Genomic DNA, 72089 nt, shown 5'->3' with positions numbered 1-72089 from the left:
TTCGAGTCATATGGTTGATTTCTTGGAGTGGTTTGAAGAAACTTGAGGTCAACTTTTTTTTTTTTCAAGGGGGGAGAATGATGCAAGGTTGAACCATCTTAAATTGGTTTCTTAGAAATGTTGCATAGTTTTACTTTACTCTTAAATTAGAGGTTTTATACGTTACTAAAAATATGTCTTTTATTATGTTTGTTAGTTAAATTAGTTATTGTCGTTTAGTCATTTTTATTTTATTTTGGTTGTAATAAGAGCCAAAAAAATATGTGTTTTAATAGCTTACGCTTAGGCTTGTGGTTTAGAGTATTTAGGAAAAGTGTTGCACCTCTTTCCTTGAAGCTATTGTTTCTTTAAGTTCTAGCTTGATTCTAGGCTTAAGTTTAGGGAAAACATTCCTTATTTTCTTAGGATTGGTCGTGTGATGTAATAGCTTGGAGGGCAAGGTCTTCTTGCTTCTTCTTCTATAAATATAGGTGCCTAACCAACTGAGAAGGTTAGAGTTGATTTGATAATTGTGAGTATCTTTCTTCATCGGAGTATCTTTTTTCATCGGAAAATTAATGAGTTCTACTACTTTAGTCATAAATTTTTCATATGTGCCAATTTATCACTTATTAGCATTAAATGTTAATCAACTTTTGATTTTCTACTAGTTCTTTATGAAATCAAAACAAGACTATTAGAGTGGTGAAAGTTATGTATAGGCAAATATATAAAAAGTAATTTTTTTGTTAAATTATTTATCATAAGAGATAATTAATAATAATTATTTTTCAAAGGACAAATTTTAATAATTATTACTTCATAATAAATTTTGAGGGGTAGTATTTACGCTAGGGGTAATATTTATGTTATTACTCGTCAATTTATTTTGTCTAATAAGGTCAAATAAGTTTCAATCAGGTCCAACAAAGTTATGTGTGATGTAATAGCTTGGAGGGCAAGGTCTTCTTGCATCTTCTTCTATAAATATAGGCGCCTAACCAGCTCAGCAGGTTAGAGTTGATTTGATAATTTGTGAGCGTTGCTTTTTTCGGTTGGTTAACCATAATACTACTTGTTACGACTTGTATTCATCTTCTAATAACGATTAGGAAGAGACTCTATAATTCTTGAGAGAATCAAGAGTACTATCCTTATTTTTACTTCTTATTTTCCGCATTCCTTCACAAAAACGACATAAAACGTCACTTAGTTTCTAGGGAAATCGTGTGAGTTTTCAGATTTAAAATTCATATTAGTTGGTATCAGGGCAGTGTGGTTGTGGAGGCGCGTGAGGGAATATGAAATCTTGGATTGAGCTGCCATTTTGTGTGGTGACAACAAACTTCTTGAAGTTTGTTGTTTAGAAATTTCGTAGCAATCCAATCATTAAAGAAGTCACATCGATCGTATCATTCAGAGTTAATTTTCTGGCGGCTTCGAGTAGTTTTCAGGTAACTTTGGGGAATTAGCTCTCCTAGCATATAACTAATTTTTGAGAGTTTCTTGGCTTTAAATTGGACTACTTTAAGACCGAAAAGTTTCATAATTTTTCAAGAACTTTTGCTACTTGGTCGAATACGTTTAACATAATTAATCAAAATCGAATTATTCTAGACCAGTTTTGTAAGAACTGAACTACAAACAATCGAATTTATATTTATGTATGAAATTTTGGTCGAGTTTTCCAAATATATAAGGATACGTGTTGATATATTTATAAGATTTTGAGTTGTTTTCAATGAATTTCAAGCCTGAACGTTCGATAATATATGTGGGCACTTTTATGTCAATTTGAGAACTATTCTTGTGTATGAACGAATTGTTGCTTATATGATGGATTTTGATGTGCAATGATGTATCAACTTCTTTTCAAGAGGCTTATCAAAGATTTGAAAGGGCTAAACAAGCACTACAAGATAATAGATATCCACCAACACTTGAAGAAAGATTCGCAAGACTTCAAAAGGATAAAGAGGAGATTGAGATGTTGATTCAACAACGAAAAAAGAAATAACATGAGGAAAAATCAAGAGATCTAACTCTTGTTGATGAAGAAACCACAGAAGAGGTTCCTGAATTTATTCTTGATGTTAAAGAAGAAAAGACTCAATCTTTTTAACATTTGGACAATAAAGATTTGATCTTGGAGGTTCCATTCATAAAAGAAAGATTACCTATCTATTGTTTTTCATCGGATTTGTTCAAGAAACATAAATTATTGCATGAACTAGTTAAAATATATGTTCATAGTAATTCAAGTTCTCGAAACATGGGGTTGTTTCTTCAAGTTCGCTTAAATCTTCACATGATCTATGATTTATTACAGTTGGTGATCTTGTTGGTTCATTTGATTCATATGGTTGATTTCATGGAGTGGTTTGAAGAAACTTGAGGTCAAGCTTTTTTTTCCAAGAAGGGGAAAATGATGCAAGATTGAACCATCTTAAATTGATTTCTTAGAATTATTGCATGGTTTTACATTAGAGGTTTTACATGTATGTAAATTTTTTTATTCTATTATGTTTGTCAGTTAAATTAGTTATTGTCGTTTAGTCATTTTCATATTTTAGTTTGGTTGTAATATGAGCAAAAAACTGAGCTATAATAGCTTAGGCTTAGGCTTGTGGTTTAGAGTATTTAGGAAAAGTGTCGCACCTCTTTCCTTAAATCTATTGTTTCCTTGAGTTCTAGCTATATTCTAGGCTTAAGTTTTGGGGAAACATTTTTTATTTTCTTAGGATTGGCCATGTGATGTAATAGCATGGAGGGTAAGGTCTTCTTGCTTCTTCTTCTTTAAATATAGGCGCATGACCTGCTCAGAAGGTTAGAGTTGATTTGATAATTTGTGAGCGTTCCTTATTTCGATTTTTAACCAAAATACTACTTAGTGCGACTTATATTTATCTTCTGATTGCGATTAGAAAGAGACTCTCTAATTCTTGAGAGAATCAAGAGTACTATCCTTGTTTTTACTTCTTATATTCAGTTTTCCTTCATAAAAATAACACAGAAACGTCACTCAGTTTCTTGGGAAAATCGTGTGAGTTTTCGGATTTTAGATTCATATCAGTTAGTATCAGAGCAGTGTGGTTGTGGAGGCGCCTGAGGGAGCATGAAAGCTTAGATTAAGCTACCATTTTTTGGGGTGACAGTAAACTTCTTGAAGTTTGCTGTTTAAAATTTTGTAGCGATCCAATCTGTATAGATTCAAAGCAATCGTATCATTCAGAGCTAATTTTCTGGCAGATTCGAGCAGTTTCAGGTAAAATTTGGGCAATTGGTTCTCCTAGCATATAACGAACTTTTAAGAGTTTCTTGGCATAAAATTGGATGACTTTAAGACCGAAAAGTTTCTTAATTTTTAGAGAACTTTTTCTTTTTAGTCAAACACATTTAAGATGATTGATCAAAGTCGAACTATTCTGGACCAGCTCTATGAGAATTTAACCGCAAATAATTGGCTTTATATATTTGTATGTAATTTTGGTCGAGTGTTTTAAACACATTGGGGTACTTGCTGATACAATTTCATAATATTTTGAGTTATTTTGAATTAAGTTCGAAGCTTGAACGTTCGACAAAATATTTGGGCAGTTTTATGTCAATCTGAGAACTATTCTTATGTATGAATGAATTGTTGCTTATATGATGGATTCGATGTGCAATGATGTATCAAATTATTTTCAATAGGCTTATCAAATATTTGAAATGGCTAAATAAGCACTACAAGATAGTAGATATCCACCTACACTTGAAGAAGGATTGGCAAGACTTCAAAAGGATAATCATCTATGTTGTTGAAGGCGAAACGATGATTAAAACAATCATCATCAAACTCAGCTTTTGTGTTTGCATGTGCTTCGTTGTTCAGTTTGATTTTTTGAAATGAAAATGAGATGATAAATTGTTATGGCTAAGTACCTTTAAATAACCAGCCCATTTGCTTAATGGTTACTTTTATAATAAGTTCTAGGATCAGTGAGCAATTTTGACTTTGACCCTTTTCTCGAGAAGTTTGTATGCTTTTTAATTTATTTGAAGGGTATCAATTTGCTGATAAGTCTTAAAATTAATAAACCATATTTTAGGCATTTGGGCCTAAAATTGCTTCCTTAGATTTATTATCCATTTCATGACATATCAAACACGTAATTTTATACGATATGGAAGTAAGAAGGGACCACAAATGTATAATTATTTCATTAATTGAAATAATATTCTTTAATAATCAGTATCTTAAAACACATTTTATTAATTCAAGAAAACAAATAGCTTCCCAGGGAGACATAAACTACGTATTACAAAGATGATTACTAAAACATTTGCCCTTATTGCTTGATCTATCAAGTCCGGAGATGGGCAAAACTAATGATGATCATCACCTAAGTAATCCTCGTCTAAATGTATAGGGATACCTTTTTCTGCCACAATGTTCCTGCCATAAGAGGCATCTACATTTGTATATAAGGTTATGAAACTTGTATTTTCGTCCACTTGGACTATCCTATATTTCTAGTGAAAACACCCAAACTGCTTTCACAGATTAAGGATTTGTGATATTTTAAAGCGAGTTCAAGGGGAAAATACTGCCTTGAAATGTATTCTCCCCATGATTTGCAAATTGTAAGGAGTTTTGATATATCTCCTTTTCCCATTCGTGGCCAAAGGTTCAGCACCAGGAAGTCCACATCACTTACTACGATTGCAGCACTGGATCCTTATATATCCACGTCTCTTGGTTGGACCTTTAGGTCCCTTCCAAAGAGCTTGGTAATCTTGGATTGTTCATTTCTTCCTCATTGAATTGAAATGTCCACGTTAAATCTATGCCTCCAACATTCTCCAGGTAAGACTGATGGAGGGGCGATTTGCTGATTAGCCATCTTTTGAGAGTTTTACGGGGTTTTTTTGATTAGAAAACAAAGATTTTTAAGAATGAATAATTCCAAAGATAAAATAGTGTATTTATAGTACAACTATTTTAACCTTTATCCCTTTTTTAAGGGATAAATCAAACGTTAGTTATTAACCTTTTAGAAAACAATTGCACGTCTTTTTAATGACTCTAAGCTACCCCATGTTTCAGCCTTTAGTGGGTAAACCTGAGTAAATATGGGCTTTCCCACTAACTCTTTATATGTCATATCATTTCTTTGGAGTTACATTTAATGGCGTGTCCAAGTTGGACAGCCATCATTACTTTTAGAAGTAACTTGTTTCCACCTCTTTAATATTTATTAAGAGTTTTAACATCCCAAGAGACACTTTATAATTTTAACCATATAATGTGCATTATTTGATTTGACGGTTTATTTTTGAATGATCCATTAAATTGCATAATTTTGAGTTGACAAAAAATATAAATAATGCAAACATAAATTAGGAACAATTGTTTTTATAAAAAAAAATTCATTTCATTAACAAAAGAAAATTTACAACCTAGGGTTGAAATTTTTATATTATAACAAAAATTACAACCTATTTATAATCTTTAATTCTAAATCCTAGGCCTATTTTTAATCCCTAGGGGACCTTTGATTGTAGGCGTTTGAATCTTCCTCAGAATCGACGCCGTTTCCTCCTCCAACAGCGTCGTTAGAGTCGTTGCCAAGAAGATAGAAGCGGTATTCACGCTAAAGGCTTCCTCTGGGAAGTAGTCCTCTTGAATCCTCCTCCTTTGGGCAGGAGGTTCATCTTCATCCTCCTCGTCATCCTCATCATCATCTCCATCAGATTCGTCTGATGGTGGAGGAGTGTGTTCATCTATTTCTTCTTCCTCCTCTTCCTCTGCTTCTTCCTCAATCTCCTCTATTATTTCTGGAGGAGGGAGGAAAGGTTGATCAACCTCTTGTGGGTTGAGTTCAGAAGCCCCTGTAACACATGATTTAGCGAAAGATTGGGGTGCGTTCATTTGAAGACGAGTATTTTTCGAGAAGGTTTAGGGAGATGAGAGAGTTTGTTCTTGGGGTGTGTTTTCAGGAGATGAGTGATATGTTTAGATTATTACACTTACCCTTTTTTATAAGGGAATTCACTGTCTCTTGAAAAGTGGAAAGTCATGCTCCTTTGTGAATGGGCTTTTAGATAATGCACCCCTTGGGCTGGGGTTCCAAGTCACTACCCGTTAAAATGGGCTTCTTTGATATGATAACTTTGAGACCCTTATGTTTTAATTTGTTAAAACTTGATATTAACATGGGCCAATAAATGATGACCCAAATAAATGTACCACGCATTTTGCACGTATTTCATTATATTTTGGTCGTATTCTCCATTAATACTCTTTTCAAGGATTTTAGGAAAATTTAAAATCTTTCAGACTAATTTAATTCATATCTTTATGAACTCACAACCATTACCAAACTTCAATTCACCATGCCTAACGAAAGAACTCACTGTGAAAATAAAATTCGTGAGGCGCTTGCTAGAAAAATTAAAGCCATGCAATCTGAGGCAGCTCGTCATCTATGCAACACTATTAGAGTGAACATTAGAACTTATGAGTCTCAAGTGTTCTGGTATGTGAATAAGTGCACTGACCTTAATATGCCTTTAGAGGATAGAATTGCCGCCATTGGTGGCTTTCCTTTCAAGATGCAAAGCCCAGAGCGCCAAATCATCTTACAATAGTGCTATCCGTTCTTGGATCATATCATTTTAGAAGATAATAAACCCATGACGCGTCAATTTACGTCAAGGTCTACCACTACAAAAAAAAGCTCATATAGCAACGGATTTTTGGCGACGGATATATATCCGTTTCTAATTTAGAGACGGAATACTGATAATCCGTCTCTAAATTTATTTAGAGACGGATTTTAAAAATCCGTCTCTAATTTAGAGACGGATTTTTAAATCCGTCTCTAACTTTAGGGACGGATTTTAAATATCCGTCCCTAAATTAGAGACGGATTTTTAAAATCCGTCTCTAACTTAGAGACGGATTTCTAAAATCCGTCTCTAACTTAGAGACGGATTCTAAAAATCCGTCTCTAAATTTCATTATGAATATTTATTGCGCTTCTTTAATTTAGGGACGGATTTTTAAAATCCGTCCCTAAATTAGAGACGGATTTTAAAATCCGTCTCTAAATTAGAGACGGATTTCTAAAATCCGTCTCTAAATTTCATTATGAATATTTTATTGCGCTTCTTTAATTTAGGGACGGATTTTAAAAATCCGTCTCTAAATTAGAGACGGATTTTACAAATCCGTCTCTAAATTAGGACGGATTTTAAAACCGTCTCTAAATTTAGATATGATTATTTTATTGCACATCATTAATTTAGGGACGGATTTTGAAAATCCGTCTCTACATTAGGGACGGATTTAAAATCCGTCTCTAAATTAGGGACGGATTTTTGAATCCGTCTCTAAATTAGGGACGGATTTTGAATCCGTCTCTAAATTAGGGACGGATTGTTGAATCCGTCTCTAATATTTCTTCGACATATTACCAATATTGCGTAGAGAAGTATACAAGTTGTATTTGGTGTAGTTGGTTGGAGCTTCTTCTCGTTTCTTTGAGGTCACAAGTTCGATTCCTACGAACAGCGATTCTTGCGACTGTGCTTTCCCTTGTAGAGCTGAACCGGGTTTACTTAAGGGATATTCCAAAATATAATGAGATCAACTTGAACTAGGTGGAATTAGGTGATTAAATATAATCATGATAATATTAGGAACTATCGTGTTTTAATTTCGTTTATATATTTTTCATCTTTTCAGCGAATTTAGAGACGGATTTTGGAAATCCGTCTCTAAACTTAGAGACGGATTTTCAAAATCCGTCTCTAAACTTAGAGACGGATTTTCAAAATCCGTCTCTTAGATTAGAGACGGATTTCCAAAATCAGTCTCTAAGCTTAGAGACGGATTTCCAAAATCCGTCTCTAAGCTTAGAGACGGATTTCCAAAATCCGTCGCTAAACTTTAGAGACGGATTTCCAAAATCCGTCTCTAACTCGAATTAGCGACAAGGGTTTTAGAGAGGGACAATATCCGTCTCTAAATCCGTCTCTAAGCCCATATAGCGACGGATTTGACCTATTTAGGGACGGATTTTGTCCGTCTCTAAATGGACTTTTTTTTGTAGTGTACCCACCATATGCATTAGCCTTTATCCATCAAACCTTTCAAAGGTTGAATTTCAGGAGTGGATACAAGATCATGGTTTCTGCGCATGCAACCCTTCCATGACTAATGGTCTAAGAACAAGATACTTCCTTTCTTGAGACTGAGCCATGTTCATTGCCTTATTGGCTTGTTGGGACCCTGCCATCTAATGCTTCTTGTTGCGATGGGGACCAATGATTGTAACATTGGCTAATATTGCCTTTATTACTGGGACTTCTCCAACGGGTATATATGGGATTGAACTCTCCATCTTCCACCATGTCAAAGAGTATAACCAGTTGTATAGTTAGTATTTATCAACTTTTTGCCAAATTACTAGTACTTATGCTAGTGCTAACAAGTGTGGCTTTCAGTAATTTGTTAATTTCTTAAAGCCAAAGTACTTAGGTTCAGCACTAGCATAAAACCTAGTAATTTGTTAGCTATGCCTTATTTCTGAATTAGGTAATTTTCTTAGGTAAGATTGCAAATGTTAGCTATGCCTTATTTCTTACGCGTAATGATCTTTGTATTTCAAGTGGTCGTTTTAAAGAAGGCATAGCCCTTCGAAGTAAAACTCTCAGCCTTACCTTCATGTCTATCACTCCTTGGAGATGGATCACTAAAGTTGTTTGAGGCTTTCATCCATGGTGGGATCATGTATTCCTAGATGATTCAAAATGTTCTGATGCTTTGGCGAACTTTGAGAGTAAACGCTTCTTAGACTGTAAGTAATTTCTTTCCGTAGTTATTTTGTAACTTTCAGGAGTGAATATTACTAAATCTTCCTTATGCCTTTTGTTACTTTTAAACTAAAGCTGGCAGGAAGAAGTTATAAGTGCCTAATAGGATGAGAGTGGACTCTAGATATGGTAGGATATATTGTGCTATCGTGGACCAAAGACTTCCCCCTTACGTCTCTTCAGAGGATGAGGACGACGATGCCTATGATGAAGGGATTTCGTATGGGAATGTCTAGACTGCGGAGGACATTTAGACCATGGGACCAATGGAGCAAATGGACCCTTTTAAGAGGGCTGCAAGGAAAAGAGATTATAATTGTCTCTCTGCCTCCAAGGACACTCAACCTCAGGAGTTAATGGAGCAATATTAGCCTGTTCAGAAAGCTACCATAAAGAGAGATCACAGTTGCCTTTCTACTCCTAAATCCTTGAGACATTCCTATAGGAAACGGTCTAAGTTAGAAGCATCTTATGAGGTAGAATAATATGTGATCTCTTATGATGAGGTTGATGCTAAGACCATATCTCAAATATTTCCTAAAATCAAACTTTATGGAGTCACAGAGGTATAGATACCCTCTTTTACTCTCTTTTGTAAGAAGTTTCATTTTTTGGAATACTAACGTATTTTAATTCCAGGTCTTCTGGTTTGAAAGAGTCTAAGACCTCTAGTTATCCTTCTTCTGAGAAGTCATCACCTTTTAACTCTGCCAATCAACCTTCATTAGATGTTCCTAAAGTGGTTGACCTACGATTGAATTCAGAAGGTGGTACTACTGACGAACCCATCATCAATCATCCCACTTTCTTAACAAGCGATGCTGCCCCCAATTGGAGCCTGTGGCTGCCCCCAGTTGGAATAAACTGAGCATCTTAACGTGGAGCATGCTGATGAAGACTTCCTTGATCAATTTAACGAGGATCCCTTAGAGTCAACTCCCTTAGATGTTGAATTTCCAAGCTCTTCTGTTGCTCCAACAATTGTTATAGCAAGCCCTTCTATTGCTGTCGGTGAGATTCCAAAGGATGTTATTCCCTTATAGACTAGACCCTTATGGAGCAATACTGAGTTTTTTTTACTACCCCTGTGTTCAAAGGTTCATCATCAACTTCACAATCCTCTTCTGTGACTGGTTTGCCTTTCTTTCCTCGTGAATTCATTTTAGACTTCCTCTATATGAATCCATATCCTCATAAAACCATACTTCACTCTCTTGCTAACTTGGATTCTCTACTTTATGATGCAGAGGGAAGCACTCAAGAGCAAGTGTAATGAATGAGTCTGATGGAGGGAAAGAGGCTAATTCGCAAACATACATCATTGTAAGGAATCGACCTGAATCTGCTAGCACTCATGATTCCTCCAATGACGAGTCGTATGAGCATATAAAAGAAGTTATGATATCAAAACTTTGCTTGACCCTAACAGACAATCCTTATGATCAGACTTCTACACAGAAGCTCAAACAAATTTTCAAATTCCTGATTTCTCAAGGTTTTGAGTATTGGATACCTTACCTTGATTATGTTAAAGAAACCCTTCTTCTTTAGCAATGTAATGTTGAATCAAGAGTTCAATCTCTCAAATTCTCAGCTCAACAACTTCAGGAAGAGGAAGCTTATATTGAAACTCAAGCCAAGTCCTTCAAAAACATCAGTAAACAGATCCAAGATTCTTTGAGTTTTTTTTTATCAGAAGTTGAAGTCTCTTTCTGAGGAAAGGCAGTCTCTCCAGAATCGCTTGGCTGAGATCAATATGGAGGAGATCAATATTATTAATGAGAAGTCTTCACTTCAAAGATCCATTGATATTGAAAAGAAGAAGCTACACCAAGGAACCAAACTTGCCAATTTGAGGCAAGAGATGTTCAAAGACATAGCTGTACAACAAAGCTTGATCCTCCAAAACGAAAAACTCTGTAATGCTTGGTTAGATATCAAAAACCTTAATTTAACTGTTAGACAATGTTGGAATGTCTAAGATACAACATTTTTTTTAATGCTGTAATTTTAATAATCCCTAGCTATTTGAAACAATTCTGCATGTTTTTATTGAAACACAAGATCGTGTTGTTCCCATATAGATGGATGATATTTCTTTAGAAATTTTCCATTCAAGACTCTATCTTTTATGTTGCCATCTATATATTTAATAGGTCTGCATTTCTAGACATTTTCTTATGAATGATAAAGGGACCTTGCCACTTAGGTGACCATTTCCCTAACTGAGGATCTTTGTAAGCTGCTTCTGGCATAAATATTTTCCAAACCTTATCATTCTCCTGGAACTCTTTAGGCACTACTTTTTTGTTGTAGGCCCTAGCAACCTTTTTTATTGGATCCTCATTTTGGCTAAAGCTTCTTCCTTAGCTTCTAGAGCATCCATAATCTCAATATTAATTGCTTGTGAATAGTCATCTCCTGATAATCCGATTTGTTGGCCTACCCTAGATGACTTACGTTCACTTCAGCAGGGATTATTGCAGTGTATCCATAAACTAAGTTAAAAGGAGTAACTTCTATTGCTTCTGTTTTAGAGGTCATGTTGGCCCAAATGACATATAGCAACAGCTCATCCCATTTTCTTGGATTATTATCTATTAGCTTTGAGATTCCTTTTACTATGATCTTATTGGTAGCCTCGGATTTAACATTTTCTTGAGCATATAGTAAGGTGTTGAATGCAACTTAATTATCCCAATCTGATTAAGATAATCCAGTAGGTCAGTGTTCTTGAATAATGTGGCTTGATCAAAGGTTATTTAAGACCCTCGATGTCTTGGGGGACGATGGAAGAAGGAACATCATCAATAGCTTTGCCCATTAATGGATGGATTAAGGTAGAAAATGCTTCGAAAGCTCAAAGACAGAGAAAAGAAGAAAATAAGTTTTTAACTGCGAAGAAGAAGGTTCAAGAAGCGAGGAAGGAGTAGCGCTTTAATGTCAATTCAGAGCTTTAAGTACTCAAAGCTCAACGATATAAATCTCTAACAGATAAAAATTTAATAGGCCTAAAAATCTATCTTTTCTACCGCCTGTGTCAGATCAGGTAAAAATGACTTATCTTTTAAACAAGAAATATATATCTCCCTAAGGTGAAAATTTTATCTCGTAACTAAAGGATAAAATTTGCAGTCGTGGGAATTTTATCTTATTCTTTTCTTCTCACAGATTAATATTTTTTGCTAATGACTTTCTGAGTGTTTCTTGGTAACTTGCGATTTAACTAAGCTGCGCGCAGGTTGACATCACAAGTTAGGGGCAATTGTTATGTCCTAAATATTTGCCTAAGCTGGGTATTGCAAGTGAGGCCATTATTGCAGCTACCTGGAAGATAGCTAAGAGGAGCCAGATGGTGATCATGAATGCTCAAAGAAATCAAGCAAATAATTTAGTGAAGCACACAACTGTTAAAGAAGACAGAGTCAGAGAAACATTGATGTAACAAGCCAAGCCTATAAAATAGGACGGAGCCCATGATCGAGTAGAAGAAGGAACTACTCCCTTGATTCTAGGAGAACATGGCGAAAGAGAAGGAGTTAGTTCCCAACGGGCAAATCTAGCAACATTAAAGTAGAAATTCACTTGTATAAATATAGGGGAGAACATCTAAGAAAGACAAGTTCTCATTATTGGTATTCAGTATTATTCTTGCTCTCTTTAGCATTACAAAAATACTTAGACTAAGCTGTAACACCTTGAAATAGTGGATTGGTGGACTCATTGTCACCCGCGGTTTTTCACCCTTGTTCCTAGGGTTTTCCGCGTCACCATCTTTGGTGTTCTGTCTCTGTTGTTTTACCTTCTCGCAGTTAGTTGTTCTTCTTCTTAGTAGTTGTGCACCATCGTAGATGTAGATCCTCAGCTAAGTTTTGTCTGTGTAGAATTTGGCATAAACAGTGGTCCCACCATAGTGCTCGATTGGTGGGACTTTAACTTTACGCATGTGGGGAGTCCGCATGATGTTTTTGCTGAAAGGAGTGATGAAACCGAGGTTGCCCATTTGGGCCTCGGACTCGTGGCTGGGTTCAGAGCCGCTAGATGCCTGCTTCGTTTTCTCGGCAATCTCTTTTCTGCTGTCGAGATTCTCTCCGTTCCCGGTTAGAAATTGGGGGGGTCTCCCCTACTTTTGACTGTGCCTGTTTCTCGTTTAGGACTTCGCGGGTGTCAAGCCTACCATTTCTTAGGTAGCATTCATTGATCACGTGCCTCGCGTCCCCTTTACTGGGAGCAGCTCGAGCTGACCTTTGAGGAGCCTGTGGTGAGTTAGGGGGTCGAGGGTTATGATCCGCGGTGGTGGATCGGCCTGACCTGCTCGAGGTTGTCCCAAGACCAGTCGAGGGACACGGGGAATCGGCTACCTGTTCGAGGTGCCTTCTCCTCCTGCTTGGAAGTTCAATATTAAGGCCTTGAGGCTACGCTCGAGGTTGTCACTGAGGTGATCCGCTAACTGCTGGAGGTCCTACTCAGTGACCGGATCAGGGTTGTTTTGCTCATATCAAGGGGGTTCCATCTCATCGGGGTTCTCCACCGTCTCATCGGCCACTTCGAGGGATGGAGTCCTCGAGCGACGGAATGGGACTAGGGACCTTTATCGCCGCCAGTTTCTTCAAGTGATGGCCATGACTTTTAGTTCGATATCTCCATAGACGGCGCAAACCTATTTCGGGTAAAAACTTGTATTATTGGGGATGGATCGAGATTAGGGAATGTAATGGTGATCGGATACTCGAAGAGCGCCAAAGGACCTGCAAAAGCAAGAGTTAGACTACCCGGGGGGTGAATCCGGGATCGTCCCTCCGACGATCATGTCAGTTGATGTGTATTAATTGGAATGTGTGAAGTAGTTTTTCTAGAATTCATTACCTCAATAAATGGGGATCTGCTCCCTATTTATAGGCGTTGAAATGTGTGAAAATATCCCTGCCAGGCTGGCACAGGATCCGAAGTGGGTAGGACCCACTAAGGGATTGCCATGCTGGCGAAGGGCTTTGGAACATGTTGGGCCCACTAAGTGTTTAATGGCCCAAACACATCATAACTAAAAATCAACTGTTGTTTTGAACTTCTATAAACAATAATTACAAATCTAAATAAGTCTTGTCTTCATATTAAAGTTTAAGCTATTAGTTATAATTTAGCATCTTATAAAACCTGTTCAAATATTAAACTATTACATCTTTACTTTTTTAGGATATATTTTTTTGGTGGGAGAGTTTTGATGTGGTACTCTTGTTGTCGGAACAGCTGCTTTTTGGTGTCTCTTTGATCGTCTGACAAACACTGCAGAACAGGTTTGTTTGATCTCCTTGCTGTTTAGATTTTTTGGGTTGCTTTGGTTGTTGCTTCAAGTATATCCAAGTCAAATAATGGCATGTTTGCAACTGCTTGTTTGGTCGTTATTAGGAGCTTCACAATGTCATCAATATGTTGAAGAATTTCAGGGTTCTCTAACAGTTGAGTCATTGTGGGTGATTCATCTTGTAGAACATCTTCCTTTCTTTGCTTAAACTCCTACAACCTTCGTGTGTACATGTTATATCTAGGTCGAGTCCGAATTTCAGGCGAGCTTGATCAATAGGCTGCCAAAATTCCAAATAGCATCATTGTAATACAATTTTGATTCGCCAGTGCTAGGGGTTGAGAAGTGAGACCTAAAGCAAAGTACCTGCTTTTTTACTGTGCCCCAAATAAACTACCCACCAGTGTCCCGCCTTCCCCCGAATGATCGGTGCGGCGGTTAGGCATCCTTAGACGAAAGAGTGGTCTTTCAGGATTTCTAAGCGTAAGCGCTGAATAAGTGTTTTAGTCGTGAAGGCCGTAAATCGACGAACCTTCTCTCGAGCATTTTCAATCCTCGGTTCCCCTGAAGCTGGGTTTTCCACTCTTATAGCTGAGCCTAATTCTTAATACATTCAATTTAAGTGAAATTAGGCATGTGATATCAAATTAACCTAGTAGATTTATTATATACTTAGCCATATTATGACAATTGTGACCAACGTAATTAAGCTGGTAGACATACTTTGAACTTGGCTTTCTATAGTTTAGTTGTAATATAATAAACATGTGGTCACATGTTACAATTATAAATCACTAATATAAAATAGGAAAAATTATTCTAAATAAGCTAATATTTGCACGGTCTTTCCGAAATAAGTCAAACTTTTTTATTACATAAGTGATATATACAGCAAAAAAAAAAAAGCTAAATACAACATTTAAAATTATGCCTAACTTAATCATGGTTAATTTTCTTATTATAATTGGGCTTCAACCAGAAGTCACTTTAATAAATAATAATAACAACAGTTCGGTGAGTATTCAACTGTTTAAATTACAAATTTATTGTCATATATTATTCAAAGTAGTAGGTCATATTTTATATTTTCGGGTTGCGATTATATGTACTACAATGGGGTCATTTATCATTAATAACCCCATATAAAAGGGTCATTTGTCATAGTAACCCCCATATAAGGGGGTCATTTGTCATAGATGACCCCCCCCCAAAGCGGGGTCATTTGTCATAGATGACCCCCCTCCGAAGGGTAGGTTAGTTTTTTAATTTGTTTTGTTGTAGTTAGCCTTTTTTGCCGTATATAGCACACCCCTTTTATTATTGCTGAACTAGCCTTCACATGCACGCGACGCGTGCGTTAATTTCAAAATTTGTTATTCTATTAGATATTCCATTCGTACTTTATTTATAATTAAACTTAAATGTGAAAAATTCAACAGTTAGATGAATTTAGATATATTAATTTGCTAATGTAAAAAAAAATAAAAAGGTTGTGAGTGATTGTTAACATTAATTTTTTGTGAATGAATATTGAAAAGAAAGAACAAAAATAATGAATTGGTTTAACTGAATTAAAGAGTATCAAAGGTAGTGAATATGCAGACTTTTCATGTGCACGTTACGTATGTCATCTTTTTTTATAAGGTATAAATATTTTGTCCATTTAATTTTTGATTGAAGTATTTGATGCATATACCATTTTAAACCTGTTTTAAATGGCAAGTTGGAATGAGAATTTTTAAATGATTTGCTTTTGTAATTTTTTCCATTCCATTAATTAGATCATTAAGGGTATTTTAGTCACTTCAAAAGAGGACACCATACCTCCTCTCTTGGCTTATATAATAGAGATAAGTTGACCTTGTAGCATGTTTAACTTTCATTAGGCCTGTTCATAAAGTGATTTGTTGTAGTAGGTTGTAATAGGTAAATTAACCTATTGTAATACATGTGTTGTCTGTTAATTGGTTCTTTAAACATTTATTTTAAAAAAAACAAAAAAAAAAAACCGTATTCCTTCTATCCTCCTCATCTCCCTCTACAGTCTCCTTCTCTCTCCTCCACCAACCCAAGCCACCATCTCCCTCATTTTCTCTCCTCTACCCACTGATAAACACCATCACCGCTTCTCCTTCCTCACACCACGCACCACCTCTCATACTCTCTCTCCTCCCTCCTCCACTCATCTTTCTTTGTCCTCCCCTTTAGACCTCCAAACACCACCACAAACCTTTGATCCCCTGCTTCCAACACCACTTCACAAACCAAACTCCACTGCTCCCATGGCTGATCACTAAGTCGCCATCTCGGATGCCGAACAAACACCCAATAATTCTCACTCTTCCCTCCCTTCTCCATCATCACACCACGCACCACTTCGGGTTAGCTTTGTTTTTGGTGGGTGGGATGATTTCGGGTGGTAGTAAGGTTGTTTTGGGTAGGGTTAGGGTACGGTTTCGAGTGAGTTTGGTTGTAGTAAGGTGGTTTCGGGTGGGATTTGGTGGTTCCGTTGTTTAGGGTTGGGTTCGATGGATGGACAGGTTTTGAAGGGCTGGTTTCGGTGATGGTTGGGCGGTTTCAAGGCGTTGAGTGGTTGGGGTTGGTGTTCGTTGGTGGTGGTTTCGTGGCAGGGCTGGTCTTCGCAGGGCTGGAGAATCAAAATCGTGGAGGGGGGTATTCGCAGGGGTGGGGAGAGGGTGGGGAGGGGGGTGTTCGTTGGTGGTGGTTTCGTGGCAGGCCTGGTCTTCGCATGGGTGGAGAATCATAATCGTATGGGGGGGTATTTGCAGGGGTGGGTAAAGGGTGGGGAGGGGAGTGTTCGCAGGGATGGGGAATAAGAATCGGGGAGGGGGTTGTTTGCAGTGGTGGGGGAAGGGGGTGGGGAGGGGGATGTCAATGGGTCTGTTTCAGTTTTGGGTGAGTTAATGGGTTTTTTTAAAGTCAAACTTTTTTATTTACCAATTAATTCGATTACTGGTCATGTAGCCTAATTAAAGTTAATAGTACTACAAATTTGACTTGATTAGGAATAATCAAAAGTTTAACTTAAAAGGGCAAGATCACACAAAGGTTGGCTTATTTGAAACAATTTTTCTCATAAAATAAGAGTCAATACTTAAATCTTTTGCAGATTGTTCAATTTCTTCACTAATCATCGTGCCTTTGGAAACCTTGATTATTGATTATTATTACCCTCTTTACAGAATTTGTGATAACCATGCACCGTAATTCTATACTTTTCATCATGATGCATTGGAGGATCTGGATTTATGTTTTCATGCTCATTTTCATCCTCAATTTGGTACATGTTACGATTGACGCATATTGGGAACATCGAAGTATCCCACTCACCCATACCAAATCTATCTCCTTTGCTATTCTTTGTTGCGTTTTTTTCACCAAATACCCCCGACAAATCAACAAATTCACAATATACCCTCAATATTTCAACAATTCACCATATACCCCTAACTTTTCATTTTTGTGCACCATATACCCTTTTTTTAACGGACGTTAGGTTGTCGTTTGCTTTATTTACGATTTTGCCATCATTATTCACTAGCCCTAATTTAAACCCTATTCCCTAAAATTTAAACTTAACCCTAAAATTTAAACCCTAACCCACCCCCTCCCCTACACCAACCCCCCACCCCGCCCCCCCTCCCCCACCGCCACAGCACGCTCCCCCTCCCCTCTCCCTCCACCGCCTCTACCCATCCCCCCACTCCCTCCCCGTCAATTTCTCTCTCCCCTTCCCCGTCGATATAGCAGCAACACAGACCCCAACCCTTCCCTTCCCCTCCCCTCCACCGTCGCAGGCCTCGCATCCCCTCCCCAACTCCCTCACCGTCAATTTCCTTCTCCCCTTCCCCGTCAACACAACGGCACAACAGGAAGAGAGAGACACAGCCGCGGCAAAGAAGCGACACAGGAGAGAGAGTGAGAGTTTCTATGGAGGAGAAAGACACAACAATGCGAGGAAGTAAAGCTCCGGCGAGCTAAGCGCGGGAAAAATAATGAGTAACCGACGGGGAAGGGGAAATCAACGGGGAAGGGGGGGGGGAAATCGACGGGGAAGGGGAGAGGAAATCGACGGGAGGGAGTAACGGTTGGGGCGGTGGAGAGTAAAAAAAATAATGAGTAAAAAAAAGGGTATTTGGTGCACAAAAATGAAAAGTCGGGGGTATATGGTGAATTGTTGAAACATTGAGGGTATATTGTGAATTTCGCGATTTGTCGGGGGTATTTGGTGAAATAACCGTTCTTTGTTCAGACCTCTTCCAACACACGCTTACAAAATATTTTTTATGTCAAATGCTGGATTAGTAGAAGTGTTGTTGATGGTTGTAGTCCTTTCCAAAGTAAACGGTAGAAGTAAACAACATGTAGTATAATGATGCACCCACATACACTCTTTGATCCTTTTTTTTGTTACAGATTTGTTACATATTTGTCTAATATCTCCAATAAATATCCGCTCCAATTCATATTTTTAAATTGCAAGGGATCTAAAAGCACTTTTGTTAAATCCATGTCTATATTGTTGTGTGATGTAGGAGTGAGAAACGTCGAAAATGCATACATGGCATAATAGTTTTTGGAATCTACAATCTCTTTTGATGGTTTCAAAATCTCTTCAACCAGTTTGGATGCCTTTATTTTTGTGTTGCCTGTACATCCTAATTCTTCACGCCAATGATCTTGCGCCCAAGCATCTGGGTTGTCTCTTTTGTCAAGAGAGTTATGGACAAAAGGATCTCTTGCTTTTGGGAGTTGAAAGATGTAATGGACATCATCTTCACTTACATTGCATCCCTTACTCGCATCAACTGTAAACCAGTTGTTGTACCCATCGTACTGCTACACAAGCCAATCTACCATCCCTTAATATCATTTTGTAAGCAATCCTCCAAATCCCATAAATTCCACATCCACTATTTGTTTTGTAATCAAGAGTCCACTAGGAGAACAATATGTTGAAATCATAACTTGTTTAGCCCTATAAAAGAAATCAAAACAATAACATCACAATCAGAGTGATCCCCTGACAAATTAAATTGGTGTCTAATTAAGATTAAGTAGGTATTGAATGATCAATCTTGACACAAAATGACTTAATGTAATGATAACCCTATTTAGTCTTGATAATTTAAACATAAAAATTAATCATCTATCAAGAAAAATAAAATAACACATAAAAGAGGCTCAAATAATTAAAAAAGCAGTACAACATGAAATGTACAGGGGTTGAAAATCATTTATTGAGTTCACAAAGACTATAAGGTAGCTTGTACAATTTTTGCCACTCAATTTTTCTAAGAGGTTCAAGTTTTATTCATGTATCAACATCAAAAGGCATAGGGTCATATTCTTAAAAACATATATAATTGAAACATAAAGTTGAAAATTCTATAAGTATCGTACAAGTATGTATAATTCAGTAGCCATAAGTGGTGATTAATAGAATTAAACTAGTTACTAAATGACATAAAATGACCACTAATACTTTATTATAAAACAATAATTAAATACTATGCAAAAAAGAAGACAATATATTTAAACCTGGATTTACGCCTTTTTTTTTCTGGAGAACCATTTTGATCATTCTCCATCACATGTTGCTTCCCTCTTTTTCTTTCCTTTTGCATGAGGTGATTGAGCTGAATCTTTTGGATAAGTCTCTTTCTGAGTCTGTGGATGAGTTTGCCTTCCATTTGTTATTCTTTTTCCTTTACGTGATTGTGGTGAAATCTTTGGAGAAGTCTGTTTCTCAATCTTAGGAGGAGTTTGGTTTTTCCGTTTCATTCTTTTCCCTTGAGATGACTTCTTTGGAGAATGATTTTTTTCTTTCTCTAGAGGAGGTCGTTTCCGTTTTTCTCCTCCCTTTCCTTGAGGTGGTTGTGTTGAATTTTTTTCATCCTCTTTGTTTTCATCTGGCCCCTTGTTTGGCCCACCTTCAATTGTTTCTTCGTCAATTGTCGGCCAAATCCATAAAAAAGATATGCATGACCAGCCAGAATACGCCCAACCCTAGAATATGCTGGAGAAGAAAATCTATCATTTCTAGCATCAAGACAAACTCTTGAACTGTCGGGATCATTTGAAGAAGAAGATGAATTCATTTTATTGATTTTCTAAAGAAAAATAAAGAATAAAGAGAACAAAACAGAAAGAGGGGATACCTGACGAGCGACTCGAACGTTTGGTGGAGAAAATGAAAGCTGGACGAACTCACTCTCTCTAGAAAATCAGATTTGATGCAAAGTCTCTCTCTAAAAAAATTCTCTCAAGGTGTAAAATGATTTCAGAAAGGACAAAATGACATATTTATAAGGGATGAAAAAACCTCCTCAACCACTTAAAAGTGACCGGTAATTCCAAAACGATTAAAAATGACCGATAAAATCCAAAAAATGGCACGTCTTTGCCTCTTTTTGCAAATGAGGTAACTTCCTCGGGTAAAAGGACATTAACTATCTTAGGGGCAAATGGTAAAATTCTCTTGTAGGCGACTAATGTTATAGCTTAAACAATCAACGACTCTCCATGAGACACATGGATCCATCAAGAGCGTCCACGTGTCCCCTCAAATGAAATAAGAAAAGAAGCTTAAACTCTGAGTTTTACTGAGAAAGGAGTAAAAGCCCACCTTTTAGCCTGAAAGAATATTCAAGGCCCAAATCTCAAAAACCGACTACACATGGTTGGCTGATTTTTATCACCCAATCATTGTATGCCACGTGTCGAGGTCTGATTGTCTGACCAATCAGATTCCCCTATTTTGGGATGCCCCGCATTCAAGACCCCAACACTATAAATAGCTTTTTGAAATCATGAGAAATGTTACTTTTTAAACAGTATGCCCACACTCTATGAAAATACTCTTAGTTTCTCTCTCTATCTCTACTTTTCTTTTTCACTCCTGATACCTGACTTAAGCTTCAGAAGGAAAACCACCATCCAAACCTCCCGAGTTGGTCCCTTCTTTTGCAGGTTTTGGGAACGGAACTCAGGTTCGGGATATGAGATTCAGACATCAATGCACAAATCTCCATTGAAGAGCAATTTGAAAGATAGGAGTTTACTTGCCGATCAAGTAGCCCAAACAGAGGCCATTATAATAACATAGAATACAAGCACAACAATAAATGAGTAAAAGACATCAAATTTTATGATGCAGTCATCCGTGTTTTAGACCAGGTTCATTAAATGGGTTTTTGACATAGATTGATTTCATCTCTTGAACAAAAAAATAAGAGCTGGTGCAAGTGGTTTGTTTAACATCTGAATGTGGCTGCATACCCATCTTTCGACCGGTAACCCAGAAGCAAAAGCTCGGACAATTTCATATTCTTCCCTGAATAGAGGAGAAACAAGCAATTACATCATTTAGAAGAGAAGTGAGATTACATAATTTTTTACTGAAAACCACGCTGTTGAATAAAAAGGCAAGATGAACTTCAATAATCACAAGTGAATGTGAAACGGTGAAAAGCTAGCCTTTGATATTTTGGTAGCTTAGAAAACAGATGTGACACAAAAATGAATACAGTAGCTACAGACGTATTGTACTAACAACTAGCAAGTAAGCAAGCAGCGAAGCATGGAGCCTTAGGATACTTCATTTCTCCTCGACTCTCAAAGTACTTGCCAGATAAATGGCACTTCAACATGGACATGGACACTTGCAGTTCATCTTGAGTGAAGGGGTGCAGAAGTTCTATGACATAGCCAAGTCAAACATTAAGGTACTATCCTTCGTTATTTATTAGTTGCAACACTTTTAACTTCTGTATTTATATACTTCCTCCGTTTTTTTTTAGATGTTACACTTTCAAAAATTGTGGTTCCCTAGGCAAAAATTGGAGGAGTAATTAGGAGAGAATTAACATGGGGTTTAAGGAAAGGGAGGAGAGAGAAAAGAGGACCCCAACTAGGGTTCCCCACCACCACCCCAGCAGCCCAGAGAACTCCCACCACCACCCCACCACCCACCTGAAATTCGAACCACCCACCCAGCCACCCAAAACCCCACCCCACCCACCCGAAAACCCCACCTCACCCACCAAAAACCCACCCCACCCGCCGAAATCCCTACCCACCTCTTTGGTCGCTCGTTTTTTTTTGTTTTCGTCGCTCGTTTTTCTCGCTTTTTCAGTCGTTCTTCCATCGGAATTTTCTAGTTTTAGCCCTTTTCGTCGGCACCTTCGTCGTTCCCCTTCGTTTTCCCTCGAGTCTCGGCTCGTTTGGTCGTCGCTGCTCCCCCTAGTTTTCCGGTGGTCGTGTTTCGATCTGGGCGCTCTTCCCTTCAAGTTTCGTCCTGGCCGTGGTTTTGCGCGAATGAGTTACCTGGTTTTCGGTAGGTGGGGGTGGTGGGGAATAATTTCGTGGGTGGGGGTCTTGTTTTCAGGTGGGTGGGGTGGGGTTTTGGGTGGGTAGCGATTTCGTGTGGGTGGGTAGCGATTTCGGGTGGGTGGTGGAGTGGTGGTGGGAATTCGCCGGGCTTCTGTGGTGGTGGGTAAGGAGGCAGCGAGGTGGGGGGAAGGGATGGGGCAGCTGAGGTGGTGTGGGAGGGGTGGTGAAGAGAAGGGAGGGGGTTTAATTAATTTTGGATTAGTATATAATAAGGTTAAATTAAGTTAGTTTAATTTTGATTAATCCTTATAAGTAAGGGTAAGTGAATAATTTTACAGCATAAAACTTTCCGATTTAGGAAATAAAAAAAAGGTGTAACATCTATTTAGAAACATGCAATTTAAGGAAAGTATAACATCTAAAAAAAAACGGAGGAAGTACTAACTTTGACTAGAAAATTTTGACTAATATATAAAACAAATATTAGTATATAAGATGTTTTTGGACAAAAAGATACATTAGCATAGGCTGCATTCTTTAAAACTGAATACCGTTATTCCCATATCCAACTTAGGAGAACTTTTTTTATTGACACGCTAGGAGAGAACTTATTAAACCTTACTTGAACAACTCAGAATTTATTGTTTTGCCTTGTAGCTGTAGGCACTTGTTAGGTACTTGAATGAACCGAAACTTAATGGCCTTAACCTAAATTTATCTTCCCCAACACATTTTTTAAGGTGAAACGAACAAAACCTAAGATCTTTATCCTTGTTCTTGATGAGCCATTACGACCATAAAATTGGGTGACGGACTCAAAACTGTGTACAAACTTCTATCCGGTCCACATGTATTGAGTAAAATCATAGACAGAAGAGATTTAAGTCACTTCACTCTTACGCATATGCTCAACCATTCAAGAGATACTGTCAACCATCTACCTTTTCAAAATCAGTCAAAATGGGACCTCAAGCTTCTTACTATGTTGAATATTTCTGGAATTGATATGTTAAAATGAATTTAGTCACTTTATAAAGATGAACTAATCATTAGGTGGTAGTGGTAAGGAATAAAAAATGCTTGAAATGGAAGACAGGCAAACTTAACACCAACTCACCAAGTAAGGACAGATGACATCTAACAGAATTGACAGACCTTGCTCCAAATCATACACCTAAAGATTTCTATACAATGGTTAAGCCATATGGCAATGAAATCCTATCACAACACAGGTAAATTAGGGAGGGTTTGGGGGAAATGAATTAAATAAAAAAGGGTTTAAAAATTGTTTAATAGGTCATCAGGTAATTGGTAGTGCCATATATACAATGATGGTCACATAGAAAATATTTTGACTCTAAGTTGCCGTCAGCTTAGCAAAAGCCATCATCATCTGTCTGATACTGCCTCGAAAACTTTACAACTTAGACACATCATTCAAGCCTATCTCGACTCAGTAACTAAAAGAACAGGATGTGTTCTGCACCAAAAACAATGGTGATCCCATGCTTCATTCCTCGGTATAAATTATTGATAGCTAAACTTGACAGCATAACCTTGGACACATTGCTCGGACACCAAAATAATATAACTAACTAGCTGATTATAACTGACCTATTGGTTATTTAGATTCAAAGGTTGGGAGTTGATTAGAACTTTCCATGGGGAGCATTGGACTTGTGAACTAGAAAAAAGGTTCAGAAGCTGCATGTCCTAGAAGGAAGTCATAGTAATTCAATAGAAAATGTCGAACCGCCATGATTCGATCATTCCGTAACCCCATTTCTTTGTCATTTGCAACAAGAACACAGAGCCTTTACAATCAATGTTGTTAAGTTTAATAAATAAATAAAAAGAACAGGAGCATTACCTTCCACCAGGGTGGCCAACATAAGCAACAACACTGATTAATCCTCCAGGAAGTAACAAATCCTTTGCTGCCTCAAGTGCTAGCAGAGTTGAAGCTGAACTTGTGATTATTCTCTTGTCACCTCCTGGAAGGTAGCCCAAATTGAATGCAACCAGCCTAGAGTTTACAAGCCCAGATTCAATAGAAAGAAAAATATAGTTAGTCATTTGATTTGCGGTCTTACTCGGCTTTTGAAGATAAAACAAAGTGCAAAAATATTGGTATATAATCTGCCAGAACTAAGCTCCAACAATATGTCAGGTCATTTCTAACATGCACACACAATTACATAGAATCTGCAATTTTTTTTATCTCTTCTCCAAAGAAGAAAATGGATAGCATACTACTATGTGAAATTTGTCCAACAGTATTCACAAAATGAAACAGAGGCATGATATAGAAACACAGATAAGTGGATGTTGGTATGGACTGCTATCAATAGATAAAGCAGAAATTCTGACTCTCGCTAGACACAGTAGAAATATAGTAATTTCTGAACTAATGCAATACTCCTGAAATAATCCTTGTAGACTACCTGGCACACAATAGATGGAGATTCTACACAACCTAGTTGCTACATAGAAAGGGTTCACATGCTATGCTGTAAGCTTCAGTTGGAGGGAGCCAGTACCAGGAAGCAATAATTACGGGGAGAAGAGTCGGAAATCCCCCAACAGCAATCTCAATTAACTTGAGCTGTGAGAGCTATTACTGATTGTGAAAATTTGTTATATTATATAGTGATTTCAGCTGGTTGGGCTTGGAGTGAGATCTTATCATTTATGCTCTTACTTGTTTTGCTAGGGTCTCTTATTTACAGTTTGTGAGTATTTGTTTCTCCTTGAAACTAGTATTTACCCTCTTTTCTAGTTTGAATTACAACTTCGTATTTGGACCATTTGTTTTAGTAGGGGTGTCTCCCAGGTGACGATGTTTTCTCCCATCGTCCATTCTGTTTACCTTTCTCTTTATTTGTTTATTTTAGTCTTTTATTCATCTGCAATCCAAATTCATCAAAGCAGGTATATGCTTCACTGTTTGGTTGCAAGGTAACTTAGCAGGCAGAAAACAGGGATCTCTCTCCAACTAAATGTGCGTAGAGCACACCATACCAAACTTGACAGCCCAGCCAGGGAGAACAAACTTGAGAGTCCTTGCTTTAGCTGTTGTTCCCCCAGTGTGAAAGCAGTAGAATCATTTAGTGGGAAGAAGAAAAGACCATACAGGTAAACTATAGGGTCGCAAAAGTCATGTGCGCCGATTTAAAAAACAACTCCTTATGATTTCAAGACATTCTCAGAAACTCCATTCAATAATAGTTTTTGACTTTCAGAGCCTAATTTTCCATCAAGAGAAGTGTGAATCCACATGAATAGCCCTAGAGAGAGATTTGATATACAGAGCTTCCCAACTCGCTTCTCCTTTTCCCCAATCTTCATGGAATGGTTCAACCTCCAAAAACTCACATTCTGTATTGTCAAATATCAAATGTTTTGATGAACATAGGCACTAACACAAGCCCTCAAGGAGGCCTCTACTCCACCAATCAAATAACACATATAATAGTTTCCACTTTCCAGTCCTCATGGTCAGGTGGTCTTAAAGAATCTGAATACTTCCACAGGTACATTTGCCAATATGACATTTATGAATGCAGAAATGCAGCATTGCCTAAGAAACTTCAAAAGATCATATTGTAGCTACATTCTTTGTTAACTAAATTTTGACTAGCATTCCTTGACTGTTGGTTTCGAAACAATTAAACAATTGCTAATCTTAAGGAAAATTTCGCACGGGGCCTAACTTGCTTGGAGAGGGGGTATGATAATCAAATTGCTAATAAAAGACATAGCAAATCAACACAAATAACAAAAAATCAAAAATCACTAAAAATGAACACAACAGAACTTTTTACGTGCAAACCTCTAGATGGGGAGAAAACCATGGGGAAACCGGTTTTCCGCCAATCCTCTATAGTATCAATTTGTGGTACAAGTAACTGTTTTGGCTGGCAGAAAGAATGATTCTGACAGTCAATCTGTGGGTAATTGAGGGTTTTTTAGAGAGAGATGGCATATAAATAAGATGAAGGAAATATGATCGAAAGAGAGAGGTGTATCAATGATTTAGGGTTATGAGTGGGTGGGAGAGAGTTCATCTTTTTACAAGGCTTACAATAGGAGTGTTTATAGTAGAAAGAACGACGGTTTGAGCATATTCTGTCAACTTGCCTTAAGCTTGTTAGTTCCAACATTTCTGAGATTTTCGTTTATCTTCTCAACAACTTGCTAACCAATGTGCCAACCAACTGAATGGTTGTTTGCTTCCTTCTATCATTCCTCCATTCAAGGGATGATCTTTGACTCATCATTTCAAGGGATAATCTTTGACTCGTCATTTCAAGGGATGCTCTTTAACTTATTTGATTAATGTGCTGAAATTTAAATATGTTACTTTCAATGCTTGATGAATATCCACACGATATGTTGACCCATCCTCGATACGTCGGCCCTTTCCTTCATGCCATTTTGTCTGACTATTTTCATCCATCTGCGACGAAATGATGTGGAGTCTGTCAGTGATATTCTGCCAATAATATGTCGTTTCGTCTGTCAGCGGCAGATTGCTAATTAATCCATCAGAAGCTGGCGGAATGTTTTTCCCTTTGTAGATGAATCGATGATTACCATAAGTTCAGAAATTTCATGGCATAACAGTCATCACCTGAAGGTTGTTGCAGGTCTTCTCACATATTCACCTCCAAGGCCTTAGCAACAGCCAACAGCAATATATATGCTCAGCTTTGTTATTGCATAAGCACAAGGTTTGAGAAGTTTACATCATCAGGAAATTAAAAGACATTATAGGATCATGTGATGTACATAGGAACCTTAGCACTTAGTCCTCTATGTAGCTTTCCAAGAATTTTAGTTTCTTTATTTTGCTCCCCCTTCTTTTAAATTCTATTTTCTATTTTTTCGGTTATAAGGTATTTGCTCAAGCATAGCATTATTAGCATAGTTAAAAAGCATTGCCCCGAGTCAACATAACATATCTAATGTTCATCAGTGATTCACATCAGATCTGCAGCCAGAAGAAAGGATAGCTCAATTACAATGCATTGCTATTTGTTAGTTGACCTAATATACCTACGGTTAAATCACTGTATCAACAATAGAATGAACGTATTAAGGGGAAAAAAAAGGTCCAGCTCTTTCAATCCCAAAAAACTGTTCAAAGAGAAAACTTATATAACCGACTCACTTTGGCTCAAAGGTATATCAATCCGTAACAGATTCTGAAGAATACTAACACGAAGAGACTGTTTAGTTGGGCAAAGAACATTTCCAGGAGAAGTGGTTTTTCTATTTTCTTCTTTTGGTTTCTAAAGGGTATAAAACTGATTTTCCACATGGTGGAAAATATCTTTTTCAAGGCTGAAAGATATTTTCCTTACCAAAGAAAGGAATGCCACATTTTTCCTCCATATTCCTTACCTTCCTCAGTTCCTCTATTTTTCCCCATTCATTATCTCCCTTCCCTTTCATATTTCCTTTACTCCCTAACTTTCATGGAAGGAACCAAACAAAGAAACCTAATCTGCAACTCTGTTTTCCCCTTGAAAGTGTTTTTCCATGGAAGATGATTTTCCATTGAAACTATCTTTCGACCAACCAGGAAGCAAAATAGAAGGCAAATAGAAAAAAGAAGGAAATGGAGAGGGGAACTGGAAGCTCATCAACATGGGTAAGAGTTTATGAACGTAAGGAACTGTTCTTACATAGTTAAGGAATATAAATCTCATACAGATGCAGATGTTTTGTTGGAATGATATATCAACCAGTGCACTAGAAGATCATAAGCTCAAAATGATATATCTTAGTTTCGAGCAAAGTATCAAGCAGTAACAAAAAAGTCCACGCAACTATTTTAAATTTTTTATTGAAGCACATTGATCACATAGCTGAATGGTGACCTTTGTACAGATGAATATAGTTCAGTTTCCAATTTCTATGCTTAAAACTAACAAAGGAATCCCTGCGCCACCTGAGTCAACATAAATTCCCCAGGTGGAGCGAGGCACTATATATCTTCCAGAGTCTCATAAAGTTCTGCCTTGTTACTAATTGGCCAATTATCCTAGACAAAGAACGTGCTGACATCATTCCTTCCAGAAAGGAAGTAGCAAACTACCCATGATCTCTCATGCACTTACGAATTACATGCCTGAACCAAGACAATAATCTTATTACATAAAGACCTAGGCACTGAACATATCATGAAAGAGACAAGAAGCTGGACAACAAAATAAGAGAAGGCAACAAAATTGGATATGATTTACAAAATGATTTTAATTTGTAAAAACATATTTATAGAATACTGCCTAAATAACATAGTTGCAAGATAGAATTACCTCACAGATCTATTCTTAGGAAGCACTTCCTCCATTCTACTGTGACATATTTGAAAAATCTTGACAGACTTTCTCTGCATATAGGTTTGTGTCAATATAACAATGCATAACATCACTTCCCGCATAAATATAATAAACAAGACAAGTATCTGACATAAATAAAAAAACCGTCTTCCTCTTCAAAACCTCCCTCGACCTCCCCTCCCTCTCTCTATCTCTATTTTTATCCTGATAAGGGCTCTTAGCGTACATCTAATGTAGAAGCAAACATGAAAAGGGAGAAATAAATGTTAAATCTGTGATCCACTCACTCGGATAACACCAACACCCTATGAACTGTATATAACATATGAGAATTACTTGGCATGATTTGCATCACAGATTGTGTAAGATAGAATCTGGGGTCTAGAACTTTGTTGTGTAAGTTGGAAGAGAGTAGAAGTAGATTTCCTATCAGTCAAATAAAAGGAGAAAGAGAAAATTAAGATGATATGACAATGTCTTCTGATGCCAGCTTGCAAAACCAAAGATCAGAGCTTCTTTGATGGACAATCGCACAACTAAAGAAGAGCTTGTATGTTAAAAGTCAAAACTAACAAGAAAAGAACATTTCGAACATCCACGGGAATGTGGGAGCACCTGGTTTGGATCAAGCGACAGGTCAAGTAAGGACGAAGTATTTTTTATGGCATCTTCCTGAGCATCCAACGCATATATGCACCCCTCTGCCAAATCATCTATGACCAATTTGGACAATGCTAAGGTATCATTGCCATTACCACAAGTAGCATCAACAACTGTATCACCCTTTTGAACCACAAGCTCCCATACCCTATAGTGAAATGATACATTAACAAATGGAACAAGGGAACGGCTTTAGTCAAGCGGCAAAATTTTTAGTTATATAAAAGAAACTTTCTGTTATTCGGAATCAGAAGGAATATAAACAATAAGAGGACATACAGATTTCTAATGAAGCTGGGATAAAGTTAGTACATGAAAAATCAAGTGACACTTGAGGCACGTAAGGAGCAGAATCACAGATCATAGCCTTGTAAGGGAATCACTTTGATCACATGAGCTTTATATCAATTAAAGAAAAATAGAAGTTACTTCACTCTGTTTGCACTTAGCACATTGCCATAATCACAGTCACAAGGTAGAGGTTGGGCTCATACCAAGTAAATAGTGATTAGTATATATTCCCTCCCTCCCTTTATCTATATAGTCTATTATAGAACCCTTCATATATATTTAAAACCAATTACATTGTCACATGTAACAATTGGTAAACCTCAAATTTAGGAGAAAAGACATTTCAAGCCACCTAGAGAAGCAGAGAAAATGATGTAGAATCACACTTGGTGGAAAACAACACTCCTCAAGAAGCAATGTAAGTAATTCTCAAAATGAAGCAAGCCCTGGACTCGTGCTTGGTGATTGGGGCTCGTGACTGGTGAAGTTCTCAGTCACAAACATTTCAGATCAGTGGGAAGCAGTGCTAAAGAGCAACACCAACCACAAAGCATAAATTTTTCTCAAATATTGAACAAAGTGTGCCACAGTACAAAAGGTCTTGTCCCTCCACATCTAATAAAGGAAAAGAGAGAATTTTATGGGATGAAACCCATAACTGTGAGAAACTCTAGGAGACTAGACGGATAGAAGGTCTTTTTTCCCTTGAGGGTAGCTGGTGGTGTGATAGTTTAATGGATAGATGGGTAGAAGATCACTCCACTCTTGCTGATCCAGTAGTCTTCTCTATCATCTCTACCTTGAGGGTAGACGGATAGAAGGTCTATTTTTCCCTTGAGGGTAGCTGGTGGTGGGATAGTTTGATGGATAGATGGGTAGAAGATTACTCCACTCTTGCTGATCCAGTAGTCGTCCTCTCTACCATCTCTACCTTCTTAATATTGCAGTGATTGTTGCAAATAGGGCAGATAGTTTAATGAGTGAATTATTGAGGTTTTGTGTTGGTATGAAACATGTCATTCTTACCCAGCAACCCGTATAACCCATGCATTTGGCTTGCAGATTTTATCTTGACTTCTTGAGTTAGAAAAGAGACTAAACTAAATGACCTTTGCACGAAAGCTAAAACAATATCCATACAAGCAGCTAACTCCAAATTATAGAATTCTGAGAAGATCAAACAATAGTGTGTACTAACATCTGAAACTGTACCATAATTTATGAAAGGGCTGACCTTTAAACGGCACCAAAAGAGCATTTGTATGAAAACAGTAACCACAGAGTAAAATAATTATTGAACCTATGCCTTAGCACATCCATATGTCACGTACCTCAGCATTGTGTTAACTGAATTGAAAGGATACAAAATATGCCTTTTGAGGAACAGCAGTGAGCGACAATTCTTTTACAGATTATGCACAACTGACTTTCCATAAGACAAGATGGTTAACACAAGTCATGACAGATTGATTTGGCATATGTATACAGGGAATTTACTTAGCAACAAATCATTTTAGATACTCAATGCTTGAATCTTTTATTATCCATAAAACCTTCCATCTTTATTGAGCTTCAAGTTATCAGAAAACAATAACTTGCAGTGTGCAGTGAAGGCAGTACAGAAAAAGTTAAACAGGCACAAACAGATTTTTTATATTGAACATAACGATATAGAAAAATTGCTAAAGCACATATATCTGAAGCATATTCATTAATCTGAGATAATCAAACAAGGGACTACGTGTAGAATCGCAAAAAAAATACTTCAGTAGTCAAATACCTACAGATGAGCAACTTCAGTTGCCTTTTTCTGGCCAAACAAATAACCCTTTAGTACATCATCTACACCTGAAACAAGACATTGACAACCATTCAACATAAGTCCACAGTGATGTGATTCTTTATGCAAGATTCACTTAGTTAGGGCTCTTTTATGTAGTTTAGTGGCTTTTGTTTATGAAAGTTTGTATTTTTATTTGTTTTTATTTACTTAGTAACTGGATATGAAAAACTCAGGCGTATTTCGACTCACAGTTCAACTAGGGTTTTGGATTCACTCCTGAAACAATGGTGGATTCTCTCCTGAAACAAGAAATAACTCAAACTCATCTTAATTATTATTATGGCCGAAAATCCTCTTATATAGTACAAGATTTTCCTAAACCTATTAGAACTAGTAAAACAAATAAACTTATTTATCTTTATCTTAAGGATCAAGATAAATAATTATCCTATACTTATCACACTTCACACGCCTATTATTAATAAAATAAGACTCCTAATTCGACTTTGATAAGGAATTAGACTCCTAAATATAATAGGATTCCTTTATCAACTTAAACACTTAATTAAAATAAAACTGAAATAAGACTCCTAATTTACATAGAATCCTAACAGAACTAGAATTCTATATAATGACTAATTCTAACTCACATCACACAGCTGATGCAAGATGAAGGAAAATATATGACAATGTGGGGAAGATCAACAATTCAAGGTAACATTGACACCCAACAGTCTCACCTATCTTCCATCTTCTTTTTGAGGGAAATGCACATATACTCCATGACTATTCTTACGATGGTTCATGTTAGCCGACTCCATATTGTTTTGGGACTAAGGCTTTGTTGTTGAGCCTATACTCCATCTTATTAGAGACCCAACTATTGACTAATTCAGAAAAGTCAAAACTTTGAGAGTGTTTTTCTAAAGTAATCTTGTATGACTCATACCCCATTCAACAAAAGAACACAATTTTCTTTTTTTACAGTTGCATAACAGGTTATATGCGGGAGTTATATAGGATGACACCCTCTAATAGGGACTATTATGAGCAAGTCAATAGCTGGGATTGTTTTAGAAGAAGGGTTATATTTGGGATTGTTGATATCAATGTTTCCCAAAAAAAAAAGCAGTTACAACTAAGGAAAAACAAACATATTAATTGTAGCTAGAACTACAATTAGGCAACCTGAGGGTGCTAATTCGCAATCCATACTCGACTCAGTCAAAACTCGGTCAATGCTTGACTCAACTTGGCTCGACTCTAACTCGAACTCCCTCTGATACATTAGTTAGTCAAGTTGAGCTAGCCTAAACTCGTCTCAATAAGCTTGTGAGATAAATAAGTTTTTAATCATTATATATGTTATAACGGACGTGAGAGAGAAACAAATTATGAATGCAAAAAGCGATAAAAACAGACAACAGATTTATGTGGTTCACCAATTTGGCTACATCCACGGCAGAGAGAGGGAGAATAATTTATTATGTGAGGAAAACCAGATTACAGAGAGAAAATAGGCTAATTCGTGGCTTAAAACCCTAAGATATAAATAACCTATTTATACCCACACCAGAAAACGCGTTTCCGAGTTACCCGCGCCCGCAGGGTGTACCCGCGCCCGCAGCCAGCCATCCCCATTCACACGAAAGTTCTACCCGCCCGCAAGGTCGAGCCTGCGCCCGCGGGATTTCGGGCTGCTGTGCATATCGGCGAACTCCTTCGCCCGCGGGGTCGAGCCTGCACCCGCGGGTTTCCGAGCTGTTGTGCATTTCGACGAACACCTTCTAAGCACAACAATTCAAGGCATCTTTTACAAATTTCCACCTTGACTTGAATTCCCTCACAATAACCAGAAAACCAAATGCATTGCTCACAACGCCCAGAATCTCCCAAACACCAGATTTGTCCCAAAAGACAACCAGACCAGATTAGTCCTTAAGGACCCCAGAATTGCCCCCATATGAGTCTCACCCAATCTCGCCAAGATCGCTGACCACTCATCATGAACGACCCGGTCTCACAGCCTATGAGACCCATGTTGCGCATTCACCCAAAGCCCAACTTATTACCCGTCGAAAATCAAATCGTCTTCACTGCACCGCAAACACACTAGCTCCACCTTAATCAAGACGAGCCAGTACCCTGCCAGTTGCTCCTACTAGAGCCATTTGCACTTACGTCTAAGTACCCCAAAACAAATCACCCTTGGCGGAGGGGAACTTCCGTCGAAGTTCTTCTATGCTCGCGCCGAAGCACTCCATCCCGTTCTCACTGGAACGCAGGCAAGGAGTTCCAATCTAGCTACCTCTTGGTGACTTCTTGCAGAATCACCTCTCAACCCAACACTCCCTGGCAAAGACATGTCGCTCGAGACCCCATAGCTATAAGCTGGCACACAAATATCGATAGAACCGAACCTTATCATACCAATCTGCTGCTGAGAGACCCTTGGTTGTTCTTCTTGATGACCCTTAGTTTCAACCAGTTGCGTAGAAGTTCCCACAAACTCTACCTCATTGTTGACACTCTCATCCTCAACCCAAGTAGTACTCTCAAACCGGTTGTTGAACTCATTCACGTTGACTCTGACCTCTCAACCTGTGGAAGAAGCCCCATAAGCTCCACCTCACACTCAAGACCATCACTTGTCAACTCAGAATGCAGCTTCAACTCAGATAACGTAGACCCTTGCAACACATACAATGTCTCCCGTTTAACCCCTTTCAGAATCATCTTCGAACCCCTGTAGACATACAACCCTCCACCCTCACCTTTGAAACTGAACCCTTTCTTGTCTAACAACTAAGTGAAATCAGATTCTTTGTGACCTGTGGAACATGCCTAACATCATTCAAAGTACAAACTTTGCCATCACATGTCCTAATTCTGATGGACCCTATACCAACTGTCTTACAGACCTCACTGTTGGCCATAGTAACACTTCCATCAACCTGTTTATAGTTCATAAACCACTCCCTGCGCAACACATATGACAAGACGCTCCAGAATCTAAAACCCACACATCCTACAATGTGACTGCTATTAGCTACTAGGGCCAGATCTTCCTCAGAATCACCTCCAGTTTCTGCAGAGCAGCAGAACCTTCATTCTTGTCCTCCTGCTTCTTTTTCTTAGGACACTCCCTTTTCCAATCCCCGTTTCCTTACAGTAATTACAGACATCACTAGATTTAGGACCTCTAGAAGACGGTTTCCTGGATTTTTTTCCCCGAATTCTCCTGTCCATTACTACGCAGCCTGATCGACTGTACCTGTACCTGACGCCTTATGACGAATCTCTCTAGTATGCAGAGCAGATAGTACTTCTTCTAACGACAGACTATCTTTCCCAACAATAAAGAATCCACAAAATTCTCTATGATAAGGCAAAGATACCAACAATATTAAAGCAGCATCCTCATCATCTACTTTAACATCAATATTTTCAGATCTAGTAAGATAGTATTCAGTTTATCTAGATGATCCCTTAGAGACGTACCTTCCTGCATACGCAGGCTGAACAGACGTTGCTTCATCATCAACTTGTTGGTTAGAGATTTTGTCATATACAAACTCTCTAATTTCAACCACAGACCAGATGCGGTTTCCTCCTCCGCGACTTCAGTGATTATGTCATCTTCCAGACACAGCATAATCGTTAAATGAGTCTTCTCCTCCAGAACGGCCATCTCAGCGGTGACTGAATCCGTTGCTTTCTTTGCCACAACCCCTGTTGCTTCAGTAACGCCCGCATCTTGATCTGTCACAGACTAAAACTATTCCTCCATGTAAATTTATCAATTTTGACATTCATCCCAGACATCTTTCTCACACAGATCGATCACCAAAGCTCTGATACCAATTTGTTATAACGGACGTGAGAGAGAAACAAATTATGAATGCAAAAAGCGATAAAAACAGACAACAGATTTACGTGGTTCACCAATTTGGCTACATCCAGGCAGAGAGAGGAGAATATTTTATTATGTGAGGAAAACCAGATTACAGAGAGAAAATAGGTTAATTCGTGGCTTAAAACCCTAAGATATAAATAACCTATTTATACCCACACCAGAAAACGCGTTTCCGCGTTACCCTCGACTCGCCCGACCCGCGCCCGCAGGGTGTACCCCGCGCCCGCAGCCAGCCATCCCCATTCACACGAAAGTTCTGCCCGCCCGCAAGGTCGAGCCTGCGCCCACGGGATTTCGGGCTGCTGTGCATATCGGCGAACTCCTTCGCCCGCGGGGTCGAGCCTGCGCCCGCGGGTTTCCGAGCTGTTGTGCATTTCGACGAACACCTTCTAAGCACAACAATTCAAGGCATCTTTTACAATATATAATATTACAATATTTCAAACGGTTTTTTCACCGGGTTCTCCTGTGGTATTTCAAAATTCATGGGGTACCCCTATTGCTTGAAATATGCATCAAGTATCCTTACTATTTCAACAAAATGTTTGAAATTCCCTTAATGACTAACGGCGTCATGATTCTGTTAGTCATTAACCCTAATTAACCCCTCTAGCCCTAATCCAAAACCCTAACCCCTAACCCCCTAACACCTAACCCCCACCCTAAACCCTAACCACCCAACCACCACACACACACCCCTCTACCCTCCCTCCCCTTCCCCCTCCCCCTCCCCCTCCCCCTCCCCGACCCCCGCAGCCCCCCACTTGTCCCCTCCCGTACCCCCCGACAGCCCCTCTCTCGCCCTCCTCCCGCACCCCTCCCCCGCAGCCTCGAATTCCCTTCGCCCATACCCCGAAAGACACAAGAATGCCCCATCCCGATTTTCCCTTCCCCCATCCCGACATTTTGGTGTTTCTACTCAAGTTTGACTTGTTCATATTTACATCATCTGAGAATCCTTTTCTTGCTGAAGCTTTTTGGAGTGGTGGACAATTACAAACTTTTGCATTCAAAATATGAAGGGTCGTGGAGGAAGATGTGGCTCTTGCGGGGGGAGGGTGCGAGAGAGAGGCTACGGAGGAAGGCTGCAGGTGTGGGGGGGAAGGTGGGCTACGGGTGGTGGGGGAAGGCGTGGGAGGGCAGAGGGGGTGTTATGGTGGTTGGGTGGTTAGAGTTAGGGTTAGGGTTTAGGGTGGGGTTAAGTGTTAGGGGGCTAGGGTTCGAATGGTTAATTAGGGTTAATGACTAATCATGACACCGTTATTCAGTAAGGGCATTTCAAACATTTTGTTGAAATAGTAAAGGTACCTGATGCATTTCTCAAACAATAGGGTATTCCATAAATTTTGAAATACCACATGGTGGTGAAAAGACAATATTCAAAAGTTAAGATCATTATTACATGGAATGCATAACGTTCCGGAACGTGGTACGGAAACGGAAACGCGGAACGCGGCCTCTAAAGTAAACCAGATGGACTCCTAGACCATGTATCACGTTCTGCGTTCGAGGACACGTCCCTGGAACGTGGAACGTGGCCACATACCATGTACCACGTTCTCGGTATCAATGGTTAAGATAACATATTAAAGTGATTACTTATAAGTTACTTACAATGACTATCAAATTTAAGAACTTTTGCATTAATTACATAAGGTAATAGATTAATAAAATATAGAGGAAACTTTATCGTGAACTATTTAGCAACTCGAACTTGATTCGAAACCTTAACAAGTCGAGTCGACGTAGAGAATTTCGAGCTCGATAAAATATAGCTAGACTCGATACCTTAACGAATCGAGTTGAGCACTGGTGACCTCATAACTGACTCCCTCAATAAGACCAAACACATGCCTTATGTAGTCTGACAAGATGATTGACAAATGCAATAGTATGTTACAACTCACAATGATGGAACTGTAACTATTATTTCAGCACAAAATCACAAAACTATGGTCAAGATTGGTAATAGTAAAAGTTACATAATATAGACGTCCCAAAGTATTAAAAAGAATTGTTGTTGAAATTTTCAAGTTAAAGAATAATCATGCCATATTCTTGAAATAAAAAAAAAAATAACAATAACGATAAAAATGAATAAAACATAGTTTCTCTTTTAATCAACAATGATGATAGTTAAGGGACATGCATAGATGTGAATTGATGGTAAGAGAATCACAAGTGGATGAAAAGCATGTACATATTTTTTTTTTGGGATAAATCATCTTCCAACAGAAAAATGGCGAAATTCTGAGAGTAATTATTCAATCGTACATTTAAGATTACTTCTTAAAATATATACTTATACTTGTTCACTTGATTTCGCAAATTTGCTTTCCTATCAATTCTTACAACAAGTTTTCTTATGCATGTGATTATTTGATAAATATATTACTAGTTCGAATTTGGTCTATCTATGTTAACTTAACCAGAGTCGAAAATATTTACATTCCATTTCCACAACTTTTTACTCCACTTCTTCAAAAGTGTAAAGCAATTTTTAATATTTCAAAAGTTGGGATTATTCATGTAGTTGTGTCTATCAGCGTTGTATCTAACACCATATTCGAAATCATTTAAACTCTATGTCCAATTTTCCAAATATAATTTGGTATTTGACAAAATGTTAGATAGATTTAGGATCTAGCTATCTAGAATTATTTACCTAAACATATATATGTAGAAGTGTTTATTTAGAGATAATATTTATTAGTATTATATTTAGTTTAGGACATGTTTTCCTAATTCTACCTAAGTTAGGTTTGATATGTTGTACTATAAATACTCTTTCGGCCCGTTTGGTTAGTGGTATTAAATAGTGGTAATGGTAATGATAATGAAATTTAGTGTAAATTTGTAAAGAAGTTCTCTTGTCAATAATCATGGGGATGAAACATTATCACAAAACATGGTTTCCTTTTATAAATTTTCATTACCACCCAATACCACATTCCCAAGTGGTAATGGATAATAATAACATTGGACTTCTAGTACAAATTTACACTATAATGCATTACCATTCCCACCCTTTATGGCTTCTTGCCAAACGGGTCGTTTGGATTAATAATGATTCCATCCTTTTCCCTTCCATCTATTTTGTCAGCGTATCAAGAGCCAATTGAGATCTTGGTTAAAACTCTAAAATATTATCTTTAAATAAAAATTTCTAGATATATATGTTTAGGTAAATATTTCTAGATAGATAGATCCTAAATCTATTCTGACAGTATTGCTACACTCAATTCTATTCACAACAATCATAAAATGATAGCATAATGCAAGAAATATACATAGCATGTCCAAAACACCAGCAATTTCACCAATTACGAAAATTCAGTTTGAGATTTCGATAACTCTACAATATACATCATCCGTTTCTCAGCGATACACTTCACTTTAACTGTATTTTATTACAAATATATAGAAACAAAAATATAATATAAAATGTTGTTGGAGTGTTTCAGTGAATATTTTCATAATTTCAAACCTTATCAATTTTCACACATACATTACTAGATATATTAATAATAAAGGTGTGCGTGAGCAAGCATGAAAGTCAAATAATTAAAATACAATGCATTAATAAATCTTGCACAAATCACTAATTAAGGTCAATTGAAATTTAAAAACATAAAAGAAAGGTAGCAGTACCAGAAGAATTGGGAACGGTATCAGTAAAAACGTTGATTGATGATGATGATGATGATGATGTACTACCGTCAGAATATTTTTGGCATCTCCAGAAAAACGGAGAAGAACATTGCGAAGTATTTTGCCGAAACAAGAAATTGCAGCTCGGAGTGAGAGTGGAAGCAAGGAACGGTTTAGCAAGTGATATAGGATGTGACAGAAACCGCAATGTCGTCATCCCTAAAACTCAAGCTTTGTTCGCCGCCTAGGAAAGAGAAAATTGAGCAGCAGATAGCGTCATAAAAATGAATCCTGTGACATGTTGTACATGCAGCCTGCGGATGGTAACTCATTAGAATTTCAGCTCTCAATTCACTTAGGGTCCGTTTGGTTGGAAATATTTTAGGCTTGGAAACGGATTGAGGTAACACACTCCCTTATTTTATGTTTGGTTGGGTTATTCATTTTTTTCACTCCCTTACCAGCCCAATTTTGATTCCCCATCTTGAAACCCTCCTCACACCACATGAAACAAAAAGTAAGGGAGTCATTAGGCCAATGATTCAATTCCTACATCAAAACAAACAAGTGTCTAAAGTAACACATTCCATTTCCATTACATCCTTTCATCCCATTCCATTCCCTTTCCATTCCTTATTTTGAACCAAACGACCCCTTACTCGAGTCGGGTTCAGGTCGGGTCATCTCAGGTTTCAGGTCATGTTTGGTCAAGTCATGTCGGGTCATTAAATCAAACAGGTCGGGTGCAGGTCGGGAACGGTCATAATTCGGTCAAGTTTGCTTCGGTCCATTTCTTCTTTCAGGTTCGGTCGGAATCTGCGCGGTCAATTTCGGGACAGGTCATCTTTCGTGATCATATGGTGTCGAGTCGGGTTTATTGCAGGTTTGTAGCGGGTGCTTTCAGGTTCAAGTCATGCGTGGGTCGGATACTTATCAGGTCAGGACAATAGCGGTTTGGGTCAGTTTCGAGTCGGGTTCAGGTTGGTAGTTATCGGGTTGTACCATACTTGATTTCAGGTCACTTTCGGGTCGCTTCGAGCATGGAACATATGAATTTTGTGTGGCGTTGCTTCAAAATTTTGTAATTATTTAAGATTTCATTGAAAAATCAATGCTTAATTAGTTCATACTAATTATACTACACTTAGAGCAAGAAATTAATCTTCTTTAAGTTAAATTCATCTCAAAACTCAATTATATCTAATTAAATTGTAATAAGTAGGCATTTGATGAGATCAATATAAGTTAACGCTAATAAAAAATAACAATATGTGCATTTAAGCTAATCATTTTGTATTAAAGTCTTTGACCTTGTCTAAAGTAACAATACTCGAGTCAAGCCAAAAACACATAAATCAAATCCACTTGTTCCTAGTTAATAACAATAGTAGCAAATAGCAATGAGTTATTGAATTAATGATTATTAAAGACTCTTATGTTATGAATCCTAATATTGGTTTACGGAGTATGTTGTGTCATTATAGTCTACTACCATACTACAAGTAGTGTCTTAAAGTTTAAATAGATCTTGATTCCTGAGTGTAAGATGGGCACTTTGATTTTTGATAATTGTTAGAAATTATTAGTTTAGTAAGTACAAATCTATATTTATTACTCAAATATTCAATTACAATTGTTTCTAATTTTTAGATTTAATCAATAGCAAGAATAATAATTAGAATTATATGTCATAACAACTTACTTCAAAAGTGTACAATAATATATGATCATAAACAAGTGTGGTGGATAGTCATAGTAGTATGACTAGTATCAATTCATAGATGAGAAATGGAACCAACCCAATGATAAGATATTCTCACACAACGAATTAAAAATGAATAATGTTTGACTAAAAGAGTACATAATTTAGCCATGACCAATAATTATGATTGTATGAATTGAGTTGATTTGATTATGAAAGGGAGGAGCCTACTAACATACTCCCTCCGTTCTTTTACTTTGACCGTTATTTGTACTTTATATATAAGGAAAATATAATCATGTGTGATATTGTTTGATTCGTCTCAATATGTAGTTTTGGAATATTAACTTTTTATAATTTTTACAAATACATAATTAGATATATTATTACTCAAAGGTTTACATCGATAAATGTGAAAAGTCAAAAGAGGTAAACTAATAAAGGACGGAGGGAGTAGTTCATTAAATCTGATGATATTATAAGTGATCTTTAGCATAAAAAAAGTCACAAGAAAAAATGATTAAGCTCTAATAGACTTGTTAATATTTATGGGAGTAAAATATGTTCCAAGCTAATATTCAAACTGGCCCATTTGAAACTTCAAACTAAAAATTAATGAAACATTCACATAACTTAAAATTGTGTGTTATAGAATATAATTTGTTAGTCAATAACCGATACAGGACGAGATAACTTTAGATATCAATAAGATGAGTATAACTTATAGTTTAAACTTGATTTTGACTTACTAGAATCGATCATACATACAAATGTATAATAGTCAGATTGAAACTTTATCCTATTTGATAAATATTAATTAATAATAATAACAAAAATAATTAAAAAAACAAACAAAATAACAACAATTACCATACTAAATTGCTAATTATTTAAACAAAATTTATAAACTTTAAAATTACAAATAATAATTGACATGAATAATTATATATTAGATCTCTATGTCATTAAATATAAATCAATGAACCATAAACTCTCTATCCGTGTGCCACTTGATCCCCACTCCTCATTGGCTAAAAAAAGCACATAGATCATGATCTTAAACCATTGATTTTGACTACATTAGCCTAACTCAAATCTCAACCCTCCCTATCTCCCACACCCTCATTTTCCAAACGGTAATAATTTTTTTCATCTCTCAACCCTAACCTCAATCTTTACGCCTCTTTCACTCTCAAGCCATCTCCTTCCCTCTCAGTCAACTCTCACACCATCTCCTTTACTCACACTTTCACACCATGATGTTCATCTTCATTAGCAAAATTACACTTAATCAACAAGCAGAAATTGAAGGATGTGGCGATAATTCGGTCTAGGAGAAGCTGGAGATTTGGAATACAAATTTTCTCTTTGTTCTTTAGGTAATTTCACATGCATTTATATACTTATAATCAGATTTTTTTTAAAACAAATTTATGTTTAGATCTGTAATTTCGCTGAAGTCGTTTATTATTTTGTTCTTTCTATAAGTACTCATAGGATTTGGTTTTGAGTTTAATTGGTTCACTGTGCATAAGATATTTGTCGCCCCTTTTTTTTATCTACTTCCATCCATATTAGATTGCATTCATCTTAGAGGGTGCTATAAAATATCAAGATGAAGGTGGCTTGGGGTAAATTAGATAAATTGCAGTGCACGCATGCGTGAATGAACACAAGTATGTGGAGGTTACAACAACTTTATTTGTTAGAAGTCAAAATTTTGAGGGTTGAGCCAAATTTTATTGGTTGAATAAATTCAAGTGATAATAGATAGCATCACTAATATGCAACCTGGTGTTTACATCTAATGTGGAATCCACTAATATTGCAACTAATATGCGTGAATTACATTGTGGATAGATGTAGTCCAATTTTTTAGATTCCACAAAAGGCATCATGTCATGATAAATCTCTGTTTTATGTGATCACAAAGCAATTAAGTCAATGATTTGATTTTTTAGGGGGCCTTGAACCTGTAATTAAGTTTATGCTGAAGTTCTCCATTGTTATTCTGCATACTATTTAATTTTCTGCTAACTTGTAATAAGTTGGTGTTGAGTTTTGGTGTTTGGAATTGTTACTTTATTAGTAAAACTCTGTTTTGTAGTTAAGGCTACATTAACATAATTACTGATGGAAGAACATGTGAAATACAGGGTATTTTCCTACGTGAAATGGCACCTGAGATGCAAAAAAAGTTTGATAAATATTGGGGAGACTATTCTTTGATCTTATCCTTTGCTGTGATTTTTTACCCTCATTACAAGTATGATTTGGTGAAGAGTTTGTATTCTACAATATACACTGATGATACAAGTGGTAGTAAGGCACAAGCTGTGCTTTCCGAATTTGTTGAGATGTACAATTTCTATGCTAAATCTATAACACCTTGTGATACATCTTCATCATCACAAAGAAGTACACCAACATCACTTCCGCCTCTTGTGCCTCGTGGACCATTTAAGACCAGCAACATATACAAGGTTTATTATTTTCACTATTTTTCTTTTTTAAGTCTAACTTTCATATCATCTGGATCTTTTTTTTTTTTTTTTTTTGTAGAATTTTAATGCAAATGTAGCTCAAAGTAGAGTTGGCTACTCCACATCTGAAGTGGATGTCTATCTCAGTTCGCCACTAAGGCCTAATTTTCCACATGAAGAGTTTGATATCCTTAATTATTGGAAAGAACAATCTGTATGTTATCCAATCCTCTCTAGAATGGCGAAAGATATATTGGCCATTCCTATATCTTCGGTTGCTTCTGAATCATCTTTTAGTATGGGTGGTCGAATCTTGAACAAGTGGAGAAGTTGTCTCTCGGATGAACATGTTGAGGCTTTGGTTACTTCTAAAAATTGGTTGAATGGTTATGACAAAGAAGAGTATGTAAATTATGAAGTTGACATTGAACCTTCGTCTTTGACTTTTGAGGAAACTGAGTGTCTTCATGAGTAATCATGGTAAGTGATGTAACTTTTTTTTTTATTATAAATATTCAGTATTTAAATTCTCTGATTTTCTCCTCTCTTTCCCTTTTTTTTTTTGTTATTCAGATTTTCATTTATCCTACTGCTGTTGTTCAGGCATGTTGATGCTTGCTGCATTGGTGGTTTTCTGTGGTGCTGCTTTTTGAGTGCAAATTTAGGAGTAGGGAGTACTGAGTTGATGCTACTGCCAACATGTTCATATTTTAGCTATTTTGGTTCATGAACACTTAGATAATCTTTCGCTATGTATATATTCTGGCACTTTTGTCTTAGCCTTTGATTGGGGGTAAAGAGTTGGTTTTACAGCTTTTGCCAACCTTGACTTCCTTATTCACTATATTTTTGATGTGTAACATAAACTATTTTGATCCTCTTTTCATGTAATATAAAGTTATATAATGGAAGATTGAAGGAATAGTTTTATTATTTGCGTAATATCTATGGTTCTATATATTTCATAACATAATTTCAAAGATCTATGGTTCTATATGTATGGTTCTATATATTTCATAACATAATTTCAAAGGCAACTAATTAAGGGGAATTTAAAAAATATCCTAACAAGGGATCAATGTACTCCTAATTAGTTTATGAGAAATCTAAAGCATTCGTTGTGAGTATCGATATAGTTTTTTCCCATAAACAAATTCGCCAATATAAATTCTTAAATAATTAAAGGATTTTAAAATATTACATGATCAAAAAAAGTTACAATTATTTTTTTTTACCGCATATTTAGGATATCAATATGTTACCATTTTATTAATGCTATTTGTTCAAATTTATTATGTTAAAATGATAAAATGTTAAGCATCAGATAAATTTTAATAAACATGTTTTACTTTATTCGGGACTTCGGGTTATGTAGATAAAGGTAACATATGTTTATGATTTATGTTGCTAAATGGAGATGTTAATGAAAAGTCGAATTATCAACAACCAATAGGCCGGGTAAAATCAGGTACCATGTTGTAACAGGTCGGGTCAAAAATCAGGTAACAGGTTGCAACAGGTTTGGTAAAATCAGGTAACAGGTTGCAACAGGTCGGTACAATAGCAGGTTGTGTCGAGTTATGATTGGTTTCAGGTTCAAATCAGGTCGGGTGTCTAATTAGGTTCGGGAACTTGTCAGGTCGCATCACTTCAGTTATCGGTCTTTTTTGGTCGGGTGTCGGTTCAGGTTCAGGTCATTAAGTCGTGGGTCAAGAACAGTTATCATTTATTATCAGGTCGGGTACAAGTCAGGCTACAGGTGACATGTTTTACCAAAATTTCAGGTGCAAGTCAGTTACAGATCATTACAGGTTCAGGTCGGGTTCTCAAATCAGGTCATTTTTTGTCAGCTCTAGTATAAATACATAGATTTGTATTTGTGCATTCTAATACTCCCACTCTCACTCTCCTTCAATCTCATCACCACTTCCCCCACTCTCTTGACCCTCCCTCACGAGATATGATAAACATATAACTGATAGATGCAAAAAAACATCTATCAGGCATTAAAATAATATATCCCCAATAAAAGTACTTTTAGTGTTCCCCTAAGGAAAGGGTGGGAATGAAATGTTTGTACCGTTATATTTTAATATTTTGGCGACATAAACTAGGGGACAGAGGTAAAAGCTCCAGAAAACCATTTCCAGATGAGAAACTCCAGAAATATTAGAGAAGATGAGAAACTCCAGACTCCAGACAAATTAGAAGATGAGAAACTCCAGACAAATTAGAAGATGAGAAAGATAAGGAATTTTTGAAGAATTTATTCAAGTTAATTTTTGAATTACATTGATCGAGCTATGGATTCGGTAATGAAGGACGGATGCGCGGGTGAACATGCAGTTCCCACAGTTATGGACGTAAGTAGAATTTGTAATTAAAAAAATTTGTTATTTGCGTTGTAGTAATAAATGATGAAATGGTAGGTATAAATGGCATTTATTGAAGTAGAAAACACTACTACAAAAAAGGCCAAGGAGACCATATATAGGAAACCTGTTATGGTTACCAACACATTTCTTAAACTTAGCAAACCATCATTGATTATTGAAAACCAGTCTCTTAGGTTTAATTATTTGACTTGTTGAAAAAATAGTTGTGAGATAGGAGACTATATCTCATCAAAACTGATTTCCTTGAAATATTTTAATTTTTTTCTCTCTTAAAAAAAAAGAAAAGAAAAAAAAGAACACAACACCACGTAGTAGGGTACTCTACAACGTGCTTTTAGAAGTTAATTTTTTTTCTCAATCCCACCAGTTGTTGTGATGCCGCCATTACCAAAACCTCAAATCTCAATCCAATTCCCAATCGAGAAATGAAAATTCGTCGCTCTCAGTTGGTAACAATTCCCATTAACTGATTCACCATTCGCACTCTCAATCCAGTTCCATCGTCGGCGACCACTAGCATTCAGTCCTTTTTCCGCTTGCTTTTGGTGTAGATTAGGTTTTTTTTTTAAATATCAGAAGGAGCCCAACACAAGTTGTTTCTTCTACCTCCTCTCATCACTGTCTTGCAGATTTCATTCAAAGCATCAGGTTAGGTGCTCTTGCAATAATCTTTTTTTTCTTAATTTTTTGTTTATATGGCTGCTGTTGTGGATCATCCTTAAACTATGTATATGGGTCACGGATGTATATTATCTATGATATGTGTTGTTGGTTTGATTGAATATGGGAAGTAATAGTTCTAAGCTCTTTTATTTCATGGGTTGTATGTCGAATTGCAATTGTTCGTGTGTTGTGGCTTTGTATTGATAGTTATGTGCACTTTGATTATGAGATTCTTATTGTTATGCCTCTCATCGGGTGTTTTGAAGTGGCCTGGATCAGATTATTGTAGTAGCTTTGCAGAATGATTTAATTGACAAAATTATTATAATTGAAGCCAATGCAGACCTAGACTGAGTTAAGGTTCAGGTTATATAGATACCACTTACCTTTTTTCCATATGGTGTTTGATGTGTTGGTATGTGGCTTTAATATATCTTTCTCATCTTTCATTTAGGCATTCTGATGTATTTGCATTTGCTTTTTCTTGTGTGGAAATTCTGTCTTTTTTTTTTTTGCGTGATTTTTTATCAAAATTGATTGTTTGATGAAGCATGGAAAAACAGTAGACTTAACCCTAAATAACAGATTAGATTTTTTATCAAAAGTGACAGTGTATTTTTCTCATTATGTTATACTGTTAGTGGACAATTCTCATTCTGTTATTTATGTTAGATATTTAGATAGTTAGATTATCTCAAGGAATGTGTTTATGTTATTTATAGTTAGATTATGTAATACACTGTCCACTAACACTATAGTCATTTATGTTAGATATTTTCTCATTATGTTATAGTGCAAAGTTCTTAGACATGATAGTGTATTTTCTCATTTATGTTATATTACACTCATTATGTTATAGTGGACAGTGTGTTCTCATTTTCTCAAGGAATGTTCTTAGACATGACAATGTTGTACCATCAACTACCTCTCTTTTATGTTTAAACAATAGGTCAGTGCTAAGTCTGTAGCTTCTCCTTTTCAATCAATAATTTTTTTATGTTTCTAAAGTTTTTTTTGTAGGTTTTGGAGCTTTTCATGGCTTCTGTTTAAGCCCCAGCAAATTGCTACTGATGTAGCATTAGTATATCTGGCTTCTAAGATGTTGAATATGAACTTTGACTCCTTAAGCATTTGATTGGAATTTCAGATGCTGCCAGTTGTTCTTCAAGGTAGGTGCATTTGTTGCAAGTCTGATTCTTGAGTTATTTTGTTCTATTGTGGGGAATATATGGTCATATAGTGCCTTTTCCTTTTGTTTTGTCTGGTTTGTAATCCTTCTGAGTGCCCTTATTGTCTTAATTTGTGGCAAGAATTTACATGGCGATCAGTCATCTTTTCCTTCAATATTTTGGAGCTAAAATTAACTTCATTGGTTAAACACCTCCAGCACCTTCAATTTCCATTACTGATGGCTCATCTATCGATTTTACTTTTATGCTTCAAAAACTTTCAGTTTATTTTAATACCGTCAATAAAGCTCAACAGCGTTTATTTTTTGTATCAATTTTTTATTGAGATGATCAAGAAGTATGATATATGAAAGGAACTCGTTTTATTCCAAGAAAGTTCAGGAAACTATAACTGAAGTTCTAACTATTGTAGTTGATTGTTGAGCACTCTTGCTTTATTAATTGGCGAGTAGTCTAAGTATAATTATCTGAAATTATTTTGTAGGACTTTTCTGGAAATCCTAACACTATTCGCGAGAGATGATTGACGATCTAAGAGATACGTGGGCGACATATTTAAACTACCAAACACAAGACGGTGGAGATAGAAGACAACGACGGTCAAGTTTGAATTGTACATATTATTTGATTTTTTTTAGAATTTTAGTTTTAGTATATAAGATTAGATTATAGAAACTTTGTACTTAAGACATTATTGGAAGAAATTGATGGTTTTAGAGAAATTGTTTTCGGATATAAATTAATGTAACAAATGCTTTTTTGACAAGATGAATAGAGCAAGCAAACAATTCTGGTTCATATATTGTTTTAATTATTTATATATATTATTCTATAGAAAAAAAAAGTGTATGTACAAGGAGCCGCAAATACAGGATCAGTTACAAGATAATGTATGTATAACGTATTTTATTGTAGTAAACTTAAGAAACTGGTTGTGATCAATAACTGGTTTCAAAAGGTAAGGTAAGGTAAGGAGACTGGTTTTTAATGTTAAATGGTCTCCTAACCTCTTTACATATTATATATACACTTATCAAAGAGACTGGTTTTACCTGTCAACTGGTCTCCTAAATAAACAAAGAAACCAGGCATTATAACCGGTCTCTTAACCTAGGACACCTGTGAGATGGAGATGTGTTACAGTCCGGTTTCCTAGGCCATTTTCAACCGGTTTAGGCCTTTTTTGTAGTAGTGAAAAAATGGTGATTTTGTCTCGCAACGAATAACTTCATGTAATTTTGTTTCTATTGTAATAACTTCATGTTGCAATTTACCATTAATTTGGTATAGTAATTAGGGAAAATATAATATTGGAATTGATGTGTCATTTAAGTGTGGATCTTATAATATTGGAACTGTAGGACATGAATTGTCCTGATAATGATGAATTGGTTGTTATTGAGACACCTGATCCTCATAGTTGTGGGTCAAACACTGTTGTGCAACCACCTGCAGTTGGTATGGTATTTGGCACATGGGAACATGCTGATGATTATATTAGGAGATATGGAAAGCAGGAAGGTTTCAGTGTTATTAGGGCGGCGGGGTCTTTGAAGAAAGTAGGTGTGAAAGGGAAAGAGGTGAGCGGTGTAGAAGTTAAGAAGGAGTTTAGGAATTACACTTGGAAATGTGAGTGTAATGGTAAACCTGACTTGAAACGAACATTGAAGGGGCGGAGACTTATGGGTGGGTCTTTAGCACATGGTTGCTTTGCATGGGGGTAAGGCACCCATTGGAATATTGACAGACCAAGATGCTGCTATGAGGAAGGCCCTTCGCAATGCTATGCCGGAGTCCGTACACCGGTGGTGCATTTGGCACATCATGATGAAATTTGGGAAGAAGTTTGGTTCATATGCTAATTACGAAGATTTGAAGGAAGCGTTGACGAAAGCCATATACGAGAGTGTAAGTCCAGAAGTTTTTGAGAGGAGTTGGCTTTATGCAATAGAGAAGTATGAGCTGGGTGATGATGAATGGCTTCAAGGTATGTTTGTGAAGTGAAATTATCAACGAAGCTTACATGAGGTTTAGTACATATGGTTTATGTTGTAAGTGAAGAAATGTACTACTACATGGTAAGTTATGTGCCTGCATTTGTTTTAAAGTTTTTAGCATAATGACTCTTCAGGTTTGTTTCGGGAAAGAGATATGTGGATTCCTGCTTACATGAGGCATCTATTTTGGGCGGGAATGAAGACAACCCAAATGTGTGAGAGCATCAACAACTTTTTCGATGGTTATGTTCACAAAACCACAAAATTATGCGAGTTTGCTGAACAATATTGCAACGCGATGGAATCAAGAGCAAATGCGGAGAGGGAAGCTGATGCAAATAGTTCAAGGTATCTCCGTGTTGCTGTCACAACTTTCAAGATGGAGATTGTGTTCCAAAAGTTGTACACGGATGCTAAATTTAAGGACATACAAAATGAATGTATGAAGGTGTTATACCTTGAATGGCTGGTAAGCATGATGTTGGAGACGATTTGGTTGAACATACGTATGAGGATAGGGTTTGGGTGGTTTGCAAGGACCCTAAAAAGGAGGTGCCTCTTGATAGGAATTGTGAATATGTTGTTCTTATAGACATGGAGACGACCGAAGCTAAGTGTGAATGAAAGTTGTTTGAGTCTGCGGGAATCTTATGTAGGCATATAATATCGTTATATAGTAAGTTGAAAATTAAGGAGATACCTGAAAAGTACATACTACGACGATGGCGGAAAGATGTATTCCAGAAGCATACAATCACTAGTAGAAAAAGCATGATTTGCGTCCCCGAATTCGCGTCGCACAGACACAAAAGTGACGCAAATTACCTTTGTGCGTCGCATGCCAAAGAGCACTCAACGCAAAACTTTTAATATTCATATCAGCATACGAGCAATATGCATCGCACCATATGTAAGTGCAACGCAGATTACCTTTGTGCGTCGAATCTGCTCCTTGTGCGACGCATATTGTGCGTCTCAGTTGGGGAGAAATTGAGCTCAATGTGCGTCGAACGCGGAGCTGGGTGCGACGCACAAAGGTAATCTGCGTCGCACCCTTTGCAAGTGCGACGCAGATTAGCTTTATGCGTCGCACTCAGCTCCGCGTGCAACGCATATTGAGCTTCTCAGTTTGGGGGATTGAGCCCAATGTGCGTCGCACTGAGGCCTCCATCCGACGCACATTTGGCTTCCAAAATAATAATTTAGCCCAGCAACGGCTTTTTTTTTCGAGCCCTAAATCAATACAAATACTCTCTCTCTCTCTCTCTCTCTCTCTCTCTCTCCTGCGACACTACTCTTACTCTCGCCGGCCTCCATAACATCGCCGGCGCACCCTTACCCTCGCCGGTGCACCCTCACTCTCGCCGGCGACTTCCTATTCTGGTGCGACTTCCTCTCTCTCTCTCTCTCCCCCTCTATCTCATTCTCGTTCCTTACTCTCGCCGGTGCCCTCTTCGCCGGCGCACCCTCGCTCACATTCTCGCCGCCGGTGCACTCCTTACTCTCGCCGGTGCACCGGTTCTCTCTCTCTCACGTATCTAGGTCTAAGTTGCTGCTGCACCGGTTCTCTCTCTCAATCTCACTTCGCTGCACCGTACCGGTTCTCTCTCTCTCACGGACTGACTTGCCGCCACGGACTGACTTGCCGCCGTCGGTCCCGCCGCCGGCAATGTAGGTATTTCTTGGTTTTTTTTTTTTTTTTTGTATTAATGTATATTAATCATGTATTTTCAAGTTATTTTAATTCTTTTAGGGGTTGTTTTGAATAATCTTATTTCTAATTTTTGTTAAGGGGTTAAAATTAGAATTCAAATCATGATAAACATATGTGAAATAATTTGAGATTAAATTTAGGATATTCGTAGCTTATGAATTTGTATAGTTTGTGTAGTATATAGTTTCTTGAATGCTCTCTTTAGAATTATGTGCTTCAATTATGAGTTAGAATTCTTGAATGCTCAATTTGAATTTGAAACTTATGTCATTCCTTTACATTGTAGTTTAGTTGCCACCTTAGTCCATCGGTTTGCCGGTTCTCCAAGCTCGCGTCTTTGTGCTTGTCTTCGCTGCTCCTTGAGAGCAGAGGTATGTATTATAGCTTTTGTTATTTTTTTATTTATGTTAATGTAACCATTAGTTTGGATTTAGGAATGTATATATGTGAATTGTTTGGTTATTATGTGATTGGGAAAATATATGTTGAATCATAACCAAACCTATATGGACATACCTTAATGGGGTGGGGAGGGAAATCTAAGGAATGGATTGGTTTGTGTTGTTTTATTGCAATGTGCATCATTTGCCTAGATACCCGTTCGAGGCTTACTCATTAGGAGTAAGTCTTGAATAGTCCCCGGTTTGGGACTGTCTTTGAGTTTCTTATCTCACTTAGGATGTGAATGAATGTTTGGTTTTTGATTCTAAGAAAGATCCGGCTCATTTCCCTAAGCGTTCTCTGGGTACATATGTTGATAGTTTAACTACTATCTTCATCGTGTACTTGGAGAACTGTAGGGAAGTGCTGCCGGATTTTTCTTAGAATTGAAAACCAAATGTTCATTCACTAGTGAGATGAGAAACTCAAGGATGGGTTAGGTTGGAGTGATAAGGACCCAAATGGTCATGACTGCATTTGATAAACTACTTTGAATGATGTGATCGATTGTATTCTTGTTTGGTGTCTCTAGTGATGAATATGGATCGAAACTGGATGTATGGTAATCGAATTTCGACGACATTTCTACAAGGGGTTAATGAATTTATCAGAGTTGCGTTAGAACATCAATCGGAGAATGGGTCAAAGTTAGTCTTGTGTCCTTGTTGTGATTGCAATAACTCAAGGGGGTATCGTGATATGGATCAAATTAAAGATCATTTGATTCGTCGTGGGTTTAAGAGTAACTATACTAGGTGGACATGGCATGGAGAGTTTTATGATGTGGGTATGAGCTCCACTAGCTTGTGTGATGATTTGCATGTTGATGAGGTTGAGGTTGAGATTGAAGGAGATGGTGATAATGAGAATGATAGGGTAGATGATGAAAATGACATGGTAGATGATGAAAATGATAGAGTAGATGAGATGTTGCACAATTTGGAGGATGAAAGAACCGATCGTCCGCATATGTATGATAGTATTTTAAGTGCAGCGGAAAAACCTATGTATCCGGGGTGTGAGAATTTCACTAAACTTTCTGGAATCCTCACATTGTTCAATATGAAATCGAAGCATAGTTGGACAGATAAAAGTCTAAGTGAGTTGTTCACTTTTTTACAAGAATTGCTACCTGAAGGGAATGAAATGCCCAACTCTACCTACGAGGCAAAGAAATTGTTGTGTCCATTAGGTATGGAATATGAGAAGATACATGCATGTCAAAATGATTGTGTGTTGTATCGAAACGAGTACCAGAATTGCGTGAGTGTCCTAGGTGTGGAAAGTCTCGATATAAGGTAAAAGAGAATAATGATGACGGGATGAGAAAGAAAGAAACTCCGACAAAGGTTCTTTGGTATCTACCAATCATTCCGAGATTTAGGCGTTTATTTTCGGATGAAAATAATGCTAGATTACTAAGATGGCATGCGGACGAGAGGAAGAAAGATGGGATGCTTAGACATGCCGATTCTCCGCAATGGAGAAATATCGACCGAAAGTTTCCCGGTTTTGGTAAAGAACCTCGAAATCTTAGGCTTGGACTTTGTACAGATGGGATGAACCCATTTGGCACACTAGGTACCCAACATAGCACTTGGCCGGTTCTACTGACAATTTATAATCTCCCTCCCTGGTTATGTATGAAGCGTAAATTTATTATGCTATCGCTTCTTATTTCGGGTCCTAAGCAACCCGGAAACGACATAGAAGTGTATCTTGACCCGCTCCTTCAAGATCTGAAATTGTTGTGGGATGAAGGTGTTTCCATGTTCGATGCGTGACTTCACATTGCGTGCCATGATATTTTGCACGATTAATGATTTCCCGGCTTATGGGAATTTGTCAGGGTATATGGTTAAAGGAGCAAAGGCATGCCCTATTTGTGATGAGAATATGATTGATAAGCGGTTACATCATTGTGGGAAGAATGTGTACCTGCATTATCGTACATGGCTTCCTTTAGATCATCCATTCCGTAGAAGAAAAAGTTGTTCAACGGAAAAGTGGAGATGAGAGAAGCCCCTGTACCTTTACGTGGAAAAGAGGTTTCTAATAGGGTAAAGGATATTGAAACAATTTTTGGCAAGCCCTTCAAAAGTGTCTCAAAGAACTTATACAAGAAAAGATCTAAGTTTTGGGACCTTCCGTATTGGGAATGTTTGGAAGTCAGACATTGTCTTGATTTAATGCACATTGAGAAAAATGTTTGTGATGCCATTGTCGGAACATTGTTGAATATGCCGGGAAGACAAAGGATGGAGTTAAACTAGGAAAGACATGGCTGAAATGGGCAGACCAGAACTAGCACCTCAGGAGCGGGGACAACGCTATTATCTTCCACCAGCTTGCTACACTTTGTCTAAGAAGGAGAAAACTAGTTTTTGTGAGTCCCTGCATAGGTTAAAGGTTCCTGCTGGATACTCGTCAAATTTCCGAAACCTTGTTTCACTGAAGGACTTGAAACTTGTTGGTTTGAAATCTCATGATTGTCATATCTTGATGCAGCATATATTACCTGTTGCAATACGAGGAATATTGCCTTCCGAAGTAAGATATACAATCACAAAATTGTGTTTATTCTTCAAAACTATCTCTACCAAGGTGATTGATCTGAACACTCTAGATAACTTGCAAGCCGATGTAATCGAGACGATGTGCCGATTTGAAATGTACTTTCCACCATCATTCTTTGACATCATGCCTCATTTGATAATCCATCTTGTCAGAGAAATTAAACTTTGTGGGCCCGTTTGTATGAGGTATATGTGGCCTTTCGAAAGACATATGGGTACTTTGAAGGGTAAAGTGATGAATCCAGCTAGACAAGAAGCAAGTATTGTCCAAAGAACTAGGGGTGTTCGCGGTTTGGGTTGGTGCGGTTTGGGATGTAACCCAACCCAAACCGCAAATATACGGTTTGAAAATTTTCCAACCCAAACCGCACCGCAATTTTCCCCAAACCAACCCAAACCAAACCGCGCAAAACGGTTTGGTGCGGTTTGGGTTGCGGTTTAACCATTTTTTTTCTCCGCGACATTACTTTTGTAATCTAAGATAAAAAAAAAATTGTTAATAAGAGTCCAAATAGATATGAAGTTGAATTCATAATTGAACATATATAATGATTTATCAAAAGTGTTAAAGTTTTTTACCTCAAACTTCTTTTTTCAATTTTATACTTGTATGTCACCTTCATAAGTGTATTTAATTTTTTTTTTTTTTTAAATATGTAAAATTGCGGTTTGCGGTGCGGTTTTGGTTTATGAAAATTAAAACCCAACCCAAACCGCAAACCGCGGTTTGCTTGAAATCATAACCCAAACCGCAATTTTAAAACCGCAAACCAACCCAAACCGCGAAAAAACGGTTTGGGTTGCGGTTTGGTGCGGTCCAGACCGCACTTTGAACAGCCCTACAAAGAACAGTTGCTGAGGATGTATCTGAATATGCAAGTCAGTATTTAGCACGTGCACAAGCAATTGGTTTGCCAAAATCTAGACATGAAGGAAGGCTTGAAGGTTGTGGTACCATTGGGAGAAAAAGATTGTGTCTTGATGGAGAGTTGAAAAGAAAAGCAGAATTGATTGTGTTACAAAATCTGAAACAAGTTCATCGATGAGCACATGACTGTGCTTAGTGTTCAGTATCCATTGTTTAATGAACGTGACTTGATGATTGAGCATAATCGGACGTTCGTTGATTGGTTTAAAGAACGAGTTATGAACCAATTATCTGATACTCCTAACGATGTATCGGATCTCTTTGAAATGGTTGGCATATGGGTCAAAGACGCAAGTTCTTTCCTATGAGGGGTATGACATCAATGGTTATACATTTTATACTAAACGGAAGATGACAAATCCACGATGCAAAACAGTGGTGTTACGATGGGGCTTTGTCATCAGAGTATAAAAGTAAAAAGAATAGAACGATTGTTGAGACAATGAAGTCTTACTATGGGTTCATTGAAGAGATATTAGAACTTGACTATGTTGACTTCAAGATTCCGCTGTTCCAATGCAAGTGGGTTGATATTCGTCGTGGTGTGAAGAAAGATGAACATGACTTTTTTACATTAGTCAATTTCAGCCGGTTAGGACATCATGAAGATAACTTAATATTGGCATCACAAGCAAAACAAGTATTCTACATGGTTGACCCTGCCGATTCAAAATGGTTTGTTGTCATGGAAGGAAAAAGGAGAATACTTGGAATTGATGATGTACACGATGAAGAAGATTACGATGCACAATTCAATGAAGTCATTGCTTCGTCAGTAGTCATTCCAAGTACATTAGGGGAAGATCTAGACACAAATTACATTCGTCGAGACCACAATGAGGGATTTTACGTTGGCAAAGAAATAGCTGATTAATAGGTAAATTATGTAATATTAAACAATACTAATGTTTATAATCTTTAATTATTTATTTTGTGTTTTGCATGTTCAAATAATTGTGTATTAATTTATTGATTAATCTAACATGTACATGGTTTCAGGTGTAGTGATGGAAGATGAGATAATGCTGATGCATCTGATGAGCCCCAGATTACTGATGAGCTGTTACGAAGAAGAAAGTGAGAGCCAAGAGGTCCTACAAAAGGGATACGTTCCAAACCCGACATTCAGAGAGTTCTTGCTTGGGATGAGTGGATACGTCCGATTGGGCGCTATGCTGTAGCTGGTGAGTACAATATATATTGTGGGGAGATAAGTAGAAGCAAAGTGTCTATCTTGTACGACATTGGGATGATGTTCCAGAAGGCACAAAAACACTTTGTGGGAAGATGCTAAAGTAAGTAACCTTATTTTTTAATAAACTAATTGAGATTATGTTTATTATTTAATCGTTTATTATTAATTGTTTATTTTTGTATATTGAAGAGAGAGTTTGGAATAGAAGAGATGTTTTGAAGAAACGAGATGTCTTGACTACATGTGATAAACGGTGGAGAGATTTCAAGTCAAGATTGGTGACTAGATGGATCACGAAAACGAGGAAGGGGGCTAACAATGATAGGCGGTCATACGTGATGTATCCTTTATCACGCGGAGAATTGGGACAAGTTTGTAAAAAATGTAGCTCTAAGGAGTTCCAGGTATGTAATATATAATATGAAATTATATTTTCATTACGTTCTTTAATATTGACTAGTTACTAAATCCTATATTAGGCTAAAAGTGCAAAAGCAAGAATCTCTCAGGCTGCTAACAAGCATCCTCATTTTTTGGGCCAAAAATCATATGCGGAGATGATTCCCATTTGGCAAAGCAGAGGGTATATCCCTTCCGCTACAGCATCATCTGTTGACTCATCTACATCATCATGATTTCCTCCTTGCCGGATCGGACATTGCCTTGGCTTCTCGCGAGATCGAAAAAAATAAGGATGGAAATTTCTTCTTTCCTAATGAAGAAACACAAAAGATAAAAGAGTCCATTGTAAGCATTGTTCAAATTTTATAACGTTTTTCTTGTCTCCTTACTCGTCTTCTACTAATCATATGACTTTTTTTAACTTGAACGCAGGATGATTGGAAAAAGAAAGAAGCTGAAGGAGAGTTTGTTCCAAGTCGGATGGATGATGCTCTTTCACGTGCTCTGCAGAGGAAAGACCGACCTGGGCGTGTGTTAACAGCTGGGCGTAGCATTGGGATTACATCTGTTTGGGGAGATCCTGATCGGAGCAGTACTGCTCGCAAGGGTAAGGGCATGGATGATGAGGAGATTCAGGCATATGAGGCTAGAGTGAGTCAAAGAGTTAGAGAGCAGACAATGGAAGAGATGAACTCGAAGATAGATGCATTAGTTCAACAAAGGTTAATGGCTTTTGCGACGCAGTTAGGTATTCCAGTACCGACTCCTTCCACTCCAGTCGTTCCTAGTAGCTGTCAATCGGGGGGCAATGATCCATTTGTGACTTGCAGGTATATTTCATTTTATATATGTTCTAATTATTATATTATGCTTCTAAAACACTTAATTGATGTAATTTTCTCTTATTGGATGTTAAGAGTCAAGTTCCATGTCGCTTGGCAATAGCGGATGTCTCGGGCCGATCATTGTAGCTAGGGTACCGTTCATCCACGACAGGAGTCATCGTCACACTCTACGACTCCGTGAGGTGAGTGTTATGAGTTTTATTGCGGATTACGCAGATGTTCCAGTTCCATCTCTACTCCATTCATCACGAAACTCAGTCAAGCTAGGGTTCTGTCATAGAATGGCCAAAGAGTTGTTTTTTAGTCTCAGATAATCAGGTAACTTATGTTTAGTATTATGATTTAGTATATAATAAGAAATCTAAATGTATATACTTAGAAATCTTGATTTATATAAACCAAATAATCTTTATTTTATATATAATATGAATTAAAAAGAAGTCGATTTGAATTAGGAACATATACCTAAAGAAGGTGCGAAAAGAAGAAAAAGAAAACAGTTGCTAATGATCCTTGCACCGATGAGTCTGCACATAGACACATAGATCCATTGATTAGCTGTCACTTGAGGATATGTCTGATGCGGTCAAGGAGATGCATCATTTGTTTTGCCAAAAACCTGCAGATGAGCCTTTTAGTATCGAAGTTAGTAGGGTTCCTGCTTCAACAATACTTCTGATCAGATGATCATTCTCTCCCGACAAGATGTTTTCCAACTTCTGACGGGAGAATGGCTTAATGTATCCATTTTGCAAGTATTTATGATGTGAGATTTCTCAAACTCTAAACTAATCAAATTTGATATTTATTATTATTATTGCATCTAACTATAAATATTTGGAGTGTAGGTCTTGTCAGATGATAATGAGTGAATGGAGATTCAAATATTGGTTTCATGTGTCCTAGTATGATTTCGAGACCATGCTACGCCATGAACCAGATGCCGCAATCATACATGCAAAGGACATTGAGAGCCAATCGAATATGAAATACATCATGCTTCCGTACATTGAAAAGTATGCTTTATTTTCCAACTTCGTACATTGAAAAGTATGCTTCCCTTTTATCTTTATATATGAACTTATCACATTTTGTTGCATGCTTTAGCAACATTGGATTCTTCTCGTCCTTTCAAAAAAAACGGTATATGTATTTGATTCGCTTAGGAGATCAGATAGATCCTTAGCTATCAAGGAACCGATGCATACGTAAGTTAATAATTCTTATAATTCTTACATGTATTTTATGATATTTTAAATACTTTATAAATAGTATTTCTTTTATTGTACTTAGTGCATATACATCATTCCTGCTCCTTGAAGGTATCAAAAAAGCAACAAAATTGTCTTGGATATCTATTAAGGTAAAGCTCTTATGGTTTTGTACTTGATATGCATTTTATAGTTCTATTTAATATTTCTTAATTTTTCGATTCTAATATGTGTATTTAAATGTGGTGCAGTGTGCTCAACAAACGGGAGGAGATGAATGCGGCTATTTCGTTATGAAATACATGTTTCTAATCGTCCGCTTTCTCTCTAAGTCAAATGATTTGAAGAGGGTATGTATATGTTGTAAATTCGTTACTTTACTTATATAATTTTAAAGTTTATTAACTAAGTTAACATATTTATAGGATTTTCCTCCAAGCGTTGAGCCATACACCATAGAAGATATCAATGAACTCAAAGACCATTTTGCGCAATACTTTAAACATCTCGTGGGGGAAGAAAAGGCCAAGTAACTTGTTAGTGTAGTAAGTGTAGTAGTTGTACATTATTGGTTTATTATTGCACCATTGGTTGAGTATTGCAACATTGGTTGCTTGCTTGGGATCATTTGAGATGTATTGAAACAGGTTTTGATATATATATATATATATATATCAAACAACGATTTCTTGGGTTATCCATATTACAAAGGAGACTCTGCCGAATTTTCCCCTCACAATTATTAATATGAATGTTTGTTTAGTTTTGATTCATCAAATTTTAGTAATATGTAAAGAAACCAACAAAAAAGCTGAAAAAAACGAAAAAAAAAAAATTTAATCACCCATTTGCGTCGCACATGGCACAAAGTGTGACGCAGATGGTTCACCATGTGCGTCGTTGTAATAGCCCTGTTTTTAAGAGCATTTATTTAAAAGCTAATTATAATTATAAAGTTAATTATGTTTCGGATACTCTTATTTTATTTGAGTTAGAGTTGAATAATATTGACGTGTTGGTTATTTATTTATTTATTTATTTAATTGTATAAGATTATTATTATTATTTTATATTTTGGGTTTGTGCAATTAGTTGAGCGGTGTTTCACTAATTTGAAAAAAAAAAAACCAAAGTCGGTTCCTTCTTACCATTTCACCCCTTCGTCGGTTTTATTTTCTTAAAAAAAAATGTAAAAACTCATCCTCATCTATTAGAAGCTTCTCATCCAATATTCCCCCAAACCCCAAACCCCAAACTCCCGTGAAAAATCTCGAAACCCCGAAACCCAGACCACCGAATTCTGTCTCGCCTGCGCTCCTGCCTCGCCGGCATCTCCTCAAGCTCGCCGGAGCTTCTCCGTGCTGTTCCCCCCACCCTAACGCGGTGCTGATGCTCCAATTCCTTCGCAACTCTCTCTCTCCTCTGTTCTCTTCGTCTTTGCTACTGCTGTTGCCGTGAGTTGTTGCTCGACGAACAGTCGCCGCCTCGCCGGAATCTTGTCGCGCTGCTGTGGTTCGTGGCCAGTGGTGTTGCCCTTGTTCGTTTTTGTTGCGTTGTTGCTGATTTCTCTCTTGCCTCTGTTCTTCTTCGCTGCTCTTTGAGCAGAGGTACTAAACCCTCATCTCTTTGTCCTTGTAACTGTTGTTTCAATTTTGATAAAACTTACAAATGAATTGTGGTTTGTAGTTTCACTACTATGTTGATTATGAATTTGTTTAGTGGTTGATTATGTGAATAGTTACGTTGAACCACTGTTCTTTGTTTAAATTAGAAAGCCAATGGTGTTATTGATATGTTGTTGTTATTGTGGCTAAAGTGTTCTTGTTGTTGTTGTTGTTGTTGTTGTTGTTGTTGTTGTTGTTGTTGTTGTTGTTATTGTTGTTGCTGCTGCTGTGTTATAGTGTTGGGTTGTTGTAGTTATGATGTTGTTGTTGCTACTGTCATTTTATGGTGGTGCAATGTTGTTGTTGTTAGAGTTATCACAGTCTCATTAATTTACAAATTAGTTTTGTAGTTGATTGCTAATTTCAGTTAGTATTTCCAAGATTTCATAAAAGAGTTTTGGGTTATAAATTCTTAAATGAATTTAGTATAATATTGTTAGTAATAGTAATATGTTTGATGTGTAAATTTGCTAAATTAGTTTTCTCATTTGTTTAATTTAGCTTGTTAGCTAAGTTGAGTTGGTTTAGTTCAATAAGTTAGTTTTATAATTTAAAGATATGTAGAATTAGTTTATAGAATTTAGGATTAAGAGTTTGGAAGTATGGTTGTAAAGGATCTTCAAATTAGGAATTGGTTATGGTTTCACTTTGTAGTTAAGATTGATTATTGATTGTCGTTATTACTGTGAGGTAGTTATGGAGATGATTATGGAGTTTGAGTCTCATTTGGAGATGAAGATTAATGAAGGAGGTTGTATTGTTCACATTTGGATCGCGTATGAGGTAACTTTTATGTTTAGTAAAATTATTTACTCATGCCCTTGTGTGTGTGGAATTTTGTGTTCTGTTTTCGTAAATAAGTTCGTACTATGGCCATAGATATGAATGTGATGATGAATTGTCATTGGTTGATTATGAACACGCAACTGTTTTGCTGGCTTAGTTTATGAACTGAAAATAGAAAGTGAGCAAGGTATGGGTGGAGGATGGTTACTCTTTTGACCTGATACGGTCGGCTATGCTCCATGGACTGTGAACCTTGGGGGTAGTATTGCTGGGCTCCATAACGAACCTTGGAGGCAGTGTTTGTCCTTTGTCCAAAGCCTGTACTTGCCACTGATTGTTTAAGAGAATGAGCTATGCCAGCATTGTAACGAAATGAAAACGATTTGAGAAATAAAATGTTTATAACGGGCTGAAGTAAAGGTTACGAGTTTTCCACTCATTTTGGAATTTTGTTTGTTTTGTATTTTCTCCCTGAATTTGCAGGTTTGTATCAAGAGCTCGAGAATGGAAGTGAAGCAAGATTATGATGGTGTCGTCCTAGATTAAGGATTGAGTTTGTATACAGATAGCTGATTGGAGAATAGTTATTTATGTTTCGTTGTATATGATATTTGAGAATATTATTGGAGATATTGGTGTGTTTAAGGATATTTTTCCGCTGCGAAATAATTTATTTAAGAGTTAATTGTTGGTTATGGATACAGAGTGTGTTTCGCTAGCAGCTCGGAAAAGCGGGCTGTTACAAGATGGTATCAGAGCTTGAGTAGTTTTTGGACACGCTGTGATCTCCATATCATAGTGTAAGGGTTGAAAATAGGTTTAATGGATTGACTAAAGAGTTAGGTATAAATGAATCAAGCCGTATGAGTGTTTGCGCTTATGCATGTGCTATATGGATCCATTCATATGAATAGGTGATACTTGTTTGTATACTTGCTAATGTGTATAGCATTATCTTATTATGATTTGGTTGTCTCTGATATTATTTACTTAAAAATGTGTATTTTGAGACAATTTATATGATTTGCTTTATTAAATGAATTTCAAACGAGATCTTTGCAAATGAGATGATTGAAATCCAATGCCAACAAGTTTGCCCCTTTTGCTCTTTGCTCCTTGATATTGCGCGTCAAGTCGAAGTAGAGATTTTCTTTGCTCCTTGATTTCGCGAATCAAGTTGAAGTAGGGAACCAAAAGATGATGGTAGAATGGAGGCTGGACGCCTAATGTCTTGCGAGCTTAAGATTTTGGTTTTCTGAAGAATAATTATTTGCAAGTTTCGAGGACGAAACTTTTGATAAGGGTGGTAGTATGTAATAGTCCTGTTTTTAAGAGCTTTTATTTAAAAGCTAATTATAATTATTAAGTTAATTATGTTTCGGATACTCTTATTTTATTTGAGTTAGAGTTGAATTATATTGACGTGTTGGTTATTTCTTTATTTATTTAATTGTATAAGATTATTATTATTATTTTATATTTTGGGTTTGTGTAATTAGTTGAGCGGTGTTTCACTAATTTGAAAAAAAAAAAACCAAAGTCGGTTCGTTCTTACCATTTCACCCCTTTGCCGGTTTTATTTTCTTAAAAAAAAATGTAAAAACTCATCCTCATCTATTAGAAGCTTCTCATCCAATATTCCCCCAAACCCCAAACCCCAAACTCCTGTGAAAAATCCCGAAACCCCGAAACCCAGACCACCGAATTCTGTCTCGCCTGCGCTCCTGCCTCGCCGGCATCTCCTCAAGCTCGCCGGAGCTTTGCCGTGCTGTTCCCCCCCCCCTAACGCGGTGCTGATGCTCTAATTCCTTCGCAACTCTCTCTCTCCTCTGTTCTCTTCGTCTTTGCTACTGCTGTTGCCGTGAGTTGTTGCTCGACGAATAGTCGCCGCCTCGCCGGAATCTTGTCGCGCTGCTGTGGTTCGTGGCCAGTGGTGTTACCCTTGTTCGTTTTTGTTGCGTTGTTGTTGATTTCTCTCTTGCCTCTGTTCTTCTTCGCTGCTCTTTGAGCAGAGGTACTAAACCCTCATCTCTTTGTCCTTGTAACTGTTGTTTCAATTTTGATAAAACTTACAAATGAATTGTGGTTTGTAGTTTCACTACTATGTTGATTATGAATTTGTTTAGTGGTTGATTATGTGAATAGTTACGTTGAACCATTGTTCTTTGTTTAAATTAGAAAGCCAATGATGTTATTGATATGTTGTTGTTATTGTGGCTAAAGTGTTGTTGTTGTTGTTGTTGTTGTTGTTGTTGCTGTGTTATAGTGTTGGGTTGTTGTAGTTATGATGTTGTTGTTGCTACTGTCATTTTATGGTGGTGCAATGTTGTTGTTGTTAGAGTTATCACAGTCTCATAAATTTACAAATTAGTTTTGTAGTTGATTGCTAATTTCAGTTAGTATTTCCAAGATTTCATAAAAGAGTTTTGGGTTATAAATTCTTAAATGAATTTAGTATAATATTGTTAGTAATAGTAATATGTTTGATGTGTGAATTTGCTAAATTAATTTCTCATTTGTTTAATTTATCTTGTTAGCTAAGTTGAGTTGGTTTAGTTCAATAAGTTAGTTTTATAATTTAAAGATATGTAGAATTAGTTTATAGAATTTAGGATTAAGAGTTTGGAAGTATGGTTGTAAAGGATCTTCAAATTAGGAATTGGTTATGGTTTCACTTTGTAGTTAAGATTGATTATTGATCTTCGTTATTACTGTGAGGTTGTTATGGAGATGATTATGGAGTTTGAGTCTCATTTGGAGATTAAGATTAATGAAGGAGGTTGTATTGTTCACATTTGGATCGCGTATGAGGTAACTTTTATGTTCAGTAAAATGATTTACTCATGCCCTTGTGTGTGTGGAATTTTGTGTTCTGTTTTCGTAAATAAGTTCGTACTATGGCCATAGATATGAATGTGATGATGAATTGTCATTGATTGATTATGAACATGCAACTGTTTTGCTGGCTTAGTTTATGAACTGAAAATAGAAAGTGGGCAAGGTATGGGTGGAGGATGGTTACTCTTTTGACCTGATACGGTCGGCTATGCTCCATGGACTGTGAACCTTGGGGGTAGTATTGCTGGGCTCCATAACGAACCTTGGAGGCAGTGTTTGTCCTTTGTCCAAAGCCTGTACTTGCTACTGATTGTTTAAGAGAATGAGCTATGCCAGCGTTGTAACGAAATGAAAACGATTTGAGAAATAAATGTTTATAACGGGGTGAAGTAAAGGTTACGAGTTTTCCACTCATTTTGGAATTTTGTTTGTTTTGTATTTTCTCCCTGAATTTGCAGGTTTGTATCAAGAGCTCGAGAATGGAAGTGAAGCAAGATTATGATGGTGTCGTCCTAGATTAAGGATTGAGTTTGTATATAGATAGCTGATTGGAGAATAGTTATTTATGTTTCGTTGTATATGATATTTGAGAATATTATTGGAGATATTGGTGTGTTTAACGATATTTTTCCGCTGCGAAATAATTTATTTAAGAGTTAATTGTTGGTTATGGATACTGAGTGTGTTCCGCTAGCAGCTCGGAAGAGCGGGCTGTTACAGTTGCACATGCACTAGGTGCGACGCACATTTGTAATATGCGTCGCACCCAGGCAATGTGCGACGCACATGGGCCTGCTACCCAAGCCAGCATGGGGATCCAATGTGCGTCGCACATTGCCTGGGTGCGACGCATATCACAAATGTGCGTCGCACCTAGTGCAATGTGCGACGCACATTTCCCTCCTCATGCTGGCTTGGGATAGTAGGGAAATGTGCGTCGCACATTGCCTGGGTGCGACGCACATTGGTTATATGCGTTGCACCAAGGCAATGTGCGACGCACATTTCCCTTGGCTGCTGGGATAAAATTGTGGGGCTAGCAACATACATTTGCGTCGTACCGTATACTGGTGCGACGCAAATAGGTAAACCATCTGCGTCGTTTCCGCATACGACGCTGATCGTTTCAGAGTCATTTGCGTCGAGGGTTTTGGCATCGCACCTGAGTCCGACGCAAATAGGCGCCTCACATCCGACGGAAATTGCCTTTTCTGTACTACTGAATGGTGAACGTAGCTTATCACGATCCCTCAAAGACGGATGAAGTGCAGAACTATGATAGAATGATGGTGGTTTTTGACCCAATCTGCTTGAAGGCAGCCAACTATGGTGATGTTCACACTATGTTGGAGACGCTCCAAGTACTGAACATACGCCTAGATGAACGGCATTCCATGAAGATAACTGGTATGAGCTTGAAAGATTGCACTCCTACTTCTGTTGGTAACACACAATGGGTGCAGTTGGCAAATGGTTCTGTAGGAGTTGGCAGCTGCAATAGGGTAGAGAAGTCCCCAAATGAATGTGAAGGTAGTCGCATAGAAGTTCATTTTGCCCCGGTTAAAGACCCCCCTAGGAAAAAAACTAAACGGGGCAGGTAGAATTAAGTCATGCGTTGAGAAGGCGAAGAATAAGAAGGCCAAGAATGAGAAGGGAAAGAATGATGAAGGGAAGAATGAGGAAGCTAAGAAGAAGCAGCAACAAGCACCTAAGAAGGGGAAAGGGAAAGGAGTGAAACGCAAGAAGAGTGCAGACCCCCCCTCAGGTATAAAACTTGATTCAACTTGATGGTTTTGCAAAAAAATTAATGAGGGGTTTTTTACACAAAATTAGCATTGAGCAAGGTCGTTGTTCATTACAAGATTTGGATTACATAAATCCATCACCACCTTTGGAGCTGCAGTTGTGGCCTACTAATGAGGTACCAATAGTATAGTGTTGGTTTTTAATTGTAGTTTATATTTTTATGTGTAGTAATACTAAGTTTTTTACCGTTGGCTCATAGGCTTATCAATACAGAGACTTCTTCGACAACGACTGCTAGTTGAAACACTGGAATGGTAGTTGGAACAATGGATTGGTAGTTCGAACACTGGATTTAAATTCATTACAGACTTAGTATGTTACATGTAAGCGCTACATTAGATCTTCTTATTTGCTACATTAGATCTTCAACCCCTCCGCTAGTAATTTTAAAATTTGTAATACAATCTCCGAGATAGGGACACATAATTGTGCGGATGTGTCGAATTCTTTCACCATTGGTAATGTGAATTCCAACAAAAAACCGATTATTTATGCACTTGGACCAAGACAGGTCAAGAGCTGGTTCCACTTGTATTCCAGATGTTAGTAGACGAATATTGTTCGTATTGTGTGTGTTGTCGACGAAACAAGCTCGAACTTCATTAGTGCATACCACAACTGCATTGTACTTATGTGCAAGTCCTCTAAACTCAGCTGATACTTTGAAAAAGAGTTTCGACCTTGAAGTAATGTCTTCATGGTTATTGTTGAATGCACATTGGAAAATAGATGCAATTGAGTCAACGATAATTCGATGCATGTTGCGGGGTGATTGTTCGGCTTGCTTGCATAATATACTAATTGTTTTAACTGCGGTCAAAAGATCTGATGGATTATCAACTCGCATGACCCTTACATCATCAATGTTAATTTAATGACTGTCGTTTATATAGTTTTCCTTCATGTAATTTGCAATTTGAACAAGTCGGTTTGTTGGGAACTTGCTGTTCGAATGTGTGTAAATGCATGATCCAAATAAACCACCACATGATGGTGGGAGTTGGCACAATGGTGAGAGTTGTAAGCAAATTTGTGTTTTGCCCGATGCACTTTCCCCACAAAGCTCCGTGATCATACCGGTTGGGAAGCTACCTCCTAATATAGTGTCGATCCCTTTGATCCCACAACAATTTTCTGTTGAATTGGCTTCAAGGTTTGTAGGTTAATTGGCATTGGTTGTGGGATGGGTTGTGTTGTTGCCATAATTGATGAAGATAGGTTGGTTAAGATTTTAATGGGTTGGTTAAGATTTTAATGGGCCTTCGTTGTTTATAACCCATTTGGGTTAAGTATTTATAAAGGAATGAAGAAAGGTTCAACGGGCTATGGACAAGAGAGAAATGATAAATGGACTTCAAACAACTCGACATTTCAATTAATTACAATTGGCTGGCATCATCTCTAGCCATAGGGTCCTAGGCTGCGGCTGATGGGACTACAAACCCATTTGCAGACGCAAATATGCTTTATGTCAACAACATTGGGGAAGTTCTTTGTACTTGTAATAAAAAAAGTGATAAAAAAGTTGTACATTGGGAAATTCTTTTTACTTGTAATATAAAAGTGATAACATAAAATATAGGAAAAATTGTCAAGAATAAGTCAACCTTTGCGTTGACCGCTTTTAACAAGTCAACCTTCATTTATTCCAGTAGCAAGTAAAGCTTGTACATGAATTAACTTTTAACAAGTTTTTTTTACTTATGACCTGAACAACCCCTACAATTTTGTTCAGTTTTAACAGGTGTGTATTCTAGAACTCATTAAATTGTTCTCTAGAACATTTTTGCACTGCTTGAATTTTATAAAAGTTCCGTGAGAAACTTTAAACTGAACAAAATTTTAGGGGTTGTTCAGGTCATAAGTAAAAAAACTCGTTAAAAGCTAATTCATGTACAAGCTTTACTTACTACTGGAATAAATGAAGGTTGACTTGTCAAAAGCGGTCAACGCAAAGGTTGAATTATTCTTGACAATTTTTCCTAAAATATAAAACATAGTTGTTTCCTTATAATGTTCCCAAAACTTAGTACAGTGATAAAAAACTTAGTAACAAAGTACTTAATACACTAATAAAGTACTTAATACACTAATAAAGTACTTCATACGCTAATAAAGTACATCATACGTAATACAATAATATTTAAATGACATAAATAAACTAAAAACGTAATACAATAATTGGTAAAAACATTAATACAAAACGGAATATTCATGTAAATTCATACAAACCCATACTACATTTGCATTTGCATAAACTTTCTCGTTAAATTATTGGACTTTGTTCACTTGGCCGTAAATGATAGCACCGTCGTAAACATTTGAATGGTCAATTGTAGCATGTCGATCTAGCACATCCGTATCAAGCCACAATGTAACTTTCTCTTCAAACACACCTTGACTTGCTGCCCATTGTTCATAAATTTCCAACATTGGTGTATTTTTAGGCATGCGAAACCTCTCCACAGTTGGGCATGTCCGTAAATCTTGAATGGTGAACGTGATGGTTTTATCTTCATTCGTTCGAGGATTTACGGGAATCCCTTCATCGGTGTCCTATTATGTAAATAAACCATACTTAAATATAAATATTGCCAATTACGTAAAACCAACATTGAAAATAATAATTTGTTTTACCTTCTTGTAAGCAAGGACAACATCACCGGAGGTGTTGAATTTGTAAGTATTTAGACTCCCATCATGTTGTAACAATTTTTCATGGTAAACCAAACTCAAATCAGCTAGGTGTACACCGAATCGTTTTGCGTAATCATCATAGACAACACGTAGTTGTTTGTTCATGCTCATCCGATACTCAACACTGTCGTCATCTATATCAGCCCCCTTGACGAGGAACATGCATTTTTCTGCAAGAGGGACCCCTTGATGAACCGAACTACCATTTGTTGAAATTGTATCAGATCCAGTTGAGGATATGGACATTCCCTCCACTGAGGAGGAACTTGACTTGGACGAAGATGAACTCATTGTTATTAAAACATTAGTTCATTTGTCTGGATTAAATTTCTTGGCACCCTTTTTATAGACATGGCTAATGAATTTAAGGCTAATAACTCCTAACTTCAGTGGTTGTTGGCTCAACTCAGTCATAACATAAATAAGTCTAAGATAATATTAAGATAGTATTCCAATGCCATAAAGTAATGCTGATATTGTCGATTACATTGCTAACATTTACTCCTTCAAGTAAAGTACAATGGTAAATACAACCCAGGAAATGAAAAAAGTGAAATTAGCGGATTTCTCAGATCTGCCACATTTTAGGACTTCGATCCTTAACTGGGTTATTTCATTCTTCAAATTTATATTGGACTCCAACAAATCTTTATTATTCTTCTGCAATTCTGTAATTCGCTTCTGCATAACCTCCTTCTCTTCGTTCAACGCCTTTAATGCAATTGCAGATGCTTGTAGTTCCATCTCCGACGCCGATACAGTCTCTACATGGTCGTCGTCCGCCCATTTGAAGAATCCACACTCGCCGTCATTCTAATCAGAAAAGTATGGATCACAATATTAAAGAAAAAAAAGAAAATAGTAATAATGAAAAATTTAAACAAATTTTCGTTTCTCACCGGCCAAAGGGGACAACCATAAAATTTCCGTTCGGCATTAGCACCCAATTTTTTGGTCACTCAGAGGACGACTGTAGTATTGTGATTGCAATATACGGTTGATTTTGCAGAGGACCTTCACGTACGGGTGCTTGAAGTTGCTCCTTTGCTATCCATTTCTTATTCGTAAACCCTTAAAACTATGCTTTCCAGTTAACCAATTTTGGCAAATAATGGGGATTATTTAAGTGGCTACGGTTACACTGCAAGGACATTATGATTATTTAATTGGCAACGGTTCAATAATATTAAAATATTGTGCAGGATCATAAAAAGGTTGTTCAATAATATGACAATAGTGTTGAGGATCATAAAAAGGTTGTTCAATAATATGAAAATTGTGTTCAGGATAATAAAAAGGTTGTTCAATAATATGAAAATTGTGTTCAGGATAATAAAAAGGTCGTTCAATAATATGAAAATTGTGTTCAGGATAATAAAAAGGTTGTTCAATAATATGAAAATTGTGTTCAAGATAATAAAAATGTTGTTCAATAATATGAAAATTGTGTTCAGGATAATAAAAAGGTTGTTCAATAATATGAAAATTGTGTTCAAGATAATAAAAAGGTTGTTCAGTATCTTTACATAGGAGTTGTGTGTGCTAATGTCATTAGAACACATGTATTGATTTGTTAATATTAAATGTTCACGGATTCATAAATGATGTTTTAGATTCATAAATGATATTTTAGATTCATAAACATTGTCATGGATTCATAAATATTGTTCACGAATTCAAAAATCGTGTTTAAAGGGATTCAAAATGGTTTACATGTTTCAGTGTTGACTGGTTTGTTAAAAAATAGTGTTGGACTGGTTCAGAAACAGTGTTCACCATTGCATAATAATTGTTCCTCCTCTTCCAAATTATATACAATAACTGTTTGTTTAAAATTTAATTAGAGTTTAATTATGAAGAGGCACAATATAGTTAATATAAACCCCACGGGAAGTGAACAGTCGCACTACTTCAAAACTAAAGGGCACAATTGAAAAGACACAATTATGTTGTGTATAAATAAGGCAAAATAATCAGTCATTATTCATAATTGACATACACTGAGAAGAAAAAATTTAAGAGAACAAACAAGAAAGAAACATGGAGGGAGAAAACAAACAAGAAAGGAATATGGAGGGAGAAAACGAAGAACATAGAAATGTTGCGGAAGATAATGAAAATGCTGATGCAGAAAACCCTCGTCATCCTTTGCTGTCAATTGAACACATCATGAGACATGAAATTTTTGAAAGGTGTTCCGCGTATTTAAGAGACGCAATTTGTGGCACATGCAGGCTGTTCAGTGATGAGTTCCTTGAAGAATCTGCATGGATGAAGAATATAATGAATACGAGGGCCGAGACGGCAAGGGACATAGTTTTTTTTAATGCCATATGTATGCTAGACTTTCAACTGACTGGGCAGACTTCCTTGAAGGGTTTCCTCTTCTTTTCGGGGAACAAATGTTTCCAAAATCGGACGAGGGAACCAGCACCAGCAAGAAGAACAAAAGGAAGTGTACCGATTCGGACGAGGGAACGAGCAAGAAGAAGAAAAGGAAATGTACCGATTCCGATGAGGGAACGAGCAAGAAGAAGAAGAGGAAGGAAACCGATTCGGACGACGAGGGAACGAACAAGAAGAACAAGAAGAAATGCGTTTAAAATAAGATAGTTTATTAAATGAATATAAAAAGTATGTAGTTTGTTAAGTTTGTTAAGTTTGTTAAGTTAGTTGATTACTTTAATATAAGTTGTATGTATGTAGTTTAATATAAGTTAGTTTATTACATGAATATAAGTTGTGTGTATAATCGTAAGCGTTTATTAGATCAATAGTGTACTTTTTGACTTTGTGAATGAATGTTTTATGCAATATAATTGTGTTCTTAATTTACTTATGTTGTGATTACATTGACATTATCCTTATAATGTTTGCATGTTATGTAAATGCTAAACTTGCGTAAACTTTTACACATTACTTTATTGTATTCAGTAGAACTAAACTAATTTACTTCTTATATTATTCAACTAAATGAATGTGTTATGCATATTAATGCTAGTAAGAAATAATTTATTAGAAATAATATGGAATCTTCATTCATTATAAAATAATTTACGTCCCGGTTATTTTTTAAGTTATTTCATTCATTGTTCACTATTTTATATATTTCAACACTACTCATAATTGATAGTTCAACAACTTTATATATTTCTTGAACACAATTTCTTTCACCTTATACACAGTGACTACAATTTCTTATAACTTCAACATAGTATTACTCGTGCGCTGCAAACAAGTGTGTAATATTATTATATATTACTCCATAGTAATATCTAACTGCAAATAAACTTACTACCTTATTACTCCATAGTAAATCCTTCTTTTATGCCCACAGTAAACTTATAACCTTGTTTATCTTCAAACTCCCTCATGGCAGAATATGCAAACATTTCCTCCAGCATCGAAC

The 72089-nt window shown here is 36.9% G+C and overlaps 1 protein-coding gene and 2 long non-coding RNA genes across 4 annotated transcripts; 2 read left to right on the top strand and 1 right to left on the bottom strand.

Annotated features, from left to right (window-relative positions):
• Positions 1-21193: 21193 nt before the first annotated feature.
• Positions 21194-39465, bottom strand: LOC104887102 (hypothetical protein). The gene is made up of 6 exons (XM_010671691.3): positions 39147-39465; positions 31581-31644; positions 29461-29653; positions 28822-28895; positions 24369-24524; positions 21194-21500 (listed from the first exon to the last, which is right to left on the bottom strand). Exons 1-6 carry the CDS (start codon positions 39361-39363, stop codon positions 21377-21379), a joined length of 828 nt encoding a protein of 275 aa, XP_010669993.2. The 5' UTR covers positions 39364-39465; the 3' UTR covers positions 21194-21376.
• A 6579-nt stretch (positions 39466-46044) lies between these two features.
• On the top strand, positions 46045-48378 carry LOC125494945 (uncharacterized). 2 transcript variants are annotated; one of them, XR_007271110.2, is made up of 3 exons: positions 46045-46375; positions 47399-47559; positions 48065-48378. It is a non-coding gene; the product is annotated as an uncharacterized LOC125494945 (long non-coding RNA). The 2 variants fall into 2 exon arrangements; XR_007271111.2 differs by having other exon boundaries at positions 46048-46375; positions 47411-47559.
• Positions 48379-60057: 11679 nt separating this feature from the next.
• On the top strand, positions 60058-64780 carry LOC125494944 (uncharacterized). The gene is made up of 4 exons (XR_007271109.2): positions 60058-60496; positions 61248-61336; positions 61823-64150; positions 64636-64780. It is a non-coding gene; the product is annotated as an uncharacterized LOC125494944 (long non-coding RNA).
• Positions 64781-72089: the final 7309 nt, after the last annotated feature.

The sequence above is a fragment of the Beta vulgaris genome, chromosome 2, assembly GCF_026745355.1.
Source record: "Beta vulgaris subsp. vulgaris cultivar EL10 chromosome 2, EL10.2, whole genome shotgun sequence".
Lineage (NCBI taxonomy): Eukaryota > Viridiplantae > Streptophyta > Magnoliopsida > Caryophyllales > Amaranthaceae > Beta > Beta vulgaris.
The sequence above is the reverse complement of the archived record's forward strand: the minus strand, read 5'-3'. Positions and strand labels throughout refer to the sequence as shown.

Bases quoted from the DNA above. Each gene is read 5' to 3' on its own strand.
- LOC104887102 (XM_010671691.3), bottom strand. From the start codon at position 39,363: ATGACGACATTGCGGTTTCTGTCACATCCTATATCACTTGCTAAACCG. The intron at 29,654-31,580 runs GTAGGTATTTGA...ATTTCACTATAG, and splicing joins GCAACTGAAGTTGCTCATCT to GGTATGGGAGCTTGTGGTTC. The intron at 21,501-24,368 runs GTAATGCTCCTG...TCCTCTATTCAG, and splicing joins GTTGGCCACCCTGGTGGAAG to GGAAGAATATGAAATTGTCC.